Raw genomic sequence first — 72,089 nt, forward strand, 5'->3', positions numbered from 1 at the left:
GGTCTGTCACATAGGCAAAATGCCCAACTCTGGTTCCAACAATGACACCATGTTCACCTGAGGAATGAAAGTTTAGTCTGGCCTATTCTGAAGTATTTAATGTGGAAATAAAGATGTGTAGATTAGTGAAAAAAAGAAAATGTTCCATACTGAACTCTTAAGATTTTGTTGAGATTAGGATTGAAATATTGTGTACATTGTTTCCAAATTGTATGTAATGGTACCCAACTAATCAGTCACAATAACAAGGTACTGGCTTTTGTTATGTAATCTTATTTGGCGTTTGTCATGAGTTCCAGCACACACCAGACATTTCTCAAAGGCATATGAATCTTCAGCAACACTCTCATTCCCCTTTATTGAAACTATATTGCAACCATATTGCTGACACAAATATGTTCCAAATGAATACACACTTGACTTCTTAAGAGTCCACCTGGGTGCTGTATGTTACCAATAGGGCTCATTTACGCAGCCCTAGACAGGCTCTGAGCAATGTTGTAAAGCTACTGGCATGATCGGGCCATTGTGTTGGAGCAATGATTCCCACCAGCAAGTGAAGATGCTCCCTCACATTTAGGAATATTTATAATATGTCCTTTGCGGCTCATGTACAGATGACAAATTCAAATGAAACACAAGTAAGGTGGTGGGCAACATAAAACTACAAATGTTTACTGAACTCTACACTTGATTGACTGTGAATCCTATTCCTTTCTAACATTAACACCTACAGGCAATTTAGGGATCTCAATTACCGTAACACACTTGTTGGACTGTGGGAGGAACCCATCTTACATGGAGATCACCCATAGAAGAGTGCAAGGGTAATGCAGCATACATAATTACACACATTGATAGTGTAGTGAATGATTTGTGTTTTTTTTAACGGGTGATTGAACCTCATCTGCGGCTGTATTGTACACGTCAGTTATCGTTAAAAAAATATACATTTTGGGGCTGTTTACCGTATTTTCCGGTCTATAAATCACACTTTTTTTCATAGTTTGGCCGGGGGTGCGACTTATACTCTGGAGCGACTTGTGTGAAATTATTAACACATTACTGTCATGGATTGTTAGTGCTGACTTGTGACTTATGTTTTGCCTCCCTCTGCAGGCGCTTTAGCCCTAAAGCGCCTGCAGAGGGAGACAAAACATCACAAATACAAGTCAGCACAAACAAGCCATAACAATTACTTCTATATCATTTCACATGTTATTGTAACCAACATAAAGAAACATAAGATACATCCTAATAAGAACGAACCACAAACAGGCAGTTGCCTGCCTCTGGCTGGGGTATTGCATCATGTAGCCACACACGTAAGGAGGAGCACACTCAGCAGAGAGGAGAGGAAGACATAATTATGACCGAATACATAAATACTTTTGGAGACTTGGAAACATTCTACATGGTCAGGGATGAATAAAAGACTTATTTAAGCGATCTACAATCGTTTTAGTGAGTTTTAAGTTATCTTACCGCAACTTTATTGTATGCTACATGTAGCATTGTAGCTCAGTGGAAATGAAGTGTACTAAGCGCACAATTTCCTCCCAAAATGCGACTTATACTCCAGTGTGACATATGTTTTTCCCCCTTTATTACGCATTTTATGGCTGGTGCGACTTATAGCCCGGAAAATACAGTACTTGAAACTTGAAAATACATTTCTTTAAAATGAAATTGGGGCATGTTGCAGGGGTGTGGAATGATTTTTCAAGGTCAATGCTATTGACAGGGGCAACCACTGTCAAATGAAATAAAAAATGTAAAATCATCTGAAGTATTAATAATGGGTCCATCATTAATGGACCCATGAAGCAACATGGAGCACCAGGAACAACAACAAAAACAAGGAGAAAGTAACTCAGAAAAACTTGACATCCACCCATTTCAAACTACAGTAGATCTGTTAATCAGACTAGATCAGGAGTCAGCAACCCACAGCTCCGGAGCCGCATGAAACTCTTTCATCCTGATTTTGCGGCTCTGCGTGACTTTGGAAAATAATTTTTAAGTGTCCGATTGAAGTGTATTGTAACGTCTTCCAAAGACACGACGTCAGACGTAACTTAGTTATCTCCCTATTTATTATTCCAACACGGCTACTGTGGGCCGTAGCCAACGCCAACTACAGTGCAAAAACAGAACACCGTCATAAGTACACACGGATCTCTCGTCCTTCTCGCCGTCAGATCATTTCTCTCTCACTCGCACACCCCTCACATCAAGTGAGTCACGTGATGGATTCAGGAACCTCGGGAACAACACAACTTAGCAAAACACAGATGTCACCACAAAACAGATAACCCAAGCCGTTACAGTATGTTATTTGTCTCAAAATCGTGTGTCATGTATTTTTATTAAGTCAGTTTTTAAGTTCTTTCTTCAGACTTGTGCAATTTCTGTAATCAGCATTCGCCTTCTTCAGAGATGTCTGAAAGCACTTGATGTCTCAGGAGGCCATTGGCATGTTGACACACCTGCTGCGTGTGACACCAAAACTGCACAATAGCTGAACAAAGTATTTTATTTGTGTGTGTCCGTTTGTTTCATGGTAGTTTTAAATTGTAAGATTATTGTGATCCCAAAATATTAATATAAAATTATATATCGTCCCTGTCGGCCAAAAACCTCGGAAGTCCAAATGTCAAAATGTCAAATTAATTTTTTTTCCACAAATCGGTTCTAATAGTCCGTCCCAATTTTGTCTGTAATTTGGATGCAATTCTAGCCAATTTAAAGCAGAGAACATTGACAACAATAGCAACATACTCAAATAAAGCACGATTTCATAGCCGCCACTTGACCGCAATTTCTGTGTCTGTGTTCCAGATGTGTGTGCAACACAATGATGTATCTTCCGTCTGTGGAACCGTCGAGTAGCGTTTTGTTTTCCTCTTTTTTTTCTTTAGACAATAACAAGTGAAGATAGTAAGGTTCGCTGGATTTCGTTGGCTTGTTGGTTTAATATGGATCAATCAGATGCTTCGTTGCAAAAAGACCCCCCTCAAGCCTGTGTCGTTTGTCATGAGATAAGTTCATTTCATTTTATTATGCACGTTATAGATGCGGTTAGAGCCGGATAGGCTAATATCTTCATTTCAGATGTCAAAAAGTGTTTGCGGCTCCCAGTGTTTTCTTTTCCGTGGGAACTGGGTCCAAATGGCTCTTTGAGTATTAAAGGTTGCTGACCCCTGGACTAGATCATTGAGGTATAAAAAAAATCTGTCAGATATGGCATGCCTGCTTAGTGTAATTTAGCTAAGTTGGCAATGAGTAGGTTATAATAGCAGAATAAGAACAAAATGTTCGCTGAAAAGTAATTACTTCATGTATGGCAATGCACTTTGTCAGTCAGTAGCCCTCACAGTAGTCAAACAATCCAACTGAACGGCATACTCTTCTTACTTTTTTTGCTTTTGGTTTGCTGCTCGTCAGTGGGCAAGAAAGGTCTCTTTTTTTCCCAGGAGCTTTACTGCCTGCATATTGTCAGGGCAAAACAAAACCACTTCAAAGCTTATTACTCAGGATTACAAACCAATCGAGGCTAAATTCCACAGTCCTTCACCACAATGTTTGAAATTTAGAGCCTCATTCCTTTCGTATGTGGTCTCAAGGCTGTATATTCCTCTTTTTTTTTTTACTTGCTAGACCATGTATTATTCTGTTTTAACAGTAAGCTTGTTGATATTCTGAATTACCTTGAAGTTATCAGTCCTCAATGGGCTCAATAAAAAAAAAAAAAACTTGCAATGGCAAAATTCAATCTTCTGTTAACATCGCAATCATACATTACGATGGTGAAAAATGTGTGTGTGTGTGTGTCTGTATAGAAATCCTGTGTAATACTTTATTAAAGCATGGACAGTATAATCCAATAGAAATAGGGGAGAAAAATGCACTGTTTTGCCAGTCAGCTCAGTAACTGCAAAATTTATAGAGGATAGGAAAGGCCCACAAACTCCTATAAAACGCTGTTATAAATGTTCTTGTGATGCGAAAAAAAATAAAAAAATGAAAATTGTCAGAGCAAGAAGAATGCACTCAATTTCCCTTAATCTTTCACTGCAGCCTCTTCTCTAAGAATGGTGTGCCTTCTGACAGTTTGCATTGGACAATTACATAATTACTTCAATTTTATAATGTGACTATAATTGATTCATCCTCCAAAGATCAATGTTTGGTACATACAAAGGATCAACACCGCTATAATCGTGATACTTCTAAAACCACAGAATGTTCTATCGTAGAAGGTATGAGCTAAAAGCTTCCCATTAAAACAAGTTTTTTTAATGGTGAAATACATACAAAGTCTGCAGATTTCCCAAATAATCTGTAAAATGCCGTCATTTGACAAGAACAACATCAGACATTTTTGCCTTCATGCCAATAGGGTGAAGTACAATTTGTTCTACAGTACTTGTGAGTGTGAAGTGGCACAATATCACCGTGGAGATGTTTTTTTTCTGTAAACTTGGGAATGTGACAATCGTCGACTATTCCAATCACTAGTCAATGGCAGAAACAATTTACAGTAGTGCTCAACAATAGGATTATAAATTCAGGGCAACAATTGAAAGTATACATGCTCATAAAACAATGAAGGACATCAATTTGAAGGACATTCATTATTTGGGAAGTTACAGACACAGCAGACACATAGCTGTCAACTTGTCAATTTTCCCTGTATTTTATACGTTTTTTGATCATTTCAAATTGTGTATGCCGTATAACAGTTTTTGTACGGAAAACAAAATAATAATAAAAAACTTGTTTTTGTTAGACCGATCTCGTCTTGCCCATTTCGGCTCTAATCTGGAGTGTTCGTTAGTGATTCCGACTGCAAACTTCGGCCGACTCTCACGAGCAAAGTCTACCTCTCACGAGCAAAGTCTACCCCCAACATCCATCCACCACCCATCAACCCATCCCCCCCCGTTGAGCGATAAACACTGTGTAAGATTCGATATAGAAATATCTGTTCCGTTTCCCCCCACCTCACCCGCTGAGCAATAAATACATCCATCCATTATCTATACCGCTTCTCCTCACAAGGGTCACGGGGCGTGCTGGAGCCTATCCCAGCTGTCTTCGGGCAGTAGGCGGGGGACACCCTGAATTGGTTGCCAGCCAATCACAGGGCACACAGAGACAAACATCCGCACTCACAATCACACCTAGGGGCAATTTAGGGAGTCCAATCAACTTACCATGCATGTTTTTGGAATGTGGGAGGAAACCGGAGTACCTGGAGAAAACCCACGCAGGCACGGGAAGAACATGCAAACTCCCCACAGGGAGGCCGGGGCCGGGATCGAACCCACGACCTCTGAACTGTGAGGCGGACGTGCTAACCAGTCGACCACCGTGCCGCCCGCAATAAATACAGTTTAAGATTAAAATCAGATACTGTCTAGGATTATATACAGAAATGTACGGGCAAATTACAACTTTTGTAAGATTCAGCACAGCCCGGGTTTGACAGGTATGCAGACACCTGAATTGAAATGAAATGAAATGAAAATCATCAGGGTGACTGCAGGAAGGCAGGGGTTTTGGGGGGCATTTTGTTTGGGCCTTATACTTCAGCTTTTTACTAACATTTTTCTTTCAGAAAACTAAAAAAAAACAAAAAACTGGTTTAACATGCAATTATTATGTATTAACAGTTGCAAAAGTCTATACATGTATAAAAGGGACAGTGTGGAAAACTGACTTTAATATGTTTATCCATCAAGTCTGAAGTCAAACAGTACATTTATTTGCCCCACTTCTGAAGATGTGCCAGTGAGCAAGCTCATTCTACACTCATGGGCTAATTAACATGATTGTCATATTTGAGGGGTTCATGGTGGTGTGCAGGCAACAGGTGGACTCTAGCACTGGGAAACAGGGCATGCAAGGCGGGAGTGCAGGGAAGAAGCAAGCGGCCGCCTGCTGAGTGAGGCGGAAGATGACGGCCATATGCCGGCAAGAATGAGCCAGCAAGATTGAGCCCGCGGGTTGGCACTCTGACAAAAAACCTGTTCACCATTGACCCAGCAGTGTGTGGAGGTGGGATGAGTGTTGGCGTGCTTCATGAGACAGATCTCACCCCAAAAATGAGACAATTCACCATCAAGAAATGATCCTAAGGGCATTTTCATGAAAGCATGCCACAAAATGGTATTAGCACACCTGGCTTGCAAAAAAAAAAAAAAAAAAAAAAAACGACAATTTACGACTCGCGTGTGCCCTCAAAGACAAGAGTTATTCTGTAATGCTGTGACAACATGAACAGTGGTGATGACCATGCAACTTCTTTACCCAGAGGAAAAATTGCAAAGTTTTCTAGAAAGCTATCTGGCAGCAGATAAAGCACTAATTGCCTTCAAGGAATACATTAAATAAAGGAAGTGGGGCAGGAAAACATTGCATTAATCAGCTGGCACTGGTTTTTGGACCAGCTATGGAGCAAAAATGAAGTGTTGAATAGAAGTCATGTGGAAGTTCATTCCAGCTGGCCTACTTTCCTTAGCCAATGAAAATCCTGAGCTGCATCTCATATTAAGCACATCCACCCCCCCCCCCAAAAGAAAATCAACAACAAATGTAATCAATTAAACCTAATATAAATCATCCAATTCTTCCTACATTCAAAAAGTTGCAAGTCACAACACATATAGTCCACCACAACCACACACCCACACACACACACACAGGGGCAAACATACATTGACCAATGAACCACATTCGTACATCGAGTCCTTATTGTCCCATGGTGGTGTCATTGTTCTCTTCCATTTGTTCTATACTTCATCCATTTATTCCATTTGTCTTCAAACTGAGGCTCTTGTAGTCGTATTCGGTGTGACTCGCTCCATTACAAATAATTCTTCCACAGTGCACATACACTGCTCCACGGTCGGTGAATCAGTTTTGTACCGTAATCTCGTGATCACTTTTTTACCTGCTGATAAAAGCACTTGAACAAGGTACTCATCCCCCTTCCGCACTATGTCCCGCGTTAAACTCCCTAAATAGAAAATCTTACATGTTTTGAGTATTTCATACCCCATTATTTTTCTTTAAGCACACCAAATTCCATCCCAATATACTTGCAATCCTTGGCAAAACCAGAATATATGTGCATGGTCAACATCCATGTGACCGCCTTCTCTCCAGCATGGTTGTTGGAGAGCTACCATTTCCTTCCTAATTTTGGCTGTAAAGTAACATTCTTTATTAGTATAAAATGTAAAGCTGAGATTTGGAGGATTAGTTACCAGTGAGTGTCTTGTTTTGAGAGGAATGCTGTGTCTAATGACGTCGCCCGGTATGGAAACCTATCGCCATTTTGTCAGATCTATAGTTGTGTTCAATATAGGGAATTACCTCAGCAAGAATTGTGTATATTAGATTTGGTGTAAGAGTAAGCAACAGTTTATCTGTGAGGGAAGCCAATTTCATGTTTTGTTGTTTTTATTTTTGCAGAAGGACGTATTCACTTTTATTCTTTCAGTTACAATGTATATTATTTTGTTAAATCAGCAATGTTGAATTTAACTGACTGGCATGACATTTCTGAGATTAAACAAGTTCACGCATGAGAAACACTAATTTTGTGTCCGCTCTTGATCCACAGTGGTTACGCAGTGATCCTCAGCCTGTGCAACCCCGCTCTAGATTACCCCTAGGTCTGGTGCCGGTAACATATACAGGTTCCAAATCCTCAAATTACGACGTAATCGACCTACTATGTTTCGACTTCGATGCCAGTGCCTCTTCCGCCATGTTGTCCCCAGCACCATAGTGACTATGTTTACATGCAGTCAATATTTGGGTTAAAGTCAAAATTACGATTTCTGAAAAATTCTGAATATCCCATTCACATGAATGAGCGGACCGAGTTGCACAGGCATTTGAATAAACCTGTGATGGCGACGCATGGAGTCATGACTAAAAGAACGTCATTTCCGCTTGTTACTTTCAACTGACAATAAAACACTTGATATCCATGTCACTCACCACATGAATGAAGCAGCCGGTTTCCTCCTTGCTCCAAAAGTGTGCGTTTGTGCTGCGTCTCTGAGCTCGTTTACCCCTGCTTGTGTATTTGCGATGGGTTTAGGGCCAAATAACGCACTTACGCATACAAGTGCTTCCTGTACTGCCAAGACCAGCATTTCTTGCGGTTGAGCAATGAGCGTGCGCAGAGGGTTCTTTCTCCATTCACTTCTCAGCAGTCATGCTAAGTACAGCATATTATGCTTTCTATTTTAATGTATTTTCATTTTCTGTACAAAGTATTTTGACTTAACGGTGAAATCCGACATACGCGGAAATTCAGGTTACATCGCCAGTGTAGGAACGGAACTGGTTCGTAAATTGAGGACTTCCTGTATTGGACCACTTTACATTATGATCACTACTGTCCAAACCAAGTTGTTTACAAAAGTGATTTCCACCCCTAGTATGTACAGTGCAGATTGTGAGTTATACATGGCTCAGGTGGTAGAGTGGCCGTCTCCCAATCGGAGGGTTGTGGGTTCAATCCGCAGCCCTTATGACCATGTTGTGTCCTTGAGCAAAATTGTTTTACTTGCGCTGCCCAAATAATGACTTGACTTAATTTGCTTGAAACGTGGTGGCGAACTTACTTGCTTGTATTTTTTCCCCCCACAGCAACTTGGGAATTGCTTGAGACTTGAAGGTTACACTTTGAGACTTGCTTGTGATTTGCACATATGTGACTTACTCTCTCCTCTGCAAATGACAACATTAAAAATAAAAGAGATTAATAAATCCCTCATCGCTAGGGTGTGCAACAGAGGTGCTATTAGTCCAGGGGTCGCTAAGGCTTCCCACGTGATTACCATGGTCTCACGGCAGGTAAATCTTTTAGTATGGAGTATATTCATTGCCCCCTCACTGAACTCATATTGCAGTAGCATCTTAATATTTCAATGTCCAATGTTTTTCAATTCCAATTCATGGATGGTGTCTGGCTGCGGACCAAAGTTGGAACGGAGCAGTGTTTCTCGCACAGTGCCTGTTGGTGAGCAGAGAAGTGGGAAGTAATATATATTCACATGACACATATTGTGGTTGCTGTTGCCAAGAGCTCTTGGTATATTTTTTCTTGGAGATGTGTTTAGTGCTTCAATGGTGCAGAAGCTAATGGGATTTTACAGTCTGACAAATCCATTTCAAACTCTTGAAACTCATTTGAAATTATAATCCATCACACTGGCAGACTAATTTATATCATTTCATACTAATGCAATGCAGATGTTAAAGTATACTATTTAATGTCTCAGTAACCTTTATGATCAACATGTTAGTTTACCATAACCATTCTGAAAATCTCAACACACCAGGGCCTTTTGATGTTTTTGTTGGGGGGTTGGGGGTACACCTCCCACACCCAGTAATCACTGAGATGTGGTCTGAACTCTACTTGCTCATATATATGAAGAACCTCTTTCTAGTGCCGACATCACCTCCATCACCACTCATGCTGGTGATGCAGTCTTTATTTCAAGCAACAAGGAGGTTCGTCTTCTGTTATCACACTCTTTTTAATTCCAGGTTAGTTTTGTATGTTTCTGTGCATTTGCATACCTGTTAAATTGTACGCTTCCACATAATTGGTCCAGGTGGAAACCCATTTTCAAACATGTACGCCATACATGGCTGATTTCCATTCACGTGACATTTTGACATTCTTCAAAATCCTGGAAGGCCACTGTTGCAGGACAAATTTGAGACCGCACCATTCTCCTTTGCTGCATTAAATATGTAATCATGCAAAACAATTCATCTTTACTAAATGTGCCTGTCTGATTGTTTTTTTTCTGTAACAGAATTCTTTTTTGTATTCTAAGTATGTAACGCCGGTATTCCATTATTCCCCAAGCTTGTTCACGCATGACGTGGGCACTCGATGATGTCGCCCCCAAAGACGATATTTGCCCAGACACGATGCGTACTCTGCGTATAGGGAGCGGCGGCCCTGCATTGAAGAAACAAAAATGGAAATTTTATTTCTTAAATATTGCAGTGCATGTAGCTATACGTTCTTTATTTCCTATTCATTTGACATTACAGGTAGGATGCATGTCATGGAATATTCTCATTCTATGATGTGGCATCACATCCGGCTTCCGCACCACGGTACTTGCACCTCGGAAAACGATTGCACTTTTTTGCATTTTTACCTTAGAGTTTACCTCACCTACACAGTGCGTTTTTACTTTTTTTGGAGACATTTTTTTACTTGGAGACTATTTTATCTTATTCTTAATTTGTAACTTTTTTGAAGACAGAATCGCGTGTGATCTCACGGACGAGCATACAACTAGCTTACGTCTGCAACAGCCCAGCTTGGGGCTAGTTTATTAAAATGCCTATAGGAGACAGCGACGAACACAATAGCCTCCTGGAAAAGGCAAATAAAACAATCTCTGACCTGAGAAGGGATATTCGTCGGCTGTCAGAGGGACTCCAGGAAAAGGAATCAGTCATCTCTTGTTTCGCAACCCGTTTCCTCGAACTCTCCGCCGTGGTTACGAAGAGGCACGTGCGTGAGATCCTAACAGCGACAATGGAAGCAGCTGGCCTTTCGGACACGGTTAAGTGAGACACGGTTGCTCGACACCGCTGCAGAGTGACACCTGGGTCGAGGTGGTGTCTCGCGGCCGGAGAAGCGGGGAGCCACCCCACCGCTCCCAACTGGTCCTGCTCCCATCCGGCAGGAGGCATCTGCTGTTGTGTTCGACGCTGGGGCTCTGATCCCAAGGGCTCCCTCGGATACCGCGCCGCCCGACGACCGGGAACCACGGAGTGGACAGGTCCGCCTGTGGCCCGGCCACCCACTCACGCGTCAGGCTACGCAAAGACGCAGTGTCGCGGTACGCGAGTGGCCGACATCAACGGCGAGACTCACCAGTGTCATCCTCGGCCGCCGCTCGGCCTCGACGACGCTATCCTGGATGACGGGGTCCTGAATCTCCCCCCGGCTGTGGGTCCCCTGGCGTTCCCTCATCATCTCACCCACCAACCACCGTTATAGTCGAGGACAACGTTATTAGTTATTAGTATGACTGAAAAAAAAAAAGGATCAGGCTTGGAGAACGGGAGCGAGAAGTTCACATTTTTGGTTAGTTGGATTGACTTGCTTACAGCTGTTTAACTGCCAACCAAGATAGCTTTTAGCAGCCAACACAACCATCGGTCACAATATTGAATAGCAATGTGCATACAGTTTTTTTTTTTCTGTCGGAGGAGCCCCTCCTCTTCTTTGCTCGAAGGAACCGGGCCCGGTGTAGGCACCCCTGCGCACAAACACGTGTTTTCGTCAGTGGTCAGCAAAACGGGAGTCCGTCAATAACGGACTGACAAGGTCTGTCGGTTCTGACCTGATTAGTGACTATTACAGTGACGGACGAAAACCCACTTGTGTCGGTGCAAAGTCCCTTACGTTTTTTTAAGTTTCCCGTCATTCGCCAGCAAAACAGGCATCCGTGAGTGACAGAGTGAGAGGACCTTCTGTGTGTGATAGAATGCCCATGTCTTCCCATGCGCTCTCTGACCTTTTAAATGTGTTTTCTCACTCCCGATCAGTGAGAGTGACAGTTACTTTTCAGGACAGGATAATTTTGTTCCTGACAGGTTTGTACCCATCAGAATAAACCAGGGTTCGGCAACCTTTAACACACAAAGAGCCATTTTGACCCGTTTTCCACGGAAAAGCAGACACAGAGCCGCAAACACTTTTTGACATGTAAAATGAATATGTGTGTGTATATATATATATATATATATATATATATATATATATATATATATATATATATATATATATATATATATATACCTTTACACTTGTATAGTGTTGCTTATGAAATCCATGCAGTCAATGTTTCAGAAAATTACATTTTAATTAAATGAACACATTTTGAACTCACCCAAAAAAAGCACAGTGTTGAAGGTCTCTTTCAAATGAATTAAAAATCTGAACTCAAATTATCCATCTAGCAAACAAAAATGCCTGAATTTAAAATAGAGTGGAAAAAAAAAGCCCAAGTAATACAAAGTGGTCTAACCCTAACCCAAGTGCACCCTAATACCAAATGTACAAAAAAATCATACTGTATTTTTTTTCTAATTAAAACCTAAAAATAACAGTGTAAGCATTTTCCTTTCCTCCCTGCAGTGGCTTTTACTTTTTGTGTCCTAGAGCTGAATACATAAGCTCTATATATTCTCCCCTGACAAATGTCATTGTGTCCCACTTCTGAAGTAAATGAAATACCCTCAAATCATTTTTTTTTCTTGTAAAACCCAGGAGAAAAACTCAGCAAGAAAAAGGTTTTACTATCATCATTTACAGCTGAATCCCAGGTTGCTGACCCACAGCAGTTCAGCTCAAATGCGTAAACAGCACTTCCCCCTCCCTAATTCACTTGTAGAGTCGATGAAAGCAATAGACCTTGCTGTGTAAAGCACACACATATGCTCACAAACGGCTTCATTTCTCTCTGGTGTGACTTCATCCTTTTCACCATCACCTCTAAAGACTCCTTTGCATCAACCATTTGCAAATTCTCCCATGTGCTTGAGAGTGAAAAGGCACACAGTTTTTCTGGGTGTGCAGATTCTGCCGACCACTTACAGCAAGTTATGCATTTATGCATCTTCATGCCAGATATGCACTCTGGGTGGTGCAAACTTAAAAATGTTGGTGTTACTGTCAAATTTGGCCTTGTGTGTATGCTCCTGTTGACTAAGACAACATATCACCCAAACATATTTTTTTCCAATAGGTTCTACGCAGGCCCACGCAGGCAATATCATTAATGAGTTAAGCATCAAAATCCCACCATTTTTACCCATCTCAGGGGGCGGCCATTTTGTCACATCTGTCGACTGAAAATGACATCACAGACCCTCAGGGCTCAGATAACAATTGGTAGTCCCAAAATGTTATGTTCCTGGCCTAGGGGAACCCGAAACATAACCACGTTAAATGCTCCCCCCGTCCTCCCTATCCCAAGCAGGCCAGTGTGCACGAAGAATTATATTTATGTGGTTTATTTCTTCGACGTCGGAGGGAGAAATATGCCAACACAACTAACAAAATCGATCTAAGGACCCTATATACTGTCTACACAATTAAACAAATCAAAGACAAACTCTTAACCTACCTCCTACTACTAAACATGACAAAACAGCCCCCCCCCCCTCCAAAAAAAAAGGTGTCTCCCTCCTACCAGGCTACAAACTGCTCACAACACAATTGCAGGTACATGGTGCACAGGACAGCATCTGGACAGGTTGGATGATGGAGGGCTCAGAGAGAGCGTGACTGCCAGCACTTGGTGGTTAAAAAAAAACTTGCGTTCCTTATTTCACCAATCCGATATAGCAATAATCTGAATCGGCCAATCAACAGATCACAACACCTGTTTGCAAACTGGACACACACACCTTCACTTCCCACCTAAAATCAAACAATTATCCCCCAATAAATGTTTGATTCAGTGGAAAAGAGACAGCACATCAGCCATGACAGTGTCTAGCCCCTTACTGTACCGGATCTCAATGTTAAAATCCTGAACCATTGCAATGCCAATAGAATGCCGAAGCTTCCTTTTCGATAGGACTATAGTGCAATGGATGTTTCTTAAATTTCTTGGAAAAATAACATTAACGTGGGAATATCACCAAAAAGGGGGTACATTTTTCCTTTAATGAGGCTGCATATCTCAGCCCTAGCCGACTTCGAAATATGCTCCAAGTGTACTTGTAAATCACCAATTACACAAGTAAGCACAGGAGACAGGACTATGCTTATCATCCAGCCCATAGTCACTGGCACAATATGTGAAACCATGGATACTACAGGGGCAACAACAGAGGACAATTCATCACTCCCTTCACGACGAAGATATTTTTAATCATGTTGACGTGGCACACTCTCTCTTTTTTCTTCCGCCCTGCAATTTGAATTACATAGTCGGTTTCACTAAGCTTACGATCAACCCGATATGGCCCTTAAAATATACATAAAAAATGTGACGAATGCAAATGTGACCCTCTAGTTCCAAAGCCAAAGTCCTTGCGGATGACCACCCCTATTTATTTAGTTCATTGTTTTACAGTATTTACTTTAATTTGCCACTCCCTACTAACAAATACATTGTTACTCTGCTATGGATGTTAAGCCCAGTATCACATTTCGATAGTGTTATTATCGTGAAAATCACATCAGCAAAATAATGCACATGAAAACTAATCAGACATAAAGACCAAGTGATAGTTTTTCTGCAGCAACAACAACAGCAATAATAATAACAATAATAATAATAATAATAATACATTTATAGGCAACTTCCTGGGCATTCAATGGCATAATAAAATAGCATAACAAGCACAGATCCCTCTGCACCCACCCCAGATTATACCAAGGAAGGTTGCCACCTCCACTGTAGTTCATTAATGTCGTGCGTTTAAATCACGTTGTTAGAATTGCTGCCTGAAGTAGGCAAGTCAGTAAGGTATTAATTCCATTACTGCAGTGCATAGAAGTCATGAGTTGCACTCTGCTGAAAAGAAAAGGATTCTATTAAAATCACCAAAAAGCGATATGCACTGTAGATAGATATTTCATTCATCCTCAAGGGGAAGTCACTGTTCCAGTTGTCTCCACAATGAAAACAACACAACACGAGGCAAAGTAGTCATGGCAAATTACGATTAATATCAAAGGTATAAAATATATTTTCCCATATTAATGGTAACACTACAAAAAAGTCAAACATATGACATTGTTATGTCTTTTTCCTGTTTAAATAAATTATTAGGATTACTGATTATTTTCCATGTTTTGTCCTTTGTTTTTTCTCACTTCTTGAAACAGAAAATTGTTTTTCAAAACAACTTGGCAAACCTCCAAACAATATGGCAGTTGTTCACAACAACAATTGAATTTCCCATTCACATTTCAACAAATTGAAATATCTACGTCTCGATAACCTACAATTAGTACAGTTAGCCTACACTTAGCACAATTTAAAAATGAAAAGATGTCGATCTAACTGATTGTTTATACTCAGTCTTTGTTCTCTACAAAACTTGTCACCAACATTTTCCAGATAGCAAAACTGGTGTGGCCCAGTGATGAACCACACAACCCACCTGCACTTGGCCCACACAACTCAATAAATGATGGTCCTTTAGTGCAGTGTTTTTCAAACACTGTGGCGTGGCACACCAGTGTACCGCGAGATATTGTCAGGTGTGCCGTGGGAAATGATCTAATGTGTGTGCCTGTGCGGTTTAGCGCCTGGCAGCGTAATCATGTCTTTACTACATTGTAGTACTCTTTCATGCCAGCAGGTAGCAGCAGCAGCAGCAGCAGCAGCAGGTATCTGTCTTTGTTTAGAGACAAGCAAATTAGTGACGCATGTTTATCCAAACAGGCTCATGTTTCACACTGAGTAAGTATCAATATGAAACATTATAAAATACTTTTTTCTTTGTGTTTATTTAATTCCTATTCAAGAAGTTACAATATAACGTCATTCTTCAATCTTTAAAAAATGCTTATATAAACAATATAACACTTATATTGTTAAAATAAGCTTTTTTTTTTTCACAATTTCAGCTGGTGGTGTGCCGTGGGATTTTTCTATGAAATAAATGTGCCTTGACTCAAAAAAGTTTGAAAAACACTGGTCTAAGATTTAACACTGGTACATTGTTGAAATGGGGTGCCATCTGGATTCAACCCTTATTGGTGTGTATTTGAAAGTGAAACCACACCCTTGAAGTTAACTGGTTAATAGTCAAGGCAAGGCAGTTATATTTATATAGCACATTTCATACACAAGGCAACTCAATGTGTTTCACATAAGCAAAGACAACACCTACAAGCATTTACAAGCACAACAGTTAACAACATTTCAAAAGCAAAGCAGAGAAAACAAATGTAGCTGACAAAAAATACTACAATGGACGTTGACAACATTTAAACACATTAACAGAAAACTTGTGAAGTAATGAAATAAAAGTGGGTTTCTAAAATATATAAAAGATTAACGTGATTTAAAATTGTCTAGAGGACTCAAAGGTATGAGGAAAAAAAGCAACGTTTTTAACCTGGTTTTAAAAGCATTTACACTTGGGGCTGACTTCACTACTGGTGGCAGCTTATTCCATTTGTGTGCAGCGTAACAGCTAAATGCAGGTTCACCATGTTTACTTTGAACTTTGAGTTCAACTAATTGACCCAAATCTGCAGATCTCAGAGCCCTACAGGGTTTATATTCAGCATTTCATTAATGTAAGGACTGACCGTTGAGGAACCCCGCATGTTAAGGCCATCTGATTCAAAAGTTCCAATGGTCACAAAGTAACTCCTTTCCTCTAAGTAGGACCTAAACTATTTTAGGACTATTCCATTTAATCCCACCCAAGTTTCCAACCTGTTCAACAGTATGTTCTGATCGATTGTATCAAATGCTGTACTGAGTGTTATGACTGGTTGTTTACGTGTTGTATCAGTTGCTCAACAGATGTTATGGTCCTTTTATTCTTTGTCCTTTATGATGTCATATAGGCCTGAAGTCTTACAGTTTAAACGTTTTGAGTTACACACTGACACATTGTCAGTACGTCAAACCTTGTTTGAGTGAGGATGCAAACTCTCTTCCGGTCCTGATCTCTGTTGTTACTTTGTATTTTTGTTGATAAATACTTTTTACTCTTCAACTTTCGTGTCATATCTGCGTATGGGTCCAAATCCCGATCCGCACATGACACTGAGAGCCAATAAGACTAGCACCGACACCTTCCCTGCGTCAGCGTTCAATCTTATGTCATTTAGTACTTTGATAAGAGCTGTTTCTGTACTGTGATGGGTCAGAATCCTGATTGGAATTTATCAAAAAGTCCGTTTAAGTTAAAAAATTTGCTGAGTTGACTAAAAACCACTTTCTCAACAATCTTTGATAAGAAGGGAAGGTTTGTGATGGGTGTATAATTTACTAACAAGGAGTCATCCAGCGTTGTCTTTTTTAGAAGGGTCTTGACCAAGGCAGCTACATTCAGGGGTTTAGGAAACCTGCGTGATTGAAGTGAGCAGTTGATTATTCACTGCAATTCAGTTAGAACAGAATTCCCAATAGTTTTGAAAAAATCAGACGGTAATGGGTCAAGGCAACTAGTTGATGGGTTTCAGCTGCTGAACAGTTTTTGGGTCCACTGTATCAAATTCTGTCATGGTAACCACATTATTCCTGGGTGATTTTAAGTGCTGCATCGTTTTGGAATTTTGCTGGTTGTGATGATGTTTGACCTGATGGAGTGTACTTTTTCCCTAAAGAACGAGGCAAATTCATTGCAGTCATCTGTTGAGAAGAGTCAAGACAATTTTCTTGAGCATCATTTTCTCCCTCGCCTGCAAGACGGAATCAAACTTCCCTGAGGTAGGCAACACTCTCACATGATGTACTTGATGAAAAAATGTGTTTGCCTCATAACTTTATTTCCAGTATAGGTTTCTGTTTCATATTGCTAAATAACAGAAACATGAATTAGCCAATAGTTAAAATTCCATGTGATGTTTAAAACTTGACTTGAAGAATAGATGTGTGCACATGGGCCACTTGGCCAAACATAGTTGTATTTTCTGTGATGTCACGTGGTCACATGGACTACACGGCCAACATGATGCCCATCAAATGGACGAAAAAAGTCAAAGCAACCAAATAATTAAACATTCCTTCTTTCCTATCATTCAGGAATAATGGTAAAATAAATATGATATCAATGTACATTTTTAAAAGAAGACTGCCTTAATGTAACTAGGTAATGTTGCCTTAAAAAAAGGTTTTCCCGCATAAATAAAGTAAATATGTTGGACATGTGTGCGTCTTTATAATTATGAGAGGACTTGTGAACAAAAACAACAAAAGGACAATGGGCAGAGATGTATTGACATGTTTTTATTTAAAATGAGTAATTTCTAAACAACAGAGGTTTGAGTGGCTCCTCTTCACGCACACTTTTTATTCATTCATTCATTCATTCATTCATGCATTCATTCACGTGTCGTTCACATCTCTGACGACGCTGTAAGACAAGCAAGCCACTACCCACAAACCATTTTTGATGGTAAAAGATCAAAACAATCCAAGCTTTTGAACGTTGCTTTTACCTGGTCACCATTACAAACGGACATTCACGATCAATACAGACGCAAGTCGGGTCATCAATATGTGCTGTCACGTATGACTAGAATGACCAGATCCAAACTCAGCAGATGTGGGACAGGGAATATGCTTGTCGGGGACAATGTGGGACGCAGTGATGCTCGCGACGGACACCGAAAATGCATATGGCACAGCTTGTCAGCTGTTCAGTAACATATAATAAACTAACAAAATAACAATTATAGATCTACAAATAAAAACACAGAACACAGAATTGCAGTTGAAATTATCTGCATTTACGAAAATACAACACAAACTGCTAGTAAAAGGGTATATCTCTGAGACATTAATATCAATAGGAGCTCACAATAAAGGCTGAAATTAGTCAGTCTCATCATATCTTGAGGGAGATGCACTTTAACAATAGTCACACTCAAACAATAGAACCATGTCAAATCTCAAGTCAACATGTAGAGCATGAAGTGCAGCAACAATTTATTACAGTAACAAAGACAGGCTACTACAACTACTGCAATTCAAATTATTTTCAAATTAAACAGCCACAGCATAAAACAAAAATAAAACAAGAAGTATATCAATAGTCGGGTTACAATACTGTAACTACAATCAATTCAGTTTTAAACAAACGTGTCCACAGCAGCACTATGCACTTCCAGAACCAAGGAAAGCACTGATGAAACACTTTCAGGTATGTCCATCACAACTCAAGTCTTTCACTTTTCTCCATAACAGCAACAGCAGCCACAAAGTTCACAGAAAGCTTTATCTGACTTTATCTGGCTTCACCCACTGTGTTCCCAGACCTTGTTGTAACTGCATTTAATTTTCTTTGCAGTCTTCTTACTTTCCTTAGAGTCCTCCATTTTCATTAATTCATCACAAATGTATGGAACGCGTCGCTAAAATGATTGTTTTTGTTTGTTTTTGGTAGGCGTATCTTTATAAACAACTACAGTATCGCCTGCATGTGCGTCCGGCTGTTTGATTGACAGCATACCCATGCCTCTCACAGTCCCGCATGTAGTCAGTCACACCCGCCCGAGCTCCATAACCCCCCACCCCCACCCCCACACACACAGCTCGAGACCCGCCCCCATATTAGCCTCCACTGTGTTTTGTCTGCTCTAAGCACACAGGAGTTTGATTAAAAAAAAACAAGATTTTAGACGCACGTTTGAAAATTGGTGCCTGCCGATCAGACATGCGGGAATTTTCAGGACGCATTAAAAATCATTAAAATGCCGGACAGCCCCCCGCAAATCGGGACATATGGTCACCCTACGTATGACACTTGTAATCAACATCATCTTAGACAGCTGGCTAAGGTAAGGCGGCGTAACGCTCCTCCTTTCCCATCAGCACTTAGAATTAGTCATCCATGCCTTTGTTATATCTCGGCTAATTACTGTAATGCACTTTATTTTTGAGTCAGCCAGTCCTCTCTCAAGCGTCTCCAGTTGGTCCAAAATGCTGCTACTCACCTCCTAACTGGAGCTCGAAGGCCGAGCACACAACCCCAATCCTGGCTTCCCTTTACTGGCTCCCAGTGCATTTTAGGGTTCATTTTAAGATTCTTCTATTTGTTTATAAGTCTTTAAATGGCCTGGCCCCGGCGTACCTCTCTGAGCTCCTCCACTCCTACGCACCTTCCCGCAGCCTCAGGTCTGCGGACCAGGCGCTTCTCGAGGTGCCGAGGACCAAGCGGAGCCTCAGAGGGGATCGAGCCTTTTCGACTGCTGGTCCTTCCCTTTGGAATGACCTTCCATTGAATATTAGGCAAGCCCCCTCTCTGTCCATTTTTAAAACACGTTTGAAGACACATTTCTATTCTCTGGCTTTTGATCCGACATGAGACTAGCAGTTTCCTGTTGTTTTGCAGTGTCTATTGTATATAGTATTTAGTGTGTAATTTATTGCTTTTACATGTTATATTCTTGCTATTTTGTTGTTGTAATGTAAAATACTTTGTTACAGCTGTAGCTGTTATGAAATGCGCTATATAAATACAGTTGTATTGTATTGTATAAAGTAATCGGCCACGTGATATTAGCAGAACAATACAAGCCCCGCGGCACCATTTAGAAACAACATGAAGGTGATACAAGCAAGTTTCGGTTTTAATTGATCCTGTAGTTATCCATTTTTGTTGTTTTGTTGAAGGTCCTTTTTTTTTTTTTTTTTTTGTAAAGATGGTGGTTTGCTCACGGTCACACAAGAAAGTGGAGTAGAATACCAAAATAAAAAAAAAAACAAGAAATGGGGAATGTGTCATCAAACTGCGACCGCTACCCCTTTTAAAATTTTTTAAAAATGTACTTTTTATATTTTGGCATCAATCCAGGGAAGCATGCGTATGTGCTGTACGCACGGAAATGCAAGGGGCGGCGTTTAGAAATCCATCCACTCTGGGGACCGGTTATAAATGTTATTGGTTTCAGACTCCTCCGTGTGTACGGAATGCCCAATCGGTAAATAACTTGGGCGGATACAGTGAAATGTGTTTCCATGTGGATGGGGCCTATGGATTCTCATGTATACCTCCACTAAGTCCCATCATACACTGTGGGTGGAAAATTGAATCCTTCTTTCAGCACAGCTTGTTCTGCTTGATTTGGTGGATAACTGCCACATTTGGCCCTAACACAGGGGCATAATAAAAGTACATTGAAAAGGTAGCAATACATTTCGTGATCTGGACCTTCATCCAGATTCGAACAAACATCTAATCCACTGGTTCCAAATATTTTTTGTCTTATGAACCCCGAAACATTTTGTCATACCATGACTACCTCCTAACTCATAAGTGTTGATGATTTTCCAAAAGCAGAACGTAACACAAATGATTGTTAAATGAAAAACCTTTTATTTTGTTTCGTTAATTTGAGTATTTAATTCTTAGGTGTCGGCCTTCCTATGTGGGGTTCGCATGTTCTCCCTGTGCCTGCGTGGGTTTTCTCCGGGTACTCCGGTTTCCTCCCGCATTCCAAAAACTGATTGGACACTCTAAATTGCCCCTAGGTGTGACTGTGAGTGTGAATGTTTGTTTGTCTCTGTGTGCCCTGCGATTGGCTGGCAACCAATTCATGGTGTACCCCGCCTGCTGCCCGGAAACAGCTGGGATAGGCTCCAGTATACCCGCAATGCTTAAGAGGATATTGGGATAACAGATGGATGGATAAATTCTTAGGTGTATTTTTCCTCGAAAATAAATAATTTGATATATATATATATATATATATATATATATATATATATATATATATATATATATATATACAAAATAAAGAATAAACCTGTCTTTGTTATGTAACCTCTTGTAACGTTTAAAACAAAACTGGAGCTCCTTTGAATAAACTCCCTTTAAACAGAAAATTAAATTTTAAACAAACATATTATGAATAAATGAAAACACTGAACAAGACTAATATTCAGACCCACTGTAGCAGGTCGACGTTCTTCATCAGTCATCTGAGATTTAATGAGACACTTGAGTTGACACACGGCTGCTGTGATTTTGGCATGGCTCTGCCACAGGTTATTGGTCTGGAAAAGAAATTATTTCACGTTTTCACGTACCCCTGGTTGGGAAATAACAGATCAAATGCACTGGCTCCCAATTTTTTTTTTTTATGGACACCCCCTTTTTTGGATTGGAATCTTGCACAATTCTCCTGCTCTTTAGCTCTACAACTAGTTGTGAATGTATCCTAAGGAGTTTATTTCCAGTGGAGCTGTTGGTTAGTTGGTATATTTTGCCATGACTTTGGATGTTGACACAATTGCATAAGATTCATTCATGTTGCTTTTCCATCCCTGTTGCACCAGCTACCAGACCAATATAGAGATGATGGGAGAACGAGAGTATTGCTCCTTTATTGTATCATGCTGAGTTCAACAGATGAAAGAATGGAGGCCACTGTGAGGTATGCATACTGATTACAGTATTTCAGCTTGTGTGTGAGAGAGAGAGAGAGAGAGTAGAAGTACAGTAGATTGATCTTACCAAGGATTTCAGTCCATCGCTCATGTTGCCTGCTTCCCATGGTGGTATACAGCTCTCTCAAACACGCACACCACGCTGTGACCCTCAGCACTTTTCAGATTGGCCATCCCCTTGACTATATATCACCTCACTCCAGGAATATCCCAAAGACCCCACGAGTTATAGATCTGACACACCCATGGCTACACACGGGCACATGGGCGCACACACCCATGTACGCCCCCGCACACAAACACACACTCAGCATCACAACAGCGATCCATCAACCAAGCAAACTCCACCTCTAAATTCCAAAGCTACTGCCACTGACGTATTTGGTGGCAGGAATGTGTGTCTCACAATTGATCATCTCAAGTGGCCAGTGTATTACAGGGCAGTATACTAAGAACAGTGGGTGCATGCATATGTTTGCATTGAGAACGATTCAATGTTTTTCGGAAAGGAGATTATTGTTTTTCAGGTCATAAGCGGTTCTTTAAGGCAATCGGCAGTACAATACCTTCAGTGTTTACATCAAATCTCTCAGGTACACACACACTGCTGTCAAGCACGTTCCACACAGATTGCCATGGGATGTGGGAGTTATTAAAGTGAAGCAGCTCAGAAGGGGCTTGAGTGTGAGCGTGATGAAAGGCTCAGCTGAGGTTCAGATGTTACAGCTTGTGTTTTATCCTTCGAGAGCTGTGTCATTGAACCACCATATTTAAAGCATTAAGCTTTTATGGGCCTCTCCTGTATTGTGGGACACACGGCAGCAAATTTGAAGTCAGCTGCTTCCATGCAACGGCGGCGATCCACTGATTGTGCTTTGTCAACAAAAAGTAGGAAATCTAAGTTGCTTGACCGTCTCAATTGCCTCTGACTGCAGCCAGCACATTGGGGTAACTAAATGTGGGTGCAGATAAAATGTTTGACTCCGGAAATGGTCGAAACGGCCATTTTGACGTCCATTCTGGATGAACAGAGGGTTGTAGAGCCACGGAAGCACATCCAGCATATTCAGGGGTCCTGAAAACGAGCGAGTTAACATTGGTTCTGGGTGTCTAAGCCAGGGGTCACCAACGCAGTGCCTACGGGCACCAGGTAGCCCCCAAGGACCACATGCGTAGCTCGCAGGCCTGTTCCAAAAATAGTTCACCAGTGATGGGGCATTGTGATTTTCCTGGATTGTTGTATAAGTGATCATTTGAAAATGTAAACGATGGTAGAGATTAATTGAATAGATAACTGAATAGATGTTGCACATCACGTGGGTCGGCTGGAAATACTAACCGGATAGTACAGACGGACAGATGATGCCCAATTCTGGTATTATCTTTAGAAGTCTTATGGAGAAAGAGATGCAGCTGTTTACCTCTGTTCAGATAGCACCGTTTTAGAAATGCTGCAGATTTTTGATAAGTAGTACAACATTTCTAAATAAATTTATATTTTCCAGAAAGTCATTCCAGCCTTGTACCCAAGTGAAAGAGGAGATTTTGAAGGAGTCAAAATACATCTCATTGTACTCTGCCACTACAGATATGTGGTTGAAAGTGTTCCGTGTTAATATTTAAATGCATGTCTTGTGAACAGAGGCAGAGTCTGTTTTAGTTATGTGTTATTTATGTATTTCAATGCCATTTTACAAATTATTTCACTCTAATCTCATTGTATCGGTGGCTTAAAAAAAGAAACATACAATACAATACAATACAATTTTTATAGCGCATTTCACAACAGCTAGATCTGTAACAAAGCCCTTTACATACAAACAACAAAATAGTCATAATACAACAAAGTGGAATCAATAAATTAACATATATATATATATATATATACTATATACAATAGACACCGGAAAAGAGCCGAACATTTCAGGTCGGATCAAAAGCCAGAGAATAGAAATGTGTCTTCAACCGGGTTTTAAAAGTGGACAGAGAGGGGGCTTGCCTAACAACCAATGGGAGGTCATTCCAGAGGGAAGGACCAGCAGTTGAAAAGGCTCGATCCCCTCTGAGGCTCCACTTGGTCCTCAGCACCTCGAGAAGTGCCTGGTCCGCAGTGCGTAATGTGGAGGAGCTCGGAGAGGTATGCCGGGCCCAGGCCATTTAATGACTTATAAACAAATAGAAGAATCTTAAATTGAAGCCTAAAATGCACTGGAAGCCAGTGAAAGGAGGCCAGAATTGGTGTTATGTGCTCCATCTTCCAAGCTCCGGCTAGGAGGCGAGCAGCAGCATTTTGGACCAACTGGAGACGTTTGAGAGAGGACTGGCCGACTCCAAAATAAAGTGCATTCCAGTAATCTAGCCAAGTTGTAACAAATGCATAGATGCCTGTTTCTAAGTGCTGATGGGAAAGGAGGGGCTTTATCTGAGCCAGCTGCCTAAGGTGAAAGAAGCTGGACTTTACAACAGTGTTGATTTGCTGTTCCAATTTAAGATCACTGTCCAATTTAAACCCAAGTTCAAGGCTGTTGACTTTAGACATGAAGCCAGGGGGCCCAGGGTGGGATGTAGAAAAGCCACTGGAACACCATAACTTCTGTTTTCTTTTTGTTGAAATTTAAGAAATTTTGTGACATCCCGGCTTTGATGTCCTCTAGGCAGGACAGAAGTGATCTTTTTTGCTTTTTTGCGGGACATTGATTTGACAGTCATCCTCATAGCAGTGGGAAAAAAAGAGTAAAGGATAAATAAAAAGAAACATCAACAATCGTTTATCGTGATAGTTTCTGGGAAAATACATTGTCCTGAAAAATGTCCTAGTCATTATTACAGTATGTTGTTTGACAGGTTGGCTATGCGGCAGCACTTCCACCTCACATTTCAAAGGTTGTGGGTTCAAATCCAGGCTGCGGCCTTGCTGGGTGGAGTTAACATGTACTCCAGTTTCCTCCCACATTCTGAAAACATACGTTACGTTACGTCAATTGAAAACACCGTAAGTGTGGGTGCCAATGCTTGTTTGTCTATACGTGTTGTGAGATTGGCCGGCGACCGGTCCAGGGCACACCCAGCCTTTCGCCCAAAGTCAGCTCGGACAGGCTCGATCACACCTGGCTGTGACCCTTGTAGGATAAGTGGTACAGAAAATGGATGTGATGAGTCCATTACGTTAATTGAAGTACTCTGAGGTCCGGACCTTTTCCCTGAGAAATCCCGCGCAACCGGACTCCTCCGAATTTGAATTGAAGATACCTGCTCTCTCTAGTCCAGTGATTTCCAGATTCCACAGATATACTCAACAGTAGTTTTTGTTCATTTAGTTTTGCCAGTGTTGTACAGTGAAAGGCAGAACAAATGCTGTACACTGTATAATAACTTTATGAAATCAGATCATCATTATTTCAGTAATTTTGTGGGTGGGTGTCCCCTGATAGTTTTCTTCTGTAACATGCGTGTCTTGGCTCACTAAATATTGGGAAACACTACTCTAGCTTTATGTAATTTCCTTTGGATTGTCATTTCAAAAGATCCCTCAGTCTCATTATGTCACTACGACCAAAGGACGAAACGAACGAAAAAAGGAAGTTCTTTCAGAGGCATCTTGAGCCATTTAGGATGTACCGAAACTATGCATATTATTTATTACTGTTTTGGTTGTTGTAGTTGTAGTTATTCATGAATGATGTGCACAATAGAAATGAACTAGATGGTGTGGGGAGGGGTCAGGGAGTGTGATGCAAATGACAATTTGGCGTCCTATTTTGACATCACGCTGTTCAATTATCCCTATTTCTTATCTTATCCAATCATTAACACAATGGAACACACAGACATTAGTAAGTCAGACTAGGTTCAAACTCAGAGCACTTTGGTAGGCAAACAGGTGTTCAGATCATTGAATGGCTCAGACAGATTTAGGACTAGGCTACATATTGTTGACATATCGAAATCGAGATATGAGCATTCAAGATAACATTGAAATTAGTGGTCGCTGATGCTTTAGTGGTACACTCGCCTGAGTAGTGTGCGGGCAGCGTGGGATCGGTTTCCACTCAGTGTCTGTGTGTGTGTGACCTGCGACTGGCTGGCGAGCAGTTCAGGGTGTAGTCCGCCTTTCGCCCATGGTCAGCTGGGATAGGCTCCAGCACCTCTCCGCGACCCTGTACAGGATAATTGGTGTGGAAGATGATACACACACACACCCACCCACACACACCCCCACACACATTGAAATTAGGACGATATCAGTGACGCTGACCTTGCCACGCATGTGTTGCATGTAAAGCTCAGTCCAACAATCCCCATTCCTCCTTTCAAGTTTTTATGTTGATCGACAGCTAACCACAGATGTCGAACTCCGGACCTCAAGGGCCGCTGTCCTGCCTGTTTTCCATCTCTCCCTGCTGCAACACACCTGTTTCAAATGATCAGCTCATCAGCAAGTTCTGCAGTGGCCTGATTCCAATCACGATCGTTTGAATCAGGTGTGTTGGAGGAGGAAACCTCTAAGACATACAGGAGGGCGGCCCCCGAGTAGATCGACACCCCTGTTCTAGCCAATGATCATCTTGCACACGCAGCACCAGTGAAAAAGCACATGCACGAGACATCCATTTCCATGTTAGCGAGAGTTGTAAGCACGTTTGCGAGACACTATCAAGTATATACGGTAAACATATATTGTGTTTTAGAACATTAAGTGATCAGAATTTCACAATTACCTGTGGATAAAATAGCGCAGCTAGTAAAAATGTACAAGCGGCCCGCGCCTCTCTGGTTCATTCAGTTGGATGGGAGTGAGTCTCGCATTTCAATATATCCCCACTTTCCATATGATTATGGCCCATGTCCTATTTCTATAGAAACGCAACTCTTTGTTTTGTGGAAGTCATACAATGCGAGATATTGCATGACGAGCCTCAAAAGGCGATCCTGGCTGGCATAGTTCATATTGTTGGGAGTCCATGTCACATCGCCATTAGAGGATGACACTTTTTTGTGAATTGCATGGGTTCCCGCGGGATGGGAGTCAACTTTACCTTTAATCACGGGATTGGGACGGCAGAGAAAGAAAAATGAATTGGAACAGATGGGAGTGGTACAGATCCAGTAAGCTCCAAGAGTCCTTGAGGAAGAGGGGTGACACACTATTTGTCTTTTTTAATGTAGCTCACCTCTAAAATGGGAGCGGTCCGGGAGTGGGAGCCAATCTGAATGGGAGCAGGACAGGGCGGCAGGAGTCGTTTTCACCAGGACAAGACCGAACAGGATTTTTTTTTTTTTACTATGGTCTGGGATGGGACTCTGTGGGAGTGTGATGGGAATTTTCACTCCGGTGTCACCCCACCGCCAGGTCTGTCCTGTGAATGCAAACAGAACCATCGTCATGTGCGGGGGGTGAGTAGTTAACTGGTTTTTTTTCAAGCCACACAACGCATCCATCCATATTCTGAAACTTTACGATCTTTACTATGGTCATATATGGACAAATTGGTACAGCGCAACACACACGATGCAGTTAAAATGCATGCACGCAACACTTCTGTTCTAGCATAAAATTATTTATCATTAAAGCACAGTAACAGTAAATTTATTGCTAACTTTGTTCATGTTGATGGCTGTCAGTAAGTGCTAATATAAAAATACTACACTTTTCACATCCTTTTGGATTGCTATTTCGTTTTTCTTTAAAATAAAATGCTTAATTTTCACAGAACCCATAGCAATATCATTATCGAGATTCTGGCAAAAATATTCAGATATGAAATTTTGGCCATATCGCACAGCCCTAGACAGATTCCTTTCCTACAATTCCGTCCTTAATAGCACTTAACCAGAACTTTAGCTGTGTACCAAAGGGAATGCATTTATGGACTCATCTATTGTCTCATGGTATTTGCGTCAATAAGAAAATTAAAACCTGGTACCAAAGGCTGATTGCTTTGGATATAATAAAAAAAATAGCGGTGACGAGAAGCCACCCAAAATACAGTGCAGTTAATGTTGATTCACATATATCAACACACACAATGGCAACATGCTAAGAAGCTTTCACACAAGACGAAACTAAAGGGAAGAAAGTATGAGACCTCAAAGATGCTTGGTCACAGATCAATGTGGCAGCCTTCTTGTAATTCAAGACTCCCCCTTAACGGTGGCTATGAAATCAATATTTGATGGATGGGACAGATTTATTCCACTGCTGGTACTCAACCTGCCATGCTGGCCGATGTAGGGGGCCTGAAAGATTTTAAGGGAACTCCAAAGCTTCAGAAACTTGTGCTCACTAGAGACTTGCAGAAGTAAAATTAGAAGGTCTGTCCATGATACTGGCACCAGCAGTAATATACTAAAATGTGTGTACGAAGATTGTTTATAAAAAGGAACCACTGATCGTAAAATACATCATATATTTTTGGGTCACTAAGCCAAGTCTATAACACCTTTTGTGGGACACTTCAACTCATTTTTCTTTTTTTTTTTTCTTCTTCTTTCCATTTTCAATTGGAAACTGAAAAATTAAGTGACTGACAATGTTGTTGTCTGTTTTTAAATGTAACACGCACACACATCTCACACACACAAAAGAAAAGAAAAAACACTGATATTTCAGGTTTAAATTTTTGGCTCAGTTCAAGAATACGAAATTGAAAAACGGGCCACTGGACTGAGTTTAATTTTAATATTTAGTGTTTCATGTTCACATGACCCGGAAGTTTGGTAAAAAGCATCAGTACAGATAATGTACCTTTGTTTACCTTTGTAGCTGCCAGCACCACAATATAAACAACATTACACACATACAGTATATATTTAGTCAACCGCCTATGCTTGCACAATGATTGAAAGAAGAATGGTGTTCCTCAGTCACTAGTTTTGTTCTGAATGCAGCTGATGGCTCAAATGATGAATTGTGGTGATGGTTGTGATTGATTGTGATTACCAAGCTAGCATATCTTTAGCGACCAGTCCCTGATAGTGTAGTGGTACACACGCCCGAGTTGTGTGCGGGCAGCGTGGGATCGATTCCCGCTCAGTGACAGTGTCTATGTGTGCCCTGCGACTGGCTGGCGACCAGTTCGGGGTGTAGTCTGTCTTCGCCCATTGACGGCTGGGATAGGCTCCAGCAACTCCCCGTGACCCTGTATAGGATAAGCGGTTTGGAAGATGACATGACATATCTTCAGCGATGCTCGTTACCACACACCCAGATAGAGGAAACCCAGCCAATTAAAATCAAATTGCTTCCTGTGGCCCATTTTTCAATTTCTTATTTTTGAACTGAGCCCCCGAAATTTGTTTTATTTTTTTTTTAACTTGGAGTATTTTTGCAGCTACTTAAAATGTTAGGGGCACTAGCAGAGCATTTAGAGGTGCCCACTGTGAATCAATTTGCAAAGTAAATATTTACATTTCCTCTTATTTATTCATTGCTATGCAGTCAACTATCACCAAATCAGAAGTCCCTGCCTTTTTTCGCCATGACCATTTCATCACAAAACAATTTGGACTCAGGACTGAAGCAGACATCAGGACCGGAACTCCAGTATGAAATCTGTGCCAAACACCATAATAGCGACTTGCTGTGGTGACAGGGAAACGTTGCTTCTTCTTCTGGATCTTCTTCTTCTTTTAAGAATGCTGGTATCAAAATTAGTATTATTGCCTGTTAACCCTTTCATGGTAGCTTTAACTCATCATTATGGGTAGTTTTTATCCCTTGTCAAAATCTTGCAAGTTGCTGGGATCGAATCCTCAACCCAATGTGCTGGGTATAAATAACCCAATATTGGCTCGCTCCTTTTTGACCCAGTGCTGGGTTTGAATCCAATTTGGGCTACTTTTGACCCAACAGAGTATACGTGTACATGTGTCATTCATGAACATAAGCTATAGGACAGATTGTATGTTATCTATCGCAATAGCTGCACCCACCATTGATGTAGATCAGTGTCATTTTGTGGATACATAACTGCTTTTGCAATCTATAAACAGTCAACTTGACTTTGACAATGTTTAAAGCAGCGTCTCAAACGCAAAGCCCGAAGGCCGTTTGCGGCCCGCAGTATGATATTGTCTGGATCCCTACTTGACATCAAAGTTTAATGCTAGTGCGACCACCACCTTTTTTGCCGTGTCGTTGTCCTGTTTGTTTTGTTTTGTGTTCATCACTTATGCACTACCGCAGTTCAGGCTCATGACAGCTTTCGGCGAAACTTAATTCTGGAGTGACACCAAGTGGAAAATAAAGATATCCTGTCGCTCATTCCCCCAGTCATGTCTTTTTCAAAACATGCCGTGAAGAGAAACGTTGGGGAGGAAAACAGCCAATTTCAAAAGCAGGAGACTGAAGGTTTTTTCCGTTAACCACAGGGTCTCCTCGACATATCTCGAATGTACAGAGAAAGTTGTGGTGCTCGAGAAATTGACATCTTTACTCAACTAGACAGGCCCAGGTTTACATGGAGACATTTTTATCATTCTGATTGAAATCATTTCGAATGAAGATCTCTGGTCACCTGTTCACATGTGACGTGAGCTATTCCAATCTGCCGTTTGCATGCACCACTACATTAATCAGATCAGCCATGTTACAGACGCATGAAACGCGGAGACGAGCTCTGGTATAACTTCCATTTTAAAGTGCGTATAGAACGACGTCATTTATGACGCATTTATGTCAAGACAGAGCATGCGCTATTCTAAGTGAACTGTTTACATGACGCTCGTTCCAATTGGCAAAAGGAATATTCCACCCCTGTGAAGTGAATGAAATTGCATTCAGATTCTGCGTTTTTATTCTGATTGAGGTGTTTATATGGAGCATTTTCATTCTGTTTGTTTATTCTGATTCATTCCAATTAGAATACATGGCACCATGTCAACCTTCTGTCAATATTGCTCCACAGCTTAGTGCTTGATGTCCATGAGTTGCCTACTTTTGATTGAGTCACTCTCACAACACCAAATTTACGGAATTAGTAATGTGCTTTGGACAAGACATCCATTTTATTATGCATTGCAAGGACTTTCTATTTATTTTCACTGCTATTAAACACACAAGCATAGATACAACTAGAGACAGTGAGGGAGCTACTCATGATCACCGCCTCAAGCACTTGTGGTATGCTGCAAGCAAAAGGCTGATAGTACCTTTAGATGAGTCACATATTTTGTTTGCTTGTGGCACTTATCTGGACGGAGCAGTTTAAACCTCAACAACATTCAATCTCAATATGCAGGATGGGACATAGAAGTTTATGAAGTGTCTCCAAACAGACACACTTGTCAGGAGGAAAAGTGAAGGATTTGTGCCGTGCCACAATGAGTGATGAATGCACTACTCTTGTCGCTCCCTAAAACTGTATTGTGTGTCGGGCAATTTCTCATTCCTCATCAGGTAAAAACATATTTGGCAAAGGGAGGAAATAAACAACTCAAACGGCGGTAGACCTTTAGAATTCTGTTGCGAGGGATGTCCAGCCCTGAAATGCTTAAACAGACTTCCAGTTTCCGAATATTTGAACGGAATCAAGTATTTGATAAATCTCCGTAAAGCAAATAATATTGTATGAGATTATATTACTATCTTAACATAAGTAATGCCCTCTTGACTAGCTCATTCATTGTGTTATGATGTAAATGTGGTTATGGGCCAAGTCTTCCTCCCATCAGTGGAATGTGAGCACGGGGAAATTGTTCCTGAAGCCCCTTGAATTGAATGCGGGATTTTGTGGGACTGTGACAAAACAAATTGACGTAATAACCTCCGCGTTGGAGAGGTGTAAGGCTGACAGTTGTGGGAAATCCATAGCTAGTTGGAAATTTTGCCGTGGTTACGGTCAACTGTAATCATTTGTTTTGAAATAAAGAATTTGTTGATATCTAACTGCGCATCTTGGTTTAGTCGCCCAAACAAAGGCAGCAATACATGAACAATGCACTTAACACAAAACAACGAGAGGGAGTCATGCAGGTGCTGACAGTGGCAACTGTGAGAGCCCCTGAGCAGCTAGTGAGAAAAACAGAAAAACAAATTATTTCAACTGTATAAAATTAGGTTTTATTTGGAGCAGTAGAGAGAAAAAGCTCAATCCGCACTGTGTGGTTTGTGAGCAAGTGCTGTGTAATGAATACATAAAACTATTGTTTCTCAAATGCCATCTCGTAACAAAACACACAACTGGTAAGCTGCCCACAGTCGGGGAACAACTGTGTTTACCTTTTTCGCAAAAGCTTTCTCTTTTCTTTACTGACCATGTATTTGTGTGAGAAAGGCTTCTTTTGACTTGTGTGTATTTTTTTCCCAGGCACTGAAGTTTAGGAATGAGCAGATCTGGGTTGGGCAATCAAGTTTGCAAAGGGATGGCATTCTGACCTTGAATTTCACTTTTAATTTCTTTGAACTTTGTTCTCTGCTCCTTTTTTTTTTAACCATACATAATATCCATCCCTTCAATTTGTCATCAATTTTCCAGAGAGGTTGGCTACAGTCCTCTGGATCTTAAATTTATCAATAAAATGTTCAACTGTAATCAGAGGAACATCACGCTGCTTAGTCTTGTAGCGTACTTGTCTATAATTTCTCTAGTCTATAAACTCTCTCTTTCGCTTCTTGTGCTCCGTGTTGTGTGTGTTGACACCCCATGTTACCAAACAGCACAGTGACTAATTGTCATACTTTAAATAGTAGGTCAGGGGGTCATCAACCTTTTTGAAGCAGAGAGCTACCTCTTGGCTGCTGATGAGTTCGAAGGGCTACCAGTTTCATATACATTTATGAATTAAAACATAAAAATGCTCAAATTATGTTTAATCAAATGTTATTATTTTAGGTTATTTTTAGGGCTGGGGAAAAAATTGCCTAACTCGGCTAGGTCGGCCACAAAGATGTTTAACAGAAAGATTTCTGCCTCGGGGGCGGCGGGGATGAATTTCACCAATACCGTAGTTTCCGGACTATATATCGCTCCGGAGTACCACCAGCACCAGCCATAAAATGCATAATAAAGAAGAAAAAAACATATGTAAGTCGAACTGGAGTATAAGTCGCCCCACCCCCGCTCAGAATCCAAGTTTTAATTACTTATTTAACAAAATATTAGATTTGAACGGTTTTAATTCTTCATGCATTTTAATAGCTTTTAGGATTTACCTTATGTTTCTTTATGTGGGTTACAATAACATGTGAAATTAATATAGAGGTAATTGTCATGGCTTGTTAGTGCTGACTTGTATTTATGATGTTTTGTCTCCCTGCAGCTTGACCAAGCTGTAAAACGGCTGTAAACAAGTCAAGATAACATGTTGCTTAGCAGACTACGTGAACTATGAACTGGAGGTGGCGTGATTAAATCTGCCAATAAGAAGACAAGTTAGAAATATTGGGGACAGATTCAATTACGCTAAAGTGACTGCAGAGGGAGACAAAACGTCATAAATACAAGTCAGCACTAACAAGCCATGACAGTAATGATGTGTTGATAATTTCACACATAAGTCGCTCCATAGAATAAGTCGCACCCCTGGCCAAACTATGAAAAAAACTGCAACTTATAGTCCGTAAAATACGGTAATTGATGAAATAATCGTTAGTCAATTCTAAAACGATTTGATAGTGACCGCCATAGTAATTATAAATAATCAATGACGTTCAGTTATGTGAAGACACGGATCATGTTAATGAGTTCTCACAATAATTAGAAAACAGGTTAATACCAGTTATCAAACTTTATTTCAACGAATCTCATCCATTGTTTACATTTTCAAATGATAACTTATAACACAGTCCTAGAAAACCACAATGCCCCATCACTGCTGAGCTATTTTGGGAACAGACCCGCGGGTTTCTCATGTGGTCCTTGGGGGCTTCCTGGTGCACAATGGGCACCACATTGGTGAGCCATGCTCAAGGCCAGGCATGCCCAGCTCTGGTCCTCTAGGGCTGCAGTACAGTGCGTTTTATATGTCTTCCTACTCCAAAACACCTGATTCAAATGATCAGCTCATCAACAAGCTCGGATGAAGCCTGATAACGAGCCTGATTATTTGAATCAGGTGTATTTGGAGGACGAAGACATCTAAAACTGGTAGGACAGCAGCCCTCTATGACAAGGTTTGGCCACCCCTGCTGTTATCCAAGGAACTGCTTACAAGTTTGGAGACATTTGTGATGATAATTATAGCACACACATTGCTTGAACATGTCCCCATGAATCATCCATCCATTATCCCCACAAGGGTCACAGGCGTGATGGAGCCTGTCCCAGCTGTCATCGGGCAGTAGGCGGGGTACACCCTGAACCGATTGCAAGCCAATCGCAGGGCACAAAGAGACAAACAAACACTCGCAATCACACTTAGGCACAATTTGGAGTGTTCCATGAACCCACCATGCACATTATTGGAATGTGGGAGGAAACCGGAGTACCCGGAGAAAAAACACGCAGGCATGCAAACTCCACACAGAAAGGCCGGGGCCGGATTTGAACCCACGACACCCACAACTTGTTGACCACTGGGCCACCCCTCCCTATAATCCAATTATTTTAAATCTTTTTAGAAGCATGATCATTTTTGAAAAACGAAAAAAAACAATCTGTTGATCAACATTTCATAAGCAATGGCTGATTTTCTAATTGGATAATATTCATTATTTTATATATATTATTACTATTATGATTTCTAATAATAATGATACTACTACTACTACTACTACTACTACTACTACTACTACTACTACTACTACTAATAATAATAATAATAATAATAATAATAATAATAATATTCATCCATCCATCCATCCATTATCTGTACCGTTTCTCCTCACAAGGGTCGCGGGGCGTGCTGGAGCCTATCCCAGCTGTCTTTGGGCAGTAGGCGGGGGACACCCTGAACTGGTTGCCAGCCAATCGCAGGGCACACAGAGACAAACATCCGCACTCACAATCACACCTAGGGGCAATTTAGAGTATCCAATCAACTTACCATGCATGTTTTTGGAATGTGGGAGGAAACCGGAGTGCCCGGAGAAAACCCACGCAGGCACGGGGAGAACATGCAAACTCCACACAGGGAGGCCGGAGCCGGGATCGAACCCACGACCTCTGAACTGTGAGGCGGACGTGCTAACCAGTCGACCACCGTGCCGCCCTTAATAATAATATTATTATTATTATTTTGTCGATGTGTGTATATCATTTTATTTCTGCAAACAAAGTGATGGAGATTGCATGGGAGAGTGAACATGACGAAACCAAATTGGGTAAATTGGAGCCACACTATGGGTAGGAAAAGCAGCCTTTCCTGCCTCCTGGTGGTTCGAGGGACAAAGGACTGAATGGAAAACCAGATGAAAAATTCATTTAAAAGGAGTATGATTAAGACAATGCAGAGTTTGCCTCACGGAATACCTTGAATCTTAAAAGGTGGTTGTGTTTATTGATTATTAGATTTGCACAGAAATGTATTTATATGAGTTTGGTGAATAATATAAATACTATTACTATTACTATACCATTACATAAGTAATGGGAGTACAGAAAAAGTCACATGAATACAGGCTATCCCACCAAAATGTTTGATACATCTGATAACTTGATTATATAATTGCCTCTCCTTTTGACCTATTTAACCCGTGATCATCATAGACCAGACAAAGCTTTGATCAAGTTGCTGAACTGAAAGGAGCCATTGAATGGACTAATTACTAAATTAAATATTTGATGTTTTCGACCATATGTTTTGTGTTAGTAGCTTGTCACTTAAATAACAGGCATGGGGAAAAAAGTGTTAGGCTTCATAACTATGTGTACAATTTTCCCAATATTTCACGTGATATACTATATATGTATGTGCTGAGGGAGGGAGGGAGGGGGAGAGAGAGGGAGAGAGAGAGAGAGGGAGAGAGAGGAAGAGGGAGAGAGAGAGAGAGAGAGAGAGAAAGACAGAGAGAGAGAGAGAGAGAGTTGTTGGATAGAAAATCTAAAGAACGTGTCCTGCTCACTGACGTGATGACCATGGGTTTGCCTCATTCAGTCTCTTTGTCTCTCGCTCTCTCTCCCTCACGCACATGCGCGCGTGTGCTCACACACCACACACACGCAGTCAGCAGTAGCAGCAGCAGACGCTCAGTACTGCCCTCATTGTGTGCAACGCAGCAGGAGGACCGGGAGCAGAGGCTCCGGTTAAGCTTCAGCTCGGGGAAGATAGATTTCCCATGACTCTCTCTCACTCGCTCTCCTGAGCCGCTCCTTGCTGATTCCCAAGAGTTCATTTTTATTCCCCTCTTGTTTTTCAAGACGATAAAGGACATCCAGTCGTGCGCCACTGTGCAATAACTGCAAATTTTTTCCTGGGACTTTTAAAGATGGCTTTTATTGACTAAAAGGACACGTTTTGGGCTCTTGATGTGAGGCGAGAGAGAGAGAGCGTGTATGGTCATCCGTGTCAGCCTCTGAACATTTGCTGCAGCTGCTGGTGAGCCGCTCGCCAAGAAGCCACAAATATGTGGTCACCCTGAGCAAAAAGGGGGAGGCAGCGAATGGATTTTCTTAGGATGAATCTCTGCTTGTGACAATGTTCCAAATCCATCTTCCACACAGGATCCTGTCCGTTACCAGTGTTTTTGTTCTGTAACAGGATTGTCCTTTTTTTGTGCTGAGGAATTTGGGAACTGTTTTCACTTCCAAAGCGGAGGTCAGTCGACATCTCTCGTGTCAAGATCTTATCATAATACTAAATCTGAATGCTTTTGATTTTTGTAGGCTTGTTCGTACCTATGTGCGGGACATTTTATGTGTGAGTCATTTTTCTAATATGTCAACTCTCTCCTCCACTCTTTGATTCAAGCCAAGGCTCACAATGCATACGTAAATGCCGGATCCATGTATTAACAAGCACTTTTGGCTGTAAAAATGCTGAGCGGTGTCCTCTTTCTGAGCGTCCTCACGGTCACCAGCCTGTCGCCATCGGAGACGGAGAGCCGCAAAACTTCATCCTCCAAAGATATCTGCAAGATCCGCTGCGCCTGCGAGGAGAGAGAGAACATTTTGAATATTAACTGCGAGAATAAAGGATTTACCACCGTCAGCCAGTTCCAGGCACCCCAGAATAAGGTCTCGCAGCTTTTTCTCAATGGCAACTTCCTGTCTCGCCTCGGTGCAAATGAATTTGTCAATTATGGCAATGTCACCTCTCTGCATCTGGGGAATAACGGATTACAGGAGATCGGAAGCAACGCTTTTCAGGGGCTGCGCTTCTTGAAGAGGCTGCACTTGAACAACAACAACCTGGAGGGGATCAAGGAGGACACATTTGCGGGGCTTGAGAGTATGGAGTATTTACAGGCAGATTATAATTATATCAGCACCATTGAACCCGGCGCTTTCAGTAAGCTGAACAAGCTTAAAGTGTTGATCCTCAACGACAACCTCCTGTTGTCTTTGCCTGCAAACATTTTCCGCTTCGTGCTCCTCACCCATTTGGATTTACGTGGCAACCGGCTAAAGACTTTGCCCTTTGCGGGGGTATTGGAGCACATTGGCGGAATCATGGAGATCCAGCTGGAAGAAAACCCGTGGAATTGTACTTGCGATCTGATCCCTCTCAAGTCCTGGCTGGACACCATTTCGGTCTTTGTGGGGGACATAGTGTGCGAGACGCCATTCAGGCTGCACGGCAAAGACATCACGCAGCTTATAAAGCAGGATCTGTGCCCGCGCAGAAACGCCGGCGAGCGTGCTCACCCTGCCTCTGACTCTCACTTTCAAGCAGCGCTGCCTGCAACCTACCTCCCCGGCATGATCTCCCCCACCCGTCTCCCGAAAGCTTCACGGCCCCCTAAAATGCGCTACAGGCCCACTCCTCGCATCGCAAAGGACAAACACGTCTTTGGGCCTATCATGGTTTTCCAGACACGCTCTCCTGTGCCTATTTTGTGTCCCGGCGTGTGTGTGTGCACGTCCCAAAACCCGGACAGTGGGCTGAACATCAACTGTCAAGAGCGGAAGTTGCACAACATAAGCGAGTTGAACCCCAAGCCCTCCTACCCAAAGAAACTGCACCTGACCGGCAACTACCTTCAAGTGATCTACAGAACCGATCTGACGGAGTACAGTCTTCTGGAGCTCCTTCATTTGGGAAATAATAGGATCGCGGTGATTCAGGAAGGGGCATTTGAGAATCTGACAAATCTGAGGCGGCTCTACCTGAACGGGAATTACATTGAGTCGCTTTCGCAATCCCTTTTCGCTGGCCTGCAGTCACTGCAGTATCTCTATTTGGAATACAATGTCATCAAAGACATCCTACCGCAGACCTTCAACGCTTTGCACAACCTGCAGCTGCTCTTCCTCAACAACAACCTGCTCCGATCACTGCCTGACAACGTTTTCGGGGGCACTATGCTCACAAGACTCAACTTACGGAATAATCATTTCTCCTATCTCCCCGTGAAGGGTGTGCTTGACCAGCTATCGGCATTCATCCAGATCGACCTCCAGGAGAACCCCTGGGACTGCACCTGTCATATTGTGGCACTCAAAAACTGGATGGAGCTGTCCAGCACCAGTGTCGTGGTTAATGAAATCACTTGTGACTCACCCTCCAAGCACGCCGGTCGCCTGCTGCGCTCACTGCGCAATGAGGCCATCTGTCCTGAGCCAAGCGAGGAGCCTCCGCCTCAATACGCCCCCCCTAGCAAAGCCCCTACGTTAGTGAGTCCTAGCACTGAGTCACCGACACCCTCTTCCTCCTCTCCTTTCAGCTCGGCCAGCCCCACCGAATCGCGAAGCCAAACCCCGGAGTTGCATCCAGAGGTCCCACTTTCTGTGCTCATCCTCGGGCTTCTGATTGTTTTCATTCTGTCCGTCTGTTTTGGAGCAGGGCTCTTTGTTTTTGTTCTAAAACGACGCAAAGGGGTGGAACATGTCCCGACGGGCTCCAACAACATAGATCTGAACTCCTTCCAAGTGCAGTACGGCTCCTACAATCCCGAACCGAGCCGAGATAAGAATTCTGAAAGTCACGTCTATAATTACATCCCCCCGCCGGTGGGTTCCATGTGCCAAAACCCAATTTACATACAGAAAGATGGCGAGCAGGTGGCATATTATAGAAACCTCAAGGAGCTAAGCTTTGGGCCATTGAATGCCAAGAAAGATGATTTCCTCACACGCAGCCCGGGAGCTTATACCGTCAGCGCGGTGGATTTTACCGAGAAATCCCCAACATCGCCTCCTGAGATGTTGTATCAAAATTTGGGAGAGAGGCCCAACAAGGAGCTCCCCACAGCCGCTGGCACCTCTCCTTTCAGTTACAATTTCTGCACTTTACCCAAGAGACCTTGCATCGTGCCCCCCTACGAGGCCGCCACAGCCCCGCGACACGTCACCAACCAGGACAGGTTGAACAAAACTGTGGTGTACGGGACCCCCAGGAAATGCTTTGGGGTGGAGCTCCCTTCCAAAAACAGTGAGCACCAATTTCTTCTTCATGGGAAGCTAAAAGCAGAACCGGACTATTTGGAAATTCTGGAGAAACAGACTGCAATGAGCCAGCTGTAAGATATGGATGATCCTCCCAACCTCCGAGGATCTTTGCAGCATTCGCAATGATTCTCAAGTGTCAATCGGTAACTGTTCTTATAGCCCACTATCTTATCTCCGCGTTGAAGCTCAGATGACTGACCGAAGACAAACTTTTCTTATGTATTCGCATTTCGTTTCTTCTATTTTCGTTCCAATATGTATAAAAGGAAGTATATTATAATGATGCTCTATTTTTTTTCTCCCTAGAAAGTATAAATTATTCCCTCTGTTTCCTTAGAGAAAATCCCTCAAGACCTGGATGATGGCAAGACTGTGTAAAAATATGGCCTTGTGAGTGTGCTTTGCAAAACTGCTTTTTAGTTTTCCTGAGACAGAGAAAATATGAATTAACGGAGGGAAAGCTACAGAAGGACATTCCTGTATGTACATAGACTGCACATATAAATGGTGAGCGGGAAACCATCAAAAATAACCTCCGGAAATGCATTGAGCAAACCCTCACTACATTTACTCCATGAAGTGCCTTTGCACTCCGTTTTTTTTTTTTTCTTGTCATTGATGCACTCTGCAGATTGATTTTAACCGGAAAGTGTATTTTAAGGAATCAAGTCTTTATGTAAATTAAAAAATATATATATATATTTGTCAGTTCGAAAAAAAAAAAAAAAGGAAAGAAAAGAAAAGTAAATGTACTTGAAAATGGGTGTGACATTCTCTCGAACTTTTGACGGGGACACACGTATTTTGATTGTCTTTGGCAATGTCCAACTTTTCAAGCAACATTGTATGCTGTAAGGGAGCAATACAGAGCGGTACAGTTGCGCCATTAAATTTTCACTGAGGCACTTTGTCAAGATCCTGAGCTTGAGGTGCATTTTGTTTAGACTGCATGATTATTTTGGGATGCGGCACGTGCTGCCAGTCGCTCTAATGAGGCTATGGAACTGTGTTCGTGTGTGTGCGCGTATGTGTGTGTGGTGGGAGGCAGAGAAATAGAAAATAGAGCTTGCCTGCAGCTCGTGCTTCTCGGTCTCTCCAGTGAAATGAAATGACACTTTCTTCTAAGTTCAATGAAATTTTTGCTTTCCCTCATTTGAAGCCTTATTCAACGTTTCGGAGGAAGAAATGCATCTTGCATCAAAGATGGAATATAATGTCATTTAATATTGATAGGAGAAGGTATTCGAAGATACAATTTATGCGTGAAAAGAAACTGTTCAAGGTTTGTAGACACATTTCTTGAAGTGCTGATTCATGGTGTGTCTTTCTAACACACACGCACACGCAAAACTTTTTGAGCGGAATAATTCCCTGCGATTGAGAAGTAAAAGAATGTTTGCCACTTTGAGGAGGACTAGAATGCAACACAAAGAGGTCTTGGGGTGGAATCTATCATAAAAGATGTTCTCCACATGAGGGAGTTCAAATATGACTTAAACCAAGCCGACAGGATTGATTTGAAGCCTGCTGTCGTCTAATGTGACATGGATGAACTCTTTTCCTGCATGAGGTCTTTTTACTCTGTCAATGGCCTTGAAAACTAATCCCAGCCTTGGTCTTTTCCAACACAAACTGAGCCCGTCGTCTCTGTGTCTTTTGTTGCCGTGTTTTTATGCTCCCCGCCGGATCTGCGCTGTCCATTGTGTGACGTCCGAGGTGCTGAAATCTTGTGCAACAGGGCCACACGCTGATCTGACGGCCGAGCCAAATTTGAGCCCTGTGAGTGGGAGGCAAGTAAGGGTTCATGTCTTTGAGATTCAGGTAGCAAAAAAAAAATGTATTAAGGTGTCCCGAGAAGTGTGACGGTCTGGGAGGAACGATTCCGCGAAAATAGCTCTGGCTAACCTTGAGGACATTGTGAGAGTGAGAGAGGATGTTGCATGTAAGCCGGCTGTTTTGGCCAGCTTTTTTTATTTTTTTTCATGCTGAAGTAATATTGCACACAAAGCAATCTGTGCTGTGCTTCAGCTTGTTTCCAACAGCCCAATGTGAGTCTGCTCTTGCAATTTTATTCTTTTTGGAATACAGGCTACATTTTAAAGGGATGTATTGAACTCACCGTGTCACACTCCTAATTTTAGACTCCACCGATCACTTATCTTAGTTTTCTGCTTTTGGCCATTTTATTGATTTTGACTGCTTTAAAGGCTCAATGGAAACAGTCCACTCATTTATAATTATATCACAGTTCTATTTCAAGGTATGCATGTGTGCAAAAGATTCATCTCAGGCGGGGAGGGGAGTCGGACCATCATTTTCTAACACTGGCTTGCTTGCTTTGATGCGGATCTACAGGCAAAAGTACTATAAGACAAACGAATCTATTCTTCAAATGTTACAAATGTCAAGCAATTTGGGGGCTTCAATCAGGCTGAAAGCTTCTAAATAGGAAGCAATGATTAATGGGTTGTTTGGCTAACCAGCAAGGTATCACAGTTTCTCTTGGTAAGCACAGCTTTGCACAACGTTGTTGTTCGAGAAGGAGCGAGCTGAAAAAGCAATCACCTCTAATGCTGTGATTAATCTTACTACTGCATGCAATATCTTCCTTTCTCTAAACCCAGACTCTTTTCTACCTATGCGCTGCATTCTGTGGAACATTTTTGCTCTCACATTTCTGCTCTCACTTGTGGCCCCGGAGTGTTTAACGTTTTATGCAGAATTGCTTTCATTTGTGGTTTCTGGTGCGGCGGCACACGGTGAGCGGAGCTGTGAATGCTGTCATGTGGGCTTCCCCCCCCAACCCCCCCCCCCCTTTTTTTAACAAGCATTGCCATTTCAGCTGCTTGGTGAATGGGATGGAGAAGAAAGAGAGAGCGGGCGGGCGGAGGGGAGAGGTTAGGGGAAATGAACAGAAAGAGAGAGCGAGCGCCAAAGTGTGCCGTTCACTCCTCTCCTCTGAAAATGGAGTGATTTTCCTTCCTTGGGCACAATTGCTCCTCTGTGTCTTTTTAGTGGCAGTGAAGGAAGGGGAGAGAAAATGCTCTCTATCTGTAAGACACACACAACCGCACACATGCGCACACACACAGGGGATATGGGAGGCTTAGATTGTGCCGCCTTGCACACCAATGAGGAGGCTGTCTCCAGCAGAACACTCCCTTCTCTTATCTGGAAGCCCTGGGACTCCAGCGTATGAGTGTGAGAGTGAATGAATGAGTGACTGAAGCGGGTGAGGAGGCCTTCATATATTCATCCGGCGCTTGTGTGTCTGACGGTATCGTCGCAGCTCTGTCCTCACCGCTGCTCTTAGATAAGATTCAAATGGAGAAATAGAAATGTTGTGTCTAATATGCTCTGCCGTTTTCTTTTATTCCTCTCTCCCTCGAAGAGGGATATGATAGAGAACTATAAATTGGTATTCTTGTTGAGTGGCTCAATTTGTGGCTAAGCGATTCAGAGATGACTTTGAAGCATAAGGGCTGTTGCATTGAAGTATGGGGGCTGTTGCTTGGAGTTGATTTATAGAGGCCATTTCCGTGTTCTTGCCAGTGGATGTGACTGTGTATGTTGCCATTTTTCTTCTGGTGCGTGATTGGGTGGGTTATATTGTGTGTGAAAGGTGATTTTATCACCTACAATTTTAATCATTTTTCGTAACTGACTGCTCCCATTCATTCTCCGCTCCGGACCGATGAGCTTGTGCATCTTTCACAGTGTCTGTATCATTATAACTTTTACCAGGGCGCCACGAACAGTGCACTTGCACGTTCAAAATATAATCTGTTTGGTATAAGATGTTACTGCCATTTAAAAATCACTATTTTTACAACAAAAGTGTTCCTCTACGACCATGTTACTTTAGAATTTCTTTACTCAAACCAACTGAGAAATTATGCCAAGTATGCCATTTAACATATAAAGTTAAAAAAAAAATCTACACACCCTAGTTCAAATATCAGGTTGTTGTGTGAAAACAAAAATGAGAAAAAAATGAGACCATTAATAATTTCAATGCTTTCTCCACCATTAATGCGACCAATAACCTGTACAACTCAATTGGAAAAAATATAAATAAAAATAAACTTAATATGATGGCACAAGGTGCATGGAATTGTGTGAAATAGTGTGTGCATTGTTAACACTAAACCACAGGAAATGCCCACTAGAACAACTGAAGGGTTAACATTAATGGCTGAAATTGTTTTCAAATGATTTACCTTGGTTTCTTTATTTTTATATCACAAAATAACTGGTAATTTAAACAGAGGTGTGTCGACTATCCAATGTACAGTTAATAACAAAATAAATTAATTAATAAATTAATGATTTCTCTTCATAGCCACAGATTCATGCAAAAGTACTCATCAGTTTATTTTTGATGGCTGAGTCTAAAAAACAAAAAGAGAAATAGTGTCTGGAGAAATACTGTCAGCTTGCCACAAAGTTAAACTGCAATGCAAAGTTGTTAAGCAAAAATTACTGTGATTGTGTTAGGTGTTCCACCCAGTATTGGTACATAATGTGTAAACCTCATGTCTTTTAAGATCACTCCGTTTAAATTATTCTTAACAAAATTGCTACATGTCCAACTAAGTAGTTGAACATACTGTGACACATCTGTGCTAATTCGATTGTATTAAGAACTAGCGGTGCAACGGCATGCCAAAAATTATCGGTTGGTAGCGTCTTGGTTTTATGGGAAGTAAACGCAAACAGACACATAAGCAGGATCAGATTTAGTGACTATCAAGTAGAATCAAGAAGAAAAAAAAAAGCCAACTGCTTACAGTAAATTCTCCAATAAATATAAATTCTCTAATAAACATTAATGTAAGCAATTTAAAAAAGTACAATAATGGATAGGAATTTGCAGTATCAACAGGGTTTTTTTTTTGTTTAAGATATGAATGATGCACACAAGTGCAACAGTAACACTAATAGTTTGAACCGGCTGTATTATTACACTATTAAAAACAGCAATGACTTTTGTTATTGCTTTGGCTCGATTGGAAGAGCCAAGAGGCGAGAGAGGTTGTTCAAATGCCTCGTGTGCACGGTGCCACTTGTTTTCCATGATGCATTTACAGCCACGTTCATGTGACACAGTTAAAAATGAGTTAAAGAGGAAGTCAACACAAACACATTTTTTTCAAGAATATGTTGCAGTCGAAACAAGGCATTCTGATAAATATTGCGTTTGTGGAATTAGTGTTAACCCACCTGTTTTTAGCCATCTCTGAGGGGCGGCCATTTTGTCACTACTGTCGAATGAAAATGATATCACAGTTGCTCAGGGCTCATATAACGACCAATCATGTACTGCACTATTTTTATTTTTTTTTTTCGCTGACACGTTCAAAATCAGACATGTAGAAAAAAACCATTCAGTTCTGTACGAAGGACCACGAAGGTCAAAGATGACCAAATTTTCTCTTAATCAAATAGCACACAGACTGACCCTTTGCCGGGCTACTGAAATCCCTATTTTGCTATCAGTCTGTTTACCTGATTACACCGCATGAATTAATAAGGCTGACATAGCCTCGATTAGATGTGGATAAGCTTTTGGCCAACAAATCATACTTAATTCATAGCGCACACAAACTGTGAACTGACAGAGTCTTGCACAGATTTGCCTCAGGGTCACATCATCTTTTGTACTCTATGTTCTTCAATTAGGGGAAGATATGTTATTGACAGAATGACAATTTCCTATGTTGAATCGTTTGAAAACAGGACTTCCCCACCGCCCAAAAAATAAATACATAAAAATACATTGACAGTATGTACACTATTGTACAAAGTACTTTAAAGTAGTTTAAATTCACTGTTTCCCCCCCCAAAAAAAATGCTTTAAAGGGAAGTCAACCCAAACATATTTTTTCAAGAAAATGTTCCCAGCAGGCCTACTAGTTGAAACACAGCATTCTGATTAATTTTACGTTTGTGGGATAAGTGTTAAACCACTTATTTTTAGCCATCTCTGGGGGCGGCCATTTTGTCTTTTGTCGACTGAAAATGACATCACAACTGCTCACAAGGACCAGTCACAGCTGACCTCTTTTCTGAACCTGTGCCGTGATGAGCAGTTGTGATGTCATTTTCAGTCTACAGAAGACAAAATGGCCGCCCCCGGAAATGGCTAAAAATTAGTGGCTTAACACTTATTCCACAAACACGATATTTATCAGAATGCCCTATTTCAACTAGTGGGCTTACATAGAACATATTCTTGAGAAAATGTTTGGATTGACTTCATTTTTAAGCTTTAAATGACAGAGAATTATGTATTAAAGTGAAAGTCAACCCCAACATGTTCTTGCCAATAATATGTTCTATGCGCCTCTCCTAGTCTAAACACATCATTTTGATTACAATTGTGTTTCTGGAATTTGAGTTAAGAAACAAAATCCACCCGTTTTTACCCATCTCAGGGGGCGGCCATTTTGTCACTCGTTGTCACCTAAAAACGACATCACAGTTTCTCAGGGTTCAGGTAACAACCAATCATGGCTCAGCTTCAGAAAGCAAGTGAGCTGTTACTGGTTGTTACCTGAGCTCCCTGAGATGGATAAAAACAGGTGGATTTTGCTGCTTAATTCGTATTCCACAAACACAATATTAATCAGAATATCAAGTTTAGACCAGTGGGGCTGCATAGAACGTATCATTGTAAACAACATTTTGGGATTGACTTCCCCTTTAAATCGTTGATGGGCAAATTTGATGATCGCAAGGGCCACAAAAAGGGTCACAAATGTTTTTATGCATATCCCATGAGAGCCAGATTGAAAACATGCACCACCTTCAGCCCCCTACTGCTATCGGCGGGCGAAGACTATTTGTTTTTTCAAAGGAGAGCAAGCAAATGAATCCGATTTGGCACACGTCCGGAGCTGCCCCTGCGCAACCGTGCCCTGTTCGGCCAACCGACTTTTACGCATGGTCAACATACATTGCCCCGCGGAGCAGACAATTCTTGCCTGCAACGGTAGCGCTCCCTGCCATCGAGTACAGCGTTTCCATCTCTGTGCAACCCTTGTGAGGATGACAATGTTGATTCCCAAAATGGAGATCAGTGACAGAAAGAAGCTAGAGTGAGAATAAATTAGCTGTCTGTGCAGTCCTTGCTTAATATACCAGCCTAGATGATGTGTCCTTGTCTGAACAGTGAGTGTACCCTCTGCCTGCCTTTTGCTGCGGAATGTCAAATGGAAAAAGGAATTGTGTATTGCAATGTGGCAACACGTTGGCAGAGGGTACTCCAGTTTCCACCCTCACTGCCAAAACATGCTTCTTGGTTCATGAAAGAGTCTAAATTGACCATAGGTGTGCATGAAAGAGGAAATGTATGAGTCCTGTAATTAAATTCACCTGAAATAGGTTAACGTTACCAGTGACCCCTAATTAGGAGGAGAGGGGGGATCCAAAATGGATGCACTACAATGTGAGATGCATCACATCACATCACAGCAAAACCTAGACACCAAGCAAATATGCCCTCCAGGGGCTGTGAATAGAATGACTTTAAGTGGATTTTAAATGAATGGATGGTATGACTCATCTGCATGTAAATGTTTTCCTAAATACTGATGTATGTGGTTTATGATCATCTAATTTACTGGGGCACTGTCTCACTTTAGCTCTCTGTATGGCTGCTATTGAATGGTAATATATTTACTGGGATGCTGCTGTCTTGGCCAGGATTATCAGAAAAAGATATATATATATATATATATATATATATATATATATATATATATATATATATATATATATATATATATATATATATCTGGGTCATAAAAATTATATAAAACGATATAAAATATCAGTCACTGTGCTGATCTTCCAGCAATGACATGCCAAGTTTGCCACAGTATTCAAAGTTTGATATGTTGGATATGCTCATTTTATGGGTATGAACAACTTAAACATCAAGGCTATTTTTAAAAATGTTTAATTGAGTCTGATGAACAAGAACACCTGGAATGAAGAAAACTTGTAGGAAACACATTTGGAGCAATACAGTACTGGTGTTAGAGTTGTTACTTCTTTTTCATCCTTCTCACAAAACCGGGATCTTGCAATTTGTGAGTAGCCTCATTGCAAACCATACATATACCTCAGTAATGCTGTTTATCCGAGGTGGGCATCACCGTCACAAAGTTCACATCTGCATATTTAGCCGACCCATGTGGTGCCAGTCCGTCCCTTGCCGGCGATAGCCAATCGGCGTCGAGATCTTAATTTACACACCACACGCAGGCACCGCACGAGCAGACACGTTGCTAAATAAAGAAAAATATCAAATAAAAACAATAGACACACACACATGCACAGCGTAGTGCTCGATGAAATAAAAATAATATGGGGCACATGTCATTGCGTCTGTGGGACCGAAAAATATACAACTCTTTTATTTTCTCTTTATTTGGCTGCGTCAGGAGTGCGGCACCTGCGTGTGACGTGGTACCGGTTAAGTCCATTATCGATGCCGTTTGGCTGTCTCGGACCATGTGGATTGGCTAAATATGCAGATGGAAACTTTGTGACGGTTAGATGATGCCCAGGTCTGCTATTCACAACTTTTATGATGTGTAAGCAACATTCAACAGCAATAGACTGTTAATAGAATAGAAACAAATATGACGGATTATAATTTATACTTTCAATCGGGTAAAAAAAGAATTAATGGAAACATACTGATGTTAATAATTCAATCTCTATGAAAAAGAGTGTAAAAATCAAATTGAGTGACGTTGTAGTTGTCCCTTGGCTCACTGATGAGGCAAGATGCTTTCAGATAGGTGCTTCACTTAATTTGCAGCTTGGCATCATCAAACACTGAATCAAATAAATTAACTCTCCTGTCAAAATGCTGGAGCCAAATTCCATGTGGCATTCTTTTGGAAAAAGGTGTGACAATAAAGTTTACTGACGTGGAATTGATTTCTAAAGAGTACTTCATATTCAGTGTTGGGGTAACGCGTTACAAAAGTAACGCAGTACACTAATATATTACATTTAGGCAGTAGCGACGTAATGTACCTTGTTACTACAATTTTTTTTGTAATATTATTACAGTTACTGAGTCTGGTAACGCGTTACAAATTTTGGGCCCATAATACACATGTACACATCTGTAATTTACATTTAACAAGTAGGTCTTTTCACAACATCACTTGATCATAAGTTATTACAGCAGTACTTAAAAAAAATTCCTGTCGCTCTTGGACCTTCACGTAAAAACGTGAGTGCGCGAGTCAACCCTCTGCCAAGGAATTCGATTGTTTTTACACCATTGACAACTCCTAAGAGGGCTGAGAAGTTATTGTTTGTGACAATAATCACTGTCACGGTTTCATAAAATAAAATGCTAATCATAGACACAAAATACAAGCAGGAACAAACCTAAGTAAAACGAAGCGAATAAACTGCAAAAAAAGAAGTCACTGTGCTTTTTAGATATGATTTAATGAACTTGGTGCCATCAATTGCCATATGTAAAACGTAGTGATTCTGATTGGCTGTTCACAATCAAAATGCAAATCATCTGCCGGTGACAAATGACGTCACGCTACGGCACCATCAATCAGACAAACTACAATAAACGCCATTATTAGAGTCTGATGCGCTCGTTTCTTATTTACCTTTTTTTTTTTCAAATCACCTCGAAACTTTACCTCCATGTAATAAAAGAAAATTAGAACTAACTGAACTTTCAATTATTATAAATAGAAAAAAATAATAATGAAAAAGGAAAAATACACATTTTTGCTTTTATTACACATGCATGTCTGTGTGTTTCTATCTATCTATCCATCTATCCATCTTGTTAGCCCAATTATCGATTATATGTTATGCATTACTATTATTTGTGTGTAAATGGCAAATGGACTGTCACTTGTGTAACGCTTTTCTACCTTTGGTACTCATAGCGCTTCACACTGTACCTCATCTACCTCCTGATGACGCAACATCGGGAGCAACTGGGGTTTCAATATCTTGCTCAAGGATAGTTCAACATGGTCACAATGGCCGGGGATTGAACCCACAACCTGCCGGTTGGGAAAGGACCACTCTACCACTGAGCCATGCCGCCCCCAGTGTGTAAATTAATTTGAGAATAATGATAATTTCATTTGTGGTTTACTGTCTGATTATTTATTTACTGGACAAAATATCAGTTCCAATATTTATATTTAAAAAATAAATCTTATTGATACAAATATTGATCAAAGGTAGTGATGTCCCACCACACCATAGAGTCGAAACGTTTAATATTATAAACCATACTATATAGTTAAATATGCTCATAAGTTAACTTTATCAGCTAGAGTATGACAGCAAATTTTGCATTTTCGTTTTAAGGTCTTGAAATCATTATTAAATAAATTAATCCCCGATTTTTGAAAAAGTAACTTAAAAGTAACTTAAACTTGAGCAGCGCATTACTCTACAAATGGAGTAATATTTTAAAGAAACGTATTACTTTCACATGCAAGGAACTAGTAATATTTAATATATTACATTTTGGAAGTAACTTGCCCAACACTGTTCATATTACACTATTTAGAGCGATAGAAAATTGTCTTACATATGAGCTATTTCATTTTTTGATATAACCACAACTACCACAATCCCCCAATAACCTGATAATATTTACGATCAATGCCTTGTATTTTATTGTCTGAAAGGCTGTGATACCTGCTAGCATTAGAAAGCATTAGGCAGAGATGGGCACTTGACTATTTTTTGCCGGTCCGGCCGCAACCCTCCACCCTTGACCTGGGTACCCTTCCGGCCGCGACCACTTGCCCTTATTCATAAAAATTATCACCACCCGCCCCGCTCCGCCACCCACCCCAAAAAAAAAAAAGGAACCGTGATTGACGTCACCGCAGGAGGGATGCTAACGGCAGAAGCTTTTTAAGGATCATTAGCTGGCTAATTTACTATTGGAACCCGCGGTGGACACGCTTCAAAATGCGCCACTACTACTTACCCAACTGTGTGTGCTTACTTCCATTGCGAGCCCCGGGGTTGGTTTTGTTGTATTGTATAATCATTTGGGTCCAACAGATGGCCAGAATTCGCATTCAACAAGTTATTTATTTTCCACACTTCCCTTTGTTCATGGCCTTCAAAATAAAAGCATACCAGCAAACCACTATACACAGTAGGTTTGCTCCGGCGTATTTCTGGAAGTAGGGACGACGCCAGAAGAAGTGCATGAACTCCACCTTGATGTGGCAGCGTCATACTTGAGTGCTTCGCGCAGCTTAATATACTCCCGGACACAAGTTGTTTTAAAACAGTTAAGTTCCAAGTCGGGGGGCGTCGCTTCAAAAAGACAGCGACAACAATGGATATCGTACCTGCTACAAGCATAAAGGGACCGAGATGACTAGACGATGCATCTAATTTTATTGCCAAACTAGTTTGCTTTTGCAGCAGCACCGAGCTGTGTGCTGCATCCTTTCTCTCCTCCTCTCAGTGTGGGAAACTGTATGTCATCGCAACATGTGACATAATGGACGTATCAGAGCAGCAACAATTCCTGATGGGTGCATGGCATGTGTTGCAGACCTGTCGCCAACAGCACAATGCGTCGCTCACATGAATCAATGCGGCAGTTGTCGCTCGCGCCGACGCGGGATTAGAAAGAAGCCTAAAAAGAAGCCTTTCACTGAGTAGGCTGAGATTAAATTTGACCGCCTCGCGACCACATCAAACGCATGAGGGCCGATTAGTGGGCCAGACTAAAATCCACTTCAGGCCATGCTTAGTCCAGCCATTTTTAAAAATTGTCACCCCCCGCCCCAAAAAAGGCCATCCGATGTATGCCAGAGGGTCCGACCGGTCCGGCCTAGGGACGGACTGCCCAGCTCTGGCATTGGGGAACATAAAGTACTGTATTACCAAGACAACTTGTATTGTATTAACTAGCTACGCTTTCAGGATTTGTCATTGGAGGAGCAGCTTTATGTCTTGTGTTTTCATAATGTGCTACCCATATGGTGCAAGCATCTGTAAGCATTCTGGCAACTGTGGTTAAGAAAAGTACAGCCGCCTAATAATGGTTGTTGGATCAGATGTATTAGCTTTTCTTTGTTCCTGGTATGTGCAGGCGTGAGATTAAACATATAAAAAACATCATCTTGCACATGGCTTTCACAGCATCATAGCAGTGTGTACAAGTGTTAATTTTCCTTCTGCATATTATAATCAAAGCACCAGACAGATCATTTATCATGCAATGTAAGTTGCTGAACCGTACAATAAAACCGTGTCAGCATGCCAGTGATTCAATAAGTGTGCAGACATTTCATAGATTAAAAGCTTTCAGCAGGAGGCACGCTCATTGGGTTTCAAGGTTCTTTTCCCTATCAGTCTGCTCTATTAGTTCGACACGGTGAACCTGTAGTCATATCTGATTCGACACTGGAATCATTCCAATTGAGTGCCACTTTGAGTGTAAGAGGCTGTCCAAGCAAGCAGTGTCAGGTTGAGATTAAAATTGCTTTGGGCTTGGTTACACATACTGTATGTTGAAAGAATTTCCCTCTATATTATAATATTTCCTTAATACGTAATACATGTATAAAATTCCTAAACCTATGAAGGCTTCTACCACGTTTTCTGGGCTATAAGAAGCTACTTTTTCCCCATGCTTTGAGCTCTTCAGCTGTGTCACGCGGTTTATTTTTGTATTTTTACTGACAAGCCTTAAGCTATCAATAGATTTACCCAAAGTCTTTTCACATCCGACCAATGAAATTACAGAACACGTCATAGTGGATTAATGAAACTGTCCCAAGTTTGCCCTCATACTGCATATTCATCATCCATTTGAGGTGGTGGAGGATATAGTCTATTGTAGAGGAAAAATAAGCACTTGAGGTGAGTTTAATGAGCGTAGGGAACAAGTGCCATAAATACAGCCATCTCATCAGTGCGACCGCCGTCTCTCTGTTGTTTGTTTGGCAATTGACGCGCTAACTGCTAGCCATGGTAAACAGCATTTCTGACTATGGAGCGGCATCACCTGCATCTCGGAAAGATGTAACAAACGTCTTTCCAAAGACTGCACAGCCACGGACTTATGTGCACTGCTGATGAGGAAGGTTGTCGGCAAATTGTCCTCATGTGACAACAAGAGACTGGGAAAGACTGCGACAGCACTGTGTAACTAGTTGTGATTTTTGTATTTCAGGCAACAGTAGTAATATTTAACTACACATTTTTTGTTTGTAAATTTGTAATCAACAACAATTTGTTTTGGTAAGTTGGACGTCTAAGAAAATGTATTTATTACTTGTTCAAGAGTTTGCATTTCACATGACTTTTTACTGTAAATTGTAACACTTATTTCACTTATTTCTTTTTGTCAACCAAAATCAATATTTGGAGAATATTTGCTCTATACTTTTATTTAATGAAAAATATTGTGTGATGTTTACTAATAACGTATATGTTTATGTTCCTAAAATATTTACTTTAAATATGATTAACATGCAGTACATATTGAATTATAAACTAATGAAATACAAATACACATTTTATTTGTATTACTTCACTGTCAAATAAACACCAAGCACACTGAACAGCAATTTCACCAGCAACAATATTTGGTAAATATAAATCAATGTTTATTAAGTAAAATTACAAATATTGGATGACATCGAAGATGCACTTCGGTCTTTTTAGTTCTCTTGCCTAGTCTTTTATTTTCCGAAATTGTCTAGCAAAGGTAGAACATATTCTTGCTTTTATTTGAATTTAGTTATGCTTAAACTCTTTATGTTCAGGTGTATGCCGTTCTTTACTTGGCTCTCAAAAGTGTAACTGTAGGGATTAGTTTTCTCTCTGGCTCTAATTTTAGTATTGCCTCATTGTTGAAAGAACTTGACCAGTAGACACATCCTGTAACAGGAGACTGAAAAGAGAGAAGAATCAATTACAGAGTGGGAGAGAGGAAAGACTTGTTAAGATGTACAGTTGAGAGAGAAGGAAAGTGGAGGCAGAGACGGAGGAGGGATAGGGGAAAAAAATAATCAAACAGAATTGATCACATTCGATTCAATAGGACCCCTTTGCCCCACACAATTGATTTTTTTTTTTTTTAAAGGAATGTGCAGGAATTTGTTCACGTGAGCATCAAATGCTGAAGCTTTGTCGCCTCAAGGGTCTCACAACACTCATTTTGTCCATATCAGATCCAGCAGCTCCATGCGCCATAACATTCTGAAGACTTACATCAATTACATCAATGTGAGGCACTCATAACCATGGGAGCGGTTTATGTACAACAAGGCCAAATGTTTTCTGTTGCTCTTATTTTTAACTGAACAGCCATGATTTCATACATATATATATATATATAGATATATAGATATATTAGGGATATATATATATATATTAGGGCTGTCAAAATTAAAGCACTAACTATGGAGATTAATTTACATTTCATAACGCACAAAAAAAATTAACTCTGTTAACTCAGTTTTATCTACTTTGTGTGGCAGCTGACCTCTGCTCAATGTGCAGTCAAACTTAGAGGAGAGTCACTGTCACAAAGACGGACTTTTACGTAGTTTTACTTTTAAAAAGTTTCTTGACGGCTCATTGGAGAAATCCAAAATAGGTTGCACACTTTACACAGCCAAATTCAAATACCATATTAGTTGTACGTCTTTGGTGTATCGTTCAACTGTTGTATTTTACAGGAAAATAATCATATTCAAGGATCAAAGAAAGCTATTAGAACAGTCTTTGAATCGAAATATACTTTTATTTTTTTTCCACATTAATTCCAAGATTTTACTCAAGTAAATAACGGTTCCAAGCTTCGTAAAAAAATTGTAGTTGAAAAATATGATTAATTGTGATTAATTATGGAAAATTTTGCGATTAATTAGTTAAAGAATTGTAATCGTTTGACAGCACTAATATATATATATATAGATAGTTTTTTTGTGTTCTTTAATTTTTGACTGCTACTTTAACTGTAATTGCACCACTCTGTGTGTCTCCTGTGTCATGTGTATATTTCTAAAATGCGAATACCACAACGCGACGCATGTCTCTCACGTGTTTGTTCACGAAGCTGACTACACTGGGTTTGCTTCTAACAGACATAAGTACGGGCGTCTCCTCCAACAGGAAAAATAAAGTTTGGACATCGCTAGTCAATCTGGTTCCCTGTGGTTGCGTTGGCTGCTAAATGCTATCTTGGTTGACAGTTGAACAGCCTCTAAACAATTCAGTGCATTCACCTGATAGTCCAACTTCCTTGGGGGTGGGTGGCTGTGTGCCTGTTTTTTTTACATTTATTTGGCTGTGTGTCTGCTTGTTCTGCGCATGCATGTGACGTTGAAAGTACGTTCTCGACGGCAATTGACTGTCACCACTGCGCCGTCGCCAAAAAGTCACTTTAGCCTATAATGCCAAAATGGGCAAAGGAGCAAATATATTGCTTCAAAGACTTCCGCGTCTGACCACGCATGCTGCATTGACTATATATGGAAACGTGCCGCCTTAAACGCTCAACGCGTTCGGTCGGTTTATAGCATAGGAGTTTAAGTGAACAAAGGGCAACACATCTGCTTCACAGTCAAGAGGTTTGTGGGTTTGAATCTCTCTTCATGTTCTCCCGTACTTGTATGAATTTTCTCTCCAGGGACTCCAGCTTCCTTGCACATAAGAACAACATACATTGGTAGGTTAATGGTAGTTGTGAATGTAAGTGGGAATGGTTATTTGCCTTTATGTGACTTGTGATAGAATGGCAGCCAGTTCAGAGTGTACACCGCCTTTTGCCCAAAATCAGAGCTGATAGGCTGCAGCTCATCCGTTACCCTGAACAGGATAAGTGGTATAAAATTGATGGATGGGAGTGGGGGAACATCTGGATAATGGTTTCTTACTGTAATGAAATAACTGAAGACTCCTTCTTCTATGTACACCATGAGAAGCCCACATTGGTTTGGTGTTAGAAAGAGACAGTCGGAAGGATTTTTTTTTCACAATACTACCGCTTCATGTATACGAATGAATCATTGGAAAAGGAAAATGAGGGGCGGGGGCAGACCTGCCTCAAGCCAGTTTAGTCATAGTCATAGTAATTATCTATTATCTATTTTTTTTTTCAATGGATCTTAATTATGTAAAGTGACTCAGAATGAATGGATATCTACAGTAAATTTTGCTGTTGGCTGTTTAACAACAGTACATTATGCATACATTAATACTGCACTATCCTTATCCAAGTATCCTTAAGGCATCATTTGATTTTTCCTTTACAAATGAAACTTTCTGGAAGGATTCTATGCCAGTTGTCATCAAGAAAATAAATTGCTAAAAAGGTCAAAGGATAGTGGGGACTGAAGAAATGACAAAAATATTAATGAAGCAGTTAACATACTGTAAAGGACGATGTGATGAAAGGCAGATGTGGTTGTGGCAGGGAAAAAGCTTGGTGCCATTGAATTAATGAACAGCAGCACTTAAAATCTGACTGCCTGTAACTCAACCCTGCTGCTACATAATGAAATACACTTATGACTTGACATCACTACTTTGTGTGTGCGTGCGTGTGTGTGTTTTTATGACACTGACATGTTTCATCAAGTATAGCTTGAATATAGTTATTACTTTCAGTGACATGCACCACTCCAGATGCAAGACTGTGTTTTAGATGAAAAGGGGCATAAAGAAGCATGGCAGTCATAAGGAAATGTGACAGCAGAAATGAGCAGGGAGGGGAAAAATACAATTTATTCATAAAAATCATTCATTTTTGGTCTAGTAAAGTCCTTTAAAGGTACAATGCAAGAATGACATGGGAACAACCAAGATGTGGTAAAAAAAGAAAAAAAAAAAAAACACACAGACACTTATTACAGTGGAAGTTCCAAAGTAAAACATTTCATGAAAATAAAAAAACAAAGTATGCCACAATTCTCTAAAATGTAACTGTTATCAAGCATAACGTGTATCTTGAAACGTGTTTTCAGGGATCACCTTTTGCATTCAATACTGTGGCCTTTATTTTTATGTTCTTTGATATGTGCGAAAAAGGTACCAGTGATGACCGAATGCAAATATGTGATGATTACCATAAAACCAGAAACCATACCTTAATTTGGTGAGGAAAGTGGTGCAAACATCTGTCCTCCTTTCTCCTTACAGTATGGTTGGACATAGGAGAGAAAGAAAAATGTACACCAAACTAATCAGCTCTGTTGAGTATGAATATGCTTATTTACTTATTTTTCTGTATTATTGGAGAATTTTAATTCAATCACACTAAAATGCGTGGCGGGGGCTTCATCAATTACACCTCGCTTTATCTTGTTCTCACCGGGGGGTGCCTGAAGGCGTTCCCAGGCCAGCTGTGAAACATGCTGTAGTCTGGCCTGCCCCAAAGACTCCTCCTGGCTGGGCATGCCCAGAAGTCCTCACCAGAAAGGCATTTGGTAGGCATCTGAAAAAGATGCCCAAGCCAACTCAAATAGCTCGTCTCAATGTGGAAGAGCAAATTCCGGGTGGCCTGCCAGTGTGAGCTTGGATCATGTAGTGAATTGGAGCCTCGGCTCCTTGTGATAGTTTTATGATGATAGGAGGCTCATTTGTTATTCATGTAGTGTGGCTGCAGGGATTCAGGTCTACATTGAGGATAACAGAGGCTTAGGTGAAATCTCTGACTAAGCGGCTTGAATGGACATCCAATTCAAACTTCAAAGCAACAAACTATTATTAAACACAGCTGCCAACTTGTTTTTGGACTAATGAAACATTTAAAAGAAAAACTGCTTAAAAAATGTAAAAATAGAAGTCATATTAATTAAAACACAGCAAAACAAAAACAGTCAGCCTTGCAGCAAAATAGTCATGTGTCATGTGATATGCAACAGCAGTGAGTTGCCTTTTTGGTGGGAGAGTGAATGTGTTATAATTAAAACATCTTATTTTAATCAGAGATGGATGTATGTGTCCCTAAATGTATTTTTGCTGTTGATTTAAAAAAAATGTCTTTACTTTTGTTTCCAGCACAGCAGATTTTGAGATTTTTTAGGTTTTTTTGCTTTTAAGTTTGACCTATAAAGGTTTGCACGATACAGATTTTACCATGGATTGTAATTTCTAGTGCATATTTTCCCCTTGCTTGTGTGGGTTTTCTCCGGGTACTCCGGTTTTCAACCACATTCCAAAAACATGCATGGTAAGTTGATTGAACACTCTAAATCAGGGGTAACTAGAGTTCCCAACTGTCCTGTATTAAATTTGTTTTTTTTCTTTTTTCTTGCACCTGTTTTTGGATGAAGAGGCAAATTGGGATTTCTTTGAGGTTCCACGTGAAGCTACATAATGGCCTACAGTAAGGATTAAACGGAATGCACTCACTTTCTGCATTTTTAGCTGAATGAGAATCAGAGTAGACAGCAAATTCCCACATTGTGGGAACTTTCACCTGTCCCTTCTTTAGGAGTAAGAAAGTTGGCAACAGTTAGGGGTAACCAACCTTTTTGAATGTGAGAGCTACTTTATTGGGTGCTGATTAGTGCAAAGGACGAGCAATTTGATACACATCTGAAATAACACATTTGCTCAAATTACCTTTGATAGTATGCCCGAAGTTAGCTAGGATAGGCTCCAGCACACCCATGACCCTCGTGGGGATAACCGGTTCGGATAATGGATAGATGTTTTATATTTTCAGGCACTGATCATGTTAATTATGTCTCACAATGATTAGGAAACAGATACGTTATATACGCAACAAGGGGTGGTTCGGGATTTTCCCAAACAGTTGGTATATTTCTTTCACCCCATCTCGAGGAAATACGTTAGACCTGACTACTGAAATATGAGGCTGGAAGTTCTCCATTCAACAGTGTGGGCTTAGTCAAGCACCAACAAAGTCTTGGAAAATTAGCAAATTTTTGATATGCAAACTTTTGTTCTCATGAAAAACTGGAGCATCAATTAAATAAAACAACAAATAACCGGAGGTGGGCATCCATCCATCCATTATCCAATCCACTTATCTTCACAAGGGTCACGAGCGTGCTGGAGCCTATCCCAGCTGTCTTCGGGCAGTAGGCGGGGGACACCCCGAATTGGTTGCCAGCCAATCGCAGGGCACACAGAGACATACAAACATTCATACCGAGGGGCAACTTAGAGAGCCCAGTCAATCTACCGCCCATGTTTTTGGATTTTGGGAGGAAACCGAAGTACCCGGAGAAAACCCATGCAGGCTCAGAGAGAACATGCAAACTCCACACAGGAAGGCCGGGGTTGGATTCGAACCCACGACCTCTGCACTGTGAGGCGAACGTGCTAAGTCGAACACCCCAGAGGTGGGCATTTTACTAAAATTTGCCTGTGTGTTTATCGCCATCCGTCTGCAGACTGGGTACCCTTCCGCCGTCCATCTATCTGCCTTTTTGTCAAGCCCGACCAAATAGTAATTGCCTATAGGTGTGACCGTCTATCATTTTAACCGGGCTTCTGTTAGCGTTTCCGTCGATCAACTTGAGCCTCCACTCCACCGCGTCCCAATCCTCCCCGCTGTGTGAAATTTGAAATGAAAGACTGACAGTGGCACTGTCAAAAAGCCTCACTGCGGCCAACGGGAAATGGAAGCCTCACCGCGGCGATAGACGATAGATGATTACAGAGACAGAAAAAATCCGTCTATGCTTAGTCGATCTATCTATAAGTTTTCCATCTATCGTTTATCGCCTAGAAAATGGGCGTCCGTCACAGGCGGATAGACGGACCAGGTCATTGACTAGGCCCAGCTCTGCTAATAACGCAGTTATTTAATATACCTTTCTCTGATAATATTGCCTTAGTTGAATAGTCTTCTGAAACAGTAATGATGAAGCTAAGTAGCACATAAAAACCTGCAGCATATATTTGTACATTAGACAGCAGCAGTATCAATACCTGATTTTGGGTTATCAATACCGTACTGTGAATACTATTACGGTACATTGCATTACGGACCCCAGAGTGTCATGTGGAAGAAGAGAAGGATTGTCTATAAAGCAATGAATTACCCCTCCACATAGTTTGGAGGTAATTGAATGGGTATGTTTTAATTGACGCTCATAGAAAGTGAACATGCAAACATAAATAAAGTAAAGCATGCAATATCCCTGTAGTGAGTGGGCTATCATTGGGGCGAAAAACAGATGGAACAAGTGTCAGATGCCCATCTGTCTCTTAAAGCAGCTCCAGCTTGCCACTGTGCCAATGGCGCTCAATCAGCCATTAGTATGGATAAAGTGAACTTCTGTTCTCAAACAAGTGGAGTGGGCACAAAATTAGCGCTTCTCTGTTTGGATGCCTTCCATGATGCTGTTTGAGCTTGCCAGGGCTAAAACATGCACACAAAGCACATTTTGACAATTGCCTTACACGGCCTTTTCACACGTGTTGCTTGCATCTTATTTGCTCAGTTTTGGACCAGTTCCAAACAAATTGTGTCTGTCAAAGCACAGGAAATAAAAGAATCTCCGTTACAAAACATCCTTCTTTGTATTTGGAATTGCTCAATTGTATGCACTGTGAATAGATGGCATGATGTTCAAATGTATTTTCACGATCTAAAATAAACACCAAATGTGTTTTTATTCCCTCAGTCAATTTTAGAATGACATTCAGCATTTTCTCCTGTCAAAGTCTTTCCTTCAAAATCAACTAAAGCCTCAACTTTATGATCATCCCTCTCTGTGTGAATGTGTCAAAGTTCCTTAGATTTTCTATGAAACAGTTCTCCAGCTAAGCTCACTGTTGTGAGTACGGAAAGAACGGAATAATCTCAGTGGTATTTTCGTTGTTGTGCTGCTCTGTTCAATTCTTGCAACCATTATATCAATCTAATGCTAATTACCGTCGTTGCCTTTCATTCCCGGAGAATGTGCTGCATGCCGGCCAGTCGAGCTGCTGCTGTATGATGACATGCCAGCATGCCGTATTTAGTGTTGTGGCGTGTGTGCTTGAGTGTGACTAAATCGATAGTCTGTAATCAGATAGGGATGGTTATGACCCTTTCTCTCTATAATGGAAAGCGTTACAGAGGCCTCAAAGAAAACACTTACTGTGAAGTTCATGTTTAGTCACAATTAAATACATAGCCATATGTCATTCTCTCTCACCCACACACACGCGCACACACGTGTGTGAGTGGTCTGAGCAAAGTATTCACCATAAAATGTTATGATCACAAGCATGGTTCAAGTTATATGAGAGCCAAGCACCTACTGAGCCCGACTCTGCTGTCAAAATGCCGGGGTTCATCTATTTATGGTCAAAATTCAATATTTTATTAAAAATAGTGTTTTCTCATGCAAAATGTACCATTTTTGATAATGACTGCATGTGCGTGTGTGTGCGCGCGTCTATCTTAAGTGTTTGGCTTTTAATACCTTCTAGTCAATGTGGGCAAGACCTGTGGGAATATTGCAAGTCAATATTTCAATACAACTCCCACAATCCCCTGCAGTCAGAGCAAGGAAATGTGTGGTGGTATAAAAAGAAAATGTCTTTTATCCGAGTAATGTGTTATGTAGGCTCAAAAGTGCATGTATGGGTTTATGTAGAGTATGCACACTGCAATTATCTTGAATGATTTATAGAAATGCATTGCATTTTCTAAGGCACTCTCATTGTAAGCTTGCACAGCTTCGCAGTAGGCTAACCTTGATGGTGATCTTTGGTACTTTCCTTTACAGGAATGTCATAAAGTAGCTCTGAGAGGAAGACAGGCAACAAAAAAATTGACAGAATGATAGGTGGCCTTTCAGTCAGAATCATTGCCCATACTGATTGTGCCATGGTTAAAGAGGAAATCAACCCAAACACATTTTTTTCATGAATATGTTCTATGCAGGCCCACTAGTTGGAACATATCATTCTGATTAATATTGCTTTTGTGGAATATGAGTTGAGCTGTGGCACGGTGGTCGACTGGTTATCACGTCTGCCGCACAGTTCAGAGGTCGTGGGTTCGATCCCGGCTCCGGCCTCCCTGCGTGGAGTTTGCATGTTCTCCCCGTGCCTGCGCGGGTACTCCGGTTGCCCGAAGACAGCTGGGATAGGCTCCAGCACGCTTGTGACCCTTGTGAGGATAAGCGGTATGGATAATGGATAATGGATGGAGTTGAGCTGCAAAATCCACCGTTTTTTAGCCATCTCTCGGGGAGGCCGTTTTGTCACTTCTGTCAACTGAAAATGACATCACAACTGCTCAGGGCTCAGGCAACGACAATCACGGCTTCAGAAAACTGGTTAGCTGTGATTGGTCGTTACCTGAGCCCTGAGCCACTGTGATGTCATTTTCAGTCGACAGAAGTGACAAAATGGCCGCCCCACAGATGCCTAAAAACGGGTGGATTAACTCTTATACCACAAAGGCAATATTTATTAGAATGCCTTGTTTCAACTAGTGGGCTTGCATAGAACATATTCTTAAAAAAATACGTTTGGGTTGATTTTCCCTTTAACAAAAAAACATTGAACACTTTTGTACATCTCTGAAGTTCAGATTCTGAACAGATTCCGACTCCCCCTTTAAACTTAAAATAACTGCACTTAGCCTATGTTCACACTGCTGGTCCATTTCGATTGTTTTGCCCATATGCGACATGTATCAGATCTTTTTCATGCACTGTGAACAGGACAATTCCATTTTTTTTTTTCAAACCCGACCTGGGCCTTATTTGGATATGTATGCAATGTGTCTGCAGTATGAACGCTTTTCTGCACACCTCCCACCTGTATGTCATCAAAAGCCCAATACGCACTCCGCACGGGCCGGGAGGAGTGCTTGGGAAGGAGAATTCTAATCATCCTTCAATCTGCAAAGTTGTTAATAGTAATAGCGTTGTCTTTAAATAGGACTTTAATGCCACTTAAAACATGATGCACAAAGTTGACATGTGGTGATAGTTGCAATTCAACCACGCAGGTCATTTATTGACATGTCATCATCTTTAGTAGACATCTCAATGTAATGAGATCGAAAAGCATCGCTTCACTTCCCCAAAATATTTCTACCTCCTCCCGTATCGCTCCTCTCTCAAAGGCTAGGTTCACACCTCACGTCTTCATGCTCAATTCGTATTTTTTATTTTTTTTTTTAATTATTTTTTTTTTGTGTAAGCGTTCATATTACATTATAAATGCGACCTCGGTCTTATCTGCTGTATGAATACAGCCCGCATGTGCAGAAGAAGAGATGACGTTACTCATGAGGTATTGTTTTACGGAAGTAAATGTGGTGCAGCGTGTCGGGGCATTTCGACAGTGGAATGATTCGGTCAGAGGTAGAAATAGAGTATTTGGGGCAAACGATGAGGCGAGCCTTTTTCAATCTCATTTCATAGAGACGTCACTACAGATGATGTCACGTCATAACCGTGCGTAAAAATGAATCGATCTGAACCGTGCAGAGCTGGGCAGTCCGTCCCTGGGCCGGACCGGTCGGACCCTCCGGCCCGGCCATTTTTGGGGCCAGGGGGTGGTGGCTGACAAATTCTTAAACAGGGCTGGACTAAGCATGGCCGGAAGTTGATTTTAGTCCGGCCCACTAATCGGCCCTCATGCGTGTGACGTGCTCGCAAGGTGGCCAAAAATCATCTCAGTCTACCCGTTGAAAGGCGTCTTTTTAGGCTTCTTTCTACTCCCGCGTCGGCGCGATAGACAACTGCTGTTATTGGGATTGTGGTATTGTTCCCCCCGCAAACCCTATCCCCACCCCCCGCTCCCTCTTGTAATGGTATGCCCCAGTTGCAGGTGGGATGCGCGGGTTATGTGATGTGACAATGAGCAAATACAAACCCGCTTGAGCGCGCGTTGCTGTCTCACATCTTGCAATGACATACAGTTTCCCACACGGAGACGGATGAGCCACGCAGCTCGTTGCTACTGCTGCAAAGTCCCATCACTCAAAGTAAACAAGCTACTCCCCCACGTTGCCCCTTAGCCGCCACCTTCCAGATCGTTTTCGCAATAAAATTAAATGCAAAACGCGTCTAGTAGGCCAGGAAGGAGGGGAAGTGTGCAAAATAAATAAGTAACTTGACTACGACTTCTAATAATTATTAGACCCAAATAATTATACAATACGACAAATCCAACCCCGGGGCTCGCAATGCAAGGAAGCACGCAGTTGGGTAAATACTATAAAAACGGATTGGTTAAAAAAAACTGCCAATCTAATGGGTTAAGCCAATATTTGTTAGATTAAACAATAGATTGGTCAGACATTGACCGATCCGGTTGGTTATGGGCATACCAATTTTATTGGTGAGACAAAAAACCAATGAAATTGGTTACGGAAATGACATAGTGTGTTGTATGCAGTACATATAGATCTACTAAATAAGTATATTAATTAACAATTAATTAATTGATATGAATTAAAATTATATATTATCCCTATGGCTCTGGAAGAAATACTGGTGGATCATGACAGAAACAACTTTGGTCCCAATAATAAAGAATAAATAATTTGTCGTTTTTAAAAATGTGTCTATGTGTATGTCTACGTCTCTGTGTGTGTGTGTGCGCGCGTGCGTATATGTATACATACAATAAAATACAATAGAAAATGAATCTAGACATATCAATTGGAAATAAATGTACTCAATTAATATTTTTTATGTTCTGAATGTACTCATTCATTATTATATCATATCATATTTTCATTCTGCAAAATTGAAAATTGACCCATCTTTTCATGAAGACCCCAGCATGAAAGAAAAGCAAAGACCCGCGAAATCTCCCGCGCAAGATTACAAAACCAGGCTGACCACCAATAGCATCTAGACATTAATACTGTAGTGGCTGATAGCGATAACTGGTATAGCGCTCAACAAATCATGGTGTCCTTCGTTCCCATCTTCCAACAAAGGTGGTAGTTTTTCAGCGATCAACTTTACAGTGCACTTTTTGCATCTTTGACTTTCCATTCGGCATGGACGATTATGCCACCGAGAAGCTGAGGGAGTGGGGGTTCGAGAACTACGTGGGAAGGTTCAAGGGTAAGTATGGAGACTATTTTATGCTAATACTCCACCTAGTATTCCATGCCCGGATTGCGGGGCTCGCCATAGCATACGCTTGGTTCCCCCTTCTTGTGGTTATATGTGTGATTGTAAAGCATGAGTCACTGAAAACGGTTATTTCAAATAACGCAAAGGTTTTACTGACCAAAGTTTTAATCGCTTTACAGAAACGTGTTTCAATCGCTAAAGTGTTATAAATTAGTTAGACCACCATTAGAAGCTGGCGCTGTTGAGTGTCATTGTCACTAAAGAAAGAGAAGAAGACGGGGCAAAGGCGGTTAGGCGGGAACAGAACGACAGCAAGCAGGCAAGGGCTTATGGCGTCGGGCGGTCAGTATTGGAAGAGTGGATTTTAACAACACGGAATTAAATCCCTAGTCCCGAACACAACTTGGAACGGTAAATTTCTGAAATGTAGTTGTATTCTCAGGTTTTTATTGTTCTTGTTTCTGGCTGTTTATTTAAAGTTTGTTTTCCGAAGCTGTTTTGTCAGAATTGACCAATACCACATGATAGCCTGTTGGTGAATATAAATGTGGGGCGCCATTAAACACCCCTTCCTGATGGCTTTTATTACGTTTTTTCCCCTCGTCTATCTGAGCAGTTGTGGGGGAGAGGTACTAAAGTAAGAAGGGTCAGAGAAAAATAAAAAACAAGGCTATCCTCGTATACTGCCAAGACAGTCTACTCAAGTAAAGCTACACCCGCGATTTTAGTCTATCAGAAGTGCGTGTGGTTATAAAGCCCAAAAGCAGTAACATAACATACCGGTAATGTCGGCGGGGTCAAGCTGCTTGATTTGGAGGAGGATGCACTTGCTCCATCAGCCACCCTGCGCTGAGTTGTGCTCAAGTTAAAACCGAGGAGCAAGGGAACCTTGCCGTGTGACTGCAGTCAGAGCAATGACATCATCAAGGTGAAACACGATTCAACTCAAGCTAATTACACAACCTCTAGGTAGGATTTCTTTTCTCGTATATTTTTTATGCAAACTTCAACATACCATCTAAACGTCTATTTTACAAACCACTTACATTTTCCAAATCATTGCAGACTACAGCGCCTTTTTGAATTTTTAGACATCTTTGAACATTTAATAGAGCTGTCTGATAGTGTACTAAAAATATAAACATTTATTTTCACATCATTAAAAAATGCAACAAAATTATTAAAAAAACAAAACTATTTATAACTCCACTCACACCACTGTGAACTGCACACCTGTTAAAATGCACCTAAACTGGCAAAATGTGAACAATATATTATTTTGAATTGAATTTTGATATAATATTTGGATTGGGGACTTGGGGGGGCTAGTCGACCAAGTCAACCACAAAAAAATAGTCAAAACAAAATTGCTTGCCTTCATGCATTACAGGCACAATTGGCCGCGATCCACAGAGTCATTTCTAGGCCACATACTCTATGTCCATTGTACGTACTCTGGAACCCCCCCACCCCCCGCCCCCCCCCCCCAAAAAAATGTTGGTTGTTCACTTTTCCATTACACTTTTTTGGGGCTAATTGGACCGGTTTTTCAGAACCAGAACCAGAACCAGTTTCATCTCCAGTGACAGCCGTCTGGGGCTCCTTGGGCCATGTTGTCACTATCATTTGATTGGCCGACAGCATGTGAACGCCTAACTAATTACAAAGTAATTATGCTTTTATTTTCCTTTTTATCTTCAGGATAATTTCTTCTACCCTGGAAAGGGGAAAATCCCTGCGACTGTCTGTATCCAGGAATGTTTGCTGAACCTTCAACGGAAAGTCATGGAACAAAAAGGAGGGAGAGCTATCACAGTTCACAATGGGACTGGGAACACTCCTAATTCACTTTATGGTCGTGGGATTACTGCTATGGGTAAGAGCATCCGATAATCAATGTTTCCGAGACTTAGGCCTGCACAACATTGGAAAAACATGCGACGTGATATGGTTGTTGAATAAAGCAATATCAATGTTATTGCAATATTTAACATGTACCTCAAGAAATGACATTTTTATTATCTAATGAAATAATTACGTTTTTTTTCATGTGGCAAAATAAGCAAGCTCAATGTATCCTTCGCTAATTAATTGTAATTAGCCTACATATTTGGATATTGGATAGTGATGTACATTTTATGTTTGCATCTGACTGGTCAAATTCAGATAAAAACACAATTCCATACTAAATTTTTTGCATGTCTTTATGATATGCATATTGCATGGGCCAATATCGCAATATCGATATTTTTGGGAGTATATTGTCCAGCACTAATTAGATGTCCCTTGTGATATTTCTGCTGGAAATTACTTATCTGTAGTAGAATAGTAAATGAAAATTTTGAAATTTCAGCAACAGATGTTATGGAAGCCACCATTACCGAAAAACGTAACTGGCTGAAGCACAATACAGAGCCTCGATACCTGGTGAGGACCTAAATGGCAGACACAAACAGGCCAGGATGCATTGGATACATGGAGCTGAACAGCCATCTATTTGTCAGATTTTGACTGTGTATCCGAGATATGCAGACCCAGATGCTTACATATAGGTAAACTATGAGTGTGTTAATCTTTGTAAAGGTCACTATTTAGGCATTTCTGATTTTTGTCTCTTTCATTTTTATAACAGATTGATGAAGACTTTCAAATTACTGTTCAATGACGAGGCTGGTCACTGTACAGTTCGGTGGGAGAGTCTTGCCACAAGGCTACTACAACAGCTGAAGATGGACTGCTAGGACCTAAGCAGCTGCTAGCAGAGCTATACAACCCCAATTTGACATAAAAATGACATCACAGTTGCTCAGGTAACCAATCACGGCTCACCTGTTTTCTGAAGCTGAGCCATGATTGGTCATTGGTCTAAGCCCTGAGAAACTATGATGTCATTTTTAGTTGACGTGGTAAAATGGTCACCGGGGTGGGTTTTAAACAGGTGGATTTTACTGATTTTACTCCATCCATCCATTATCTACCGCTAATTGGCAGTCCGGTTACGAAGGGAGCAGCTTCAGTAGTTAAGCCCAGACATCCCTCTCCCTATTTTATTTGTATATATTTTTTTCCTTTTCACTTATGGTAAACTATGTTTAATTTGGCACACCTTTGTGAAATATCATCATCCTAGCACAAGTAATGCCAACAACCCTTCCCCCAGACTCCCCGGAGTTCGGACAAAACAGCTGGATATAGATATAGGATCGTTCTACATTGTAAATGCTGGTCTGCTAACTGTCATAATACTCATTTCTTGTTTTTATTTTGAACATTGCAGAAAAAAATTTCAGCAACAGTGTTGTTATTGCTGCCAGCATTGCTGCCCCCACGACTAGTGTCAACTCTGTCAAGTAAAAGAAAATGGTGACCCACCATAGCAGAGGGACGCAGGGCCTTCATTGACCAACAGAAGGTGTGCATGTCCAAGATGAGCTGGATGCATGGTCTTATGTTCTCACTGAAGAGTCTTGACTCATATAGCTCATAGAAATTGAAACTAGCATGCTTTAGCCATTCTGTTTTGAAATTCAATAAACAGTGGATTTTTCTATTCTCATTCCAGCCTGGAACAGACCTTCAAGCTTACAAAAGAAAACCGATGGAGGAATGTGCCAAGAGAGGGGTCACGCGCCAGCCCCAAGTAGTTGCCTCTGAGGTTACCGTCTTGGCAGCTAACATTTTCTACATCCTTTATGTTGATGTAATTTACCTGTTCGACTCTCTCATCAAAGCTGTGGATATCTGCTTTAAGTTATTTTTTGTTTTTAATGTATACTTTAAATTTTTTATACTGAACTGGTGAAATGAAGATAATAAAGTGTACTGAAGGTATTACCTTGCGTGTAACATCATTTTATTCCAGATACTAGTGTTAAATTTCAAAGCATGCAGTACCAATTTTAATAGTCCCATTTTTAACCATTTAAAATGGTCATTATTAACCAATATAGACGGTTCTAATCCAACCATTTTATATTGGTGTCTCCCTTTAGGGCTCTGCACAAATTAACCAATATTTTGGTCGCTATTAACCAATATAGATGGTTCCAATCCAACCAGGGTATATTGGTTGCTTCCTTTAGCGTTCTACAAAATTAACCAATATCTTGGTCAAAATGACCAATTTGCATCAGTTGGTCCTACCACCAATATACATTGGTTGAAAACACTATCCATTCTAGATTGGTTGTTTTAACCAAAAGATCGGTCGGACACATAACTACCAACTAGATTGGTCAATTTTAACAAATTTTTTGGTTGATTTTTTTAGAGTATACTGGTACATTTGAAGCGTGTCCACAGCGGGTTTGAATAGTAAATTAGCCAGCTAATGATCCTTAAAAAGCCTCTGCCGTTAGCGTATCTCCCGCAGCGACGTCAATCACGTACGCTTTTTTTTTTGGGGGTCGGGGGGCGGAATGGGGCGGGGGCGCCAATGTTTATGAATATGGCCGGAGGGTCGCAGCCGGAAGAGTATCCAAGTCAAGGGTGGAGGGTCGCGGCCGGACGGGCAAAAAATGGTCAAGTGCCCAAATCTGGAACCGTGGCTGGATTACTACTATCACCATAAATGTCCACTTTATGCTTCAAGTGGAATTAAATTAAAGTCACATGTAAAGTCAATAGTGTTACTCAAAATAACTTGCAGATTCAATCCCCCAGCTGCCAGCCCTTTCCCTCCACCTGCATGGAGCGCATTTTGGGCTCCAGATGACGTCAATGTCGGATATATGCGACCTGGCCGTTCAGACCGCGGTCGCACTGCAAAAAATCGGATACGTATCCAATCTATGACCACATATGAAAGCGACCCAGGCCGGATTTGAAAAAATCGTAATTGAGCCTTTCAGACTGTCATAAAAAAAATCTGAAAAAGGTCAATATGGGCAAACACATTTGATCTAGTTCGCATTTGCTTGCGGTGTGCAAAGAAGAACCCCAACATGCTGGACCATATTTACTTCTGTAAACACTGTGCCGTTTGTCTTTTTTTTTGGGTGCATGTCACTCGACGTCGTGCTTTGTGCCCATGCGCGTTGGGCGCGGGCGCATTGTGGTCATATTAGAAGTCACATTTTTTGTAATGTGAATGAACAAGACCATTAAAGGATCCGATTTAACACAAAATCTGAATTGGGCATCATCCCCTCAGTGTGTACATAGCCAGAGATAGCAGTTTGTCAGTTGGCTATCAACTAGAGTTAGCAGCTACTTTTGTCGAACACACTGCCTTGACTTTAACTTTACTGTGGCCTCTAATATGCTGAATATGATTTGAGGATAACAGTGACAAAATTCTAGACGGAGAGGATTGCTGGTTTGAACGAGGTATGAAGAAATCCTCCAACATCAAACTAGAAAGGTCAGATCTCTAGAAACAGAGGTTTGTGCAATCACTTGTCATAACAATGTGCTGAGATCTCTCCCCTAAAGATTGTCTCCGACAAGAGGTAAAGCGGCAATTAACGAGACATTTGCCACCGGGAAGGTGACCGGTTGTTACTTAAAACAGACCGGTTGTTACTTAAAACAGTCCTTCACCAGCCACACCAGGCAACAATAACAACAAAAAAGTGAAAAACGTGACCATCCCCAGGTGACACACCCACCAGAGACAAAAATGGAGGAACTCCACACTGAAGATTTAGAACTGCAGAAGCCTTTTTGATTAAAGGTCAAATGTCTTCAACAACCATGAAGAGTCCAAGACAAGTCGATTTTATGTGTATTGCCCTTAACAACAAGAGTCTCAGTTGCCTTGATTTAACGAGGTGGGGAAAAAGTGTTTGCCCCATTTCTCATTTCGTCATTTTTTTTTGCCTGTTTGCAATTTAAATGATGGACCAAGACGACACAAGTATATAGCGGTGCTCCAATCGATTGGCCACCAATCGTGATTAGGCCGATTTCCGTGCAAAATTATGTGATCGCACATCGATTAATACCTTTCATTGCTGATCACAAAAAACGATCATCACATGGCATGTTTCAAGGGTTGCATAAAATTAGATCATCTGTGAGACCATGAAGAGTCTGTGACTTATGATTGGATGAGTGAATTGGTGGGTGGGGACAAACTGCTAACTTTACTTTTGAATAGGTCTCTGGAGTAGCTGCCCACACATCAACAGTGCAACTAAATGGAGTAAATCTTGCTGCCAGTTTCTGAACATGTGTCTGTGAGCGTTCTGAATTGTGACATCATAATTGGGTCTCTGGCCATAAGTTGGCAACTAGGCTGGGTGAAGATGTCATAGTTTGAGTTTGGTTTTTGATTTTAGTTTCATGTTTTTCCTCGTGTTGCATTGTCTGTCTCTCATTAAGTTATTGAGCCCACCTATGCTTGTCATCCCGGTCACTTGTGTTAACCAACCAGCTCCCTCTTACCCTCTGTGTCTTGTCCAGGTATTCTTCGTTGTATTGTCAACTTGTCTGTATTTAGTTCCCCGCTTTCTTTCAGTCCTTGTCGGTTCGTTGTGGTTTATTTGTCAAAGTCCTGTCTAGGCTAGTCTAGTCTAGTTCTAGTCCTAGTCTTTGTTTAGTTTCTTTTGGTCCTTGTTGGTTTGGTATTATCCCAGCACCTTGTTTGCCTTTTTGTTTTCCTTAAATTAAATACTTTAGATTGCACACCATTTTTGCCTCCTGCATTTGGGTCCTCTACGCCACACCTTATGACAGAAGATCTACCATTTTCAAGCAACCGTCAGACTACACTGTCTGACACACAATTCCAAAGAGAAAAAATGTAAGAGGAGCTGCATTTCGTGGAGGCACAGACTAGCATTAGCTTCTGAAAAGCAACACATGCTTGATTCTGCTCAGCAGTGGGTGTGGAGGATATTTGTATTCAGTGATGAAATGTCCACTGCACTTGTATTGCTAACTCAAGAAGAAGACTTTATTGATCCCAGAGTGGGGAAATGCACGGGTTACAGCAGAAAGCAATAATATGAAATGTTGTGAAAAGAACAAGTATTGTCAAAATTAACCAGTTGAGAGGGGGAAATCATTATTTACAAATGGCATGAAGTTGAAAGAAACATCAAAACATTGTGTAAGATGTATTCAACAAGGGAAACTACAATGCATGCTGTCTGTGAGACTGGCACGCACTTCAGTTGCCACTTGCTTTTTTAGACCGGGGGCCATCGGTCTGTCCCTAGTTGTGACGGTAACAAAATCCCTGCTCGCCACTGGGCCAGCAGCGGCACGGTGGGCTCACTTGCATAAGACAGGACTGACTGGAAAAATGGGCTAGTTTCAGCAGGAGCCCAAAAATATGCAGTGCAAATTGTGTAACTGAGGTGTTTTGACAAAAGAATGTCATCAACATATTAAGGCGTTTTCAAAGTTTAGGAAAA

At 41.1% G+C, this 72,089-nt stretch overlaps 1 protein-coding gene and 1 long non-coding RNA gene across 2 annotated transcripts; both read left to right on the top strand.

The window, feature by feature from the left end:
• The first annotated feature begins 17,142 nt into the window (after positions 1-17,142).
• On the top strand, positions 17,143-29,721 carry LOC147152220 (uncharacterized). The gene is made up of 3 exons (XR_015085792.1): positions 17,143-17,480; positions 27,330-27,557; positions 29,602-29,721. It is a non-coding gene; the product is annotated as an uncharacterized LOC147152220 (long non-coding RNA).
• A 6,472-nt stretch (positions 29,722-36,193) lies between these two features.
• Positions 36,194-40,563, top strand: slitrk2 (SLIT and NTRK-like family, member 2). Its single transcript, XM_086024099.1, has one exon. The coding sequence runs from the start codon at positions 37,076-37,078 to the stop codon at positions 39,722-39,724; it is 2,649 nt and encodes an 882-aa protein (XP_085880225.1). The 5' UTR covers positions 36,194-37,075; the 3' UTR covers positions 39,725-40,563.
• The last annotated feature ends 31,526 nt before the right edge of the window (positions 40,564-72,089 follow it).

Source organism: Filicampus tigris, chromosome 2 (genome assembly GCF_054856515.1).
Source record: "Filicampus tigris isolate MCC_2025a chromosome 2, RoL_Ftig_1.0, whole genome shotgun sequence".
Classification (NCBI taxonomy): Eukaryota; Metazoa; Chordata; class Actinopteri; order Syngnathiformes; family Syngnathidae; genus Filicampus; species Filicampus tigris.

What these genes read in the sequence shown, in the direction of transcription:
- slitrk2 (XM_086024099.1), top strand. Translation starts at nt 37,076, where the DNA reads ATGCTGAGCGGTGTCCTCTTTCTGAGCGTCCTCACGGTCACCAGCCTG.